The following is a 72,089-nucleotide window of genomic DNA, read 5'->3' as shown; positions in this document are numbered from 1 at the left end:
GGGACTTACATTTCATACACTAGCATTATCCGGTGGTGGAGTATAGTAGGACAGGGTGAATTATTTTTAGTTTGATTAGGAATCACTGGGTATGTTTTAAGGCCCCCTGTTATTAAAGTGGGCATGGAGGTGTTCTCTGTGCCTGAGGGAATAGGATGGATGAATTTATGGAATTAGAGGTGTACAGGTGGGCACTGTAGATTTAAGAAAACTTAATGGGGAACAAATCAGGAAAATAACAGAACAAGACCAGGTCTGGATTAGACATTGGTCTCAAGGTTGAACACTTCCTGTATTGGATTATCCAATTCTGGATGCCTGCTTTTTGCAGGCCCAGAACTCATTGATTTCCTATCTCTCGGTATGGTAACCTCATAAGAGGTTATCTCGAGGAGAATATCAGTGAAATGAGGATCTGGGCCAGAAAGCAATGCACAAGTGAAAGGAAGGAAGGCACGCTGGTCCAACAGACAGTGCTAGAGAAGGAAACTGGCCTACTGGGGAAGGACAGTAAAGGGTTAGAAACCCAGGTGAGTCCTCCTAAAGGAATATCAGAACAGAAAAGGGAAACTGAGCAAATAGAGATGTTATTTTAAGCACAGAACATTTAAAAGCCAGGGAAAGACTGTTTCTTGAGGAACACAGGGCAGGAGTATTGGAGCTCTTGGGGCCCTAGGAGCACATGTTTGGAAAGATCAATAGCTTCAGTTCTGGAATCTGCTGAGGGTGTTGAGTCCCAGCTGAAACAGATGTAGGTCTAAGCAAGCACCTTTCCCAGGAAGCAGATCTCACAGACCTCAGAGAAAATATGGACAGAGTCATAGCAACAAACTTACTGTCAGGATCAGGAAGGCCTGCTTAGGAGAGAAATGCAACCATGTCACTTGAGAAGCTCAAACTCAGCACAGCTCTGGGGTGCAGAAACAAGATGCTCAGAGGGAAAATGGAAAATAAGAATCTTTGAATAAGTCACAAGGAAATGAAAGACATTTCAGTCAAACCTGGTGATAGGGGTTGACAGCAAGTAAATTTCTAAACTTTGAAGAATAATTGCCAACATTTATGGAGTGCTTGCTGTGGGCTGGGCACTGTTCTGTGTAAAATACACAGATTAGCTCATTTATTTCTCACAACACTCTGATAAGTTGAGAACCACTTTTAATCCATTCTTTACAGATGAAGAAATTCAGACACTGAGAGCAAGTAACTTGCCCAAAGTTACACAGCTAATAAGAGGAGGAGCTGGGATTCAAGCCCACGAGTCTGGCTCCAGAGAAAGCACTCTTAATTACCGTACCATAAATCAAAGAAAGAATGAGTCTACAAGAGAGGAGGTAGTTTCCCTGCCCTGCTGTGGGATATGCATGCTGCCAAATTAAACTCTATCAAGAGAAAACTTCCCCTGAGATGAGTTACATGTTCCAGAAAAGGTAGAGGCTGACACCTTGGAAGACTGAAACTAAGATGGTCTCTTCTTGGTGTGGCAGACACTGTGGCTGACCAACCCTACATCCAATTCCATCACCTCCCTAGCCTCTCTTCAGCCTGAGGTGGTCATGTAGCATCATTTCAGTCAGTGAGATTCAAGCAGAAAAATCCTAGTTGCAACTTCCAGGAAAGCTTTCACTTGCCTGGCAGAAAGGGAAACTCAGCTGGTGTGCCCTCCCATGCATTGCCCTGTTTTCTTCTTCCTTCCTAGAATACAAGTGTAATGTCCAAAGAGGAAGCAGCTATCCAGGGACCATGAGGAGAGCCACTAGCTGAGGATGGCACCATAAGAGTAGAGGATCCTGAGCCCTTGACAGCATCATCCAACATCTTCCCCAGCTCTGGACTGGCTGCCTCTGGACCTCTTGTTTGGGAGACAAATAAACCACAATCGTTTAAGAAAAACACAAAGAAAATATTCAGATAATTCTATTGAGCACTTGATGCTGATCTTCTTTATCTCTCAAATCTATCCACATTTTTAATAACCACACTCTCCAAGGGGGTGAGTCCTCAATTCAGAGTTGCTTCTCGATGGTCTTAAATCCTAGCTCCCTCCACCTGACTCTGGGCAAGTCATTCCATGAAGCTCATTGGGACTCTGGCCTCTCCTTCCCGATGGATAATGTTGCCTCCAAACACCCCGTCCAATCTAGTAAATATTAAAGCATCTTCCCATCTTCTAATGCCCAGTTTAGACATGAATATGTCACCTTTCCCCTTTCATATCTCTCTAGCTTTAATTGTTTCAAGAAAACATGAGATCTTGAAAAAAAGTTATATGAAGAGTTAGAAAACATATTTTAAACTTTATATATGAACAAGTTGTTTAATTTTTTTCTTTGTGTGTCTTTGTTTACATTTTTAAACATGGAAAAATTTATCTGAGGATAGAAAAATCATTAAAGTTAACAAAGATATTTGAGATCGTAAAAATATTATAAATCAGTGATTCTCAAAGTAGTTTCCTCTGGATCAGCAGCATCGGTGTCACTTGGGAATAGTAAGAAATGCAAATTCCCAGGCCCCACCCCAGATCTACTAAATCAGAAACTCTGGGAGTAGGACCAGGAAGCTGTGTTTTGCCAAGCCCTCCAGGAGATTCTGCTGTATGTTCAAGTTTGAGACCATGGCTCTAGGCTCTAAGATGCTCAGCTAGCCCCTTTAATCATGGGAAGCACATTCATACACTGAAATGCAAGCTCCTGGAGAGCAAAGCCTTAGCCTTATTTATCTTTGTGTCCTGGATCCTTCGGAACGTGCCTGCTACAAAGAGAACAGTCAATAACATTTGCAGGCCAATAAATGAATCAGAGAACAATGGTAGCGGTACTTTAATTTTAAAGCAAGTCCAAATAAGGGCAGCTAATTCATAAATTTAAATTAGAAATACTATATTTGAAATACTAGGCATTATTCTTCTCAAGATTTGTCTTTATAGCTACATCTTTATTGACATTTTTTGTTTCTACTATGAGCTATGGTTTATATGCAGAAAAGTATATAAAATATATGTATATACACACACAATATAAAATTTAAAAATGAAGTAAGTACATATGTAACTAGCACCTAGGTTAAGAAATAGAATTTTTTAAGTTATTTAGAAGCCACTATGCCTCATCCCCTCTGCCAACTCCTTTGAGACCATCACTACACAAAATATTGTGATAATCATTCCCTCCTTAACGTTTTCCCGTCCATGTATGGATCCCTCCACACATGTCATCTAGTTGTGCCTGTTTTTGAATTACAGTCAATAGATTCTTAGGATTTGGTTCTTCTTCTCTAGACAAGAACAATCCATAGAGATGCATGTACCTGTAGTTCATTTTCACTGCTGTATAGTTATAATATGTAAACGTGCCGTGGTTTTGCGTTTTTTGTTCATTCCACTATTCATGGGCGTCTGAGTTGTTTCCAGTTTTGCTATCATGAACATTGCCCAGCTACAACAATCACTGTCTCATGGCTGCATTTGAGTCAAATGTACCCCCTTCCCCTTCCTCTGGCCTCACATGACTTTTTGGAAGCAATTCAAGGGCTCATCTAATTTCATCTGTAACCCGTAAAAATTCTTTTGAGGAATAGATATTCTTCATTTTAACGTGGTCCCACTGACCAATCTTAGTTGGGGGATGGGGGCATTCTTTTAGACTAGTTTTAAAGAAAAAAAAAAAAACCTTTCCTACTCCAAATTTATGAGGAAATTTTTCTCTTGTTTCTAAAATCTTTTATTTTTTACCTCTCACATATAGGTCTTAATCCACCTGGAATTGGTTTCTGTGTAGGGGAATTTAATTGCATTTTTTTGTTCAATATGGTTACTAAGTTGTCTCTAGGACATTCAGTGAAAAATCCATCAGTTCACCACTGGTCTACGCTACCATGTCTGCCATATTTAGAGTTTCTGTATCTATGTAGGTTTGGCATCTAAGCTTTCTGTTGCTTTCTATTTGCTCATAATTCAGTCCTCGTACCAATAACCCAGTGCCAGTAGTCCTTCAGCTTTATAATCTGGTAAAGCAAGTACTCACTTTATTCTCTTTCGGGGGGTGGGGTGGGGTGGGGCATGACTATTCTTAGCCTTTGCAGTACCCATACAATTTTCTAGAATCAGCTCATTACATTACAAAGTAATTGTGATTTTGGTTGACATGGCATAGAATACACAGTATCAACTCTATGAATCCATATGCATAAGACACATCTCCATTGTTTTAGAGCTTCTTTAGCATATTTTGAAAAGTGTTCTTTAACTGTCTCTTATGCTATTGTAAATTTTTGAATATGACTTCTGTTTGTTGTTAATATATAGAAATATAATTGATTTTTATATTGATTTTGTATCCAGCAGCTGTGCTAAATTCTTCTTAATTGTAATATTTTTCAATAGTTTAATATTTGTAGTAGTCTATTAGTGCATAATAAGTTACCCCCAAATCTAGCAGCTTACAGCAATAATAATCATTTATTATTGCTCATGCTCTCTGTGGGTCAGGAATTCAGATGGGGTACAGTGGAGATGGATGCCAGTGCTCTATAATGTCCTCAGCTGGGCAGCTGGGGACTGGAATCATCTGAATTCTTTCCAGCAATTGATGCTTTCCAGCACTTTCCAGCAACTGATGCTAACTATTACCTGAGACCTTTGCTGAGGCTCTCGGCTGGAACACCCACATGTGGCCTCTCCATGTGTCCTGGGCTTCCTCCCAACATGGTGGCTGGGTTCCAAAAGCAAGTGTCTTGAGAGAGAGCAAGCCATAGCATTACTCCTGCTGGATTCCATTGGTCTGGGCAGTCACAGACTCCCTCCCAGATTCAAGGAGAGGGAACCCAGACACCATCTCTCCATGGGAGGAGTGTCAATCACACTCGAAGCAGCATATGAGATGGCATTGGTGGGGTTGTGTTGGAAGATACAACTTGACACAATATTGTATACACAGAGAAATTATCTGCAAATAATGACAGCTTCATTTCTTCTTTTACAACCTTGTTTATTTTCTTTCTTTTTTTCTAACCACACTACACTAGCAGGTAACTTTAATACCATGCGAAATAGAGCAGGTAAAAGGAAGATCCTTGTATTTCTTTTTCCTCATTTCAAAGGGGATGCTTTTAACATCCCAGCACAAAAAGAATGACTTTTAATGCAGGTTTTTGTTTGGGTGCACATGACAATGTGACACTGGTGTCCCCCAGCAAGGAAGGATTTGCTGCAGCTATAGGGATGCAGTCAGCAGACAGCTTCTAGCTGTCAGCTCTTCAAGGTCTCCCTCAGTTGCAGAGAGCTGTCCCAGCTAAGGTCACACCCTGCCCAGAGCAGCCTGCTTAGAGAGACTGAGCGAGATGGGCGTATGAAGACCTGGCCATTTTGGCCCAACATGGGATCTTCTGATGGACAGTACTAGGTCTAGATCCCACCACCTCCCCGCCATGTTTTCTGAGACTTCATCAGGCCTGCATCACAGTTCACTTCTTCTTCCAACTGATCCTGCTTCTAGCCACTTCCCTTCACAGATGTTGATCCCTAAAACGTATCTTGCAGCCCAATCTCTACCTAAGCACATACTTCCAGAAAACCTATCTTGCAATCATTGGCACAGGGAGTGGTAGAATAAAGTGAGCAATGAGAGGAGATTTGGAGATGGATGGCCCAACGCCTGGCTGGAGGTGGACCCCATCCCTGGTAGTAGGTGGAACACAGAGAGCTTTACTAGAAGATGGTGGTCCAATTGTTACAACATTTACTGGAGGTGAACTAGGAGAATATTTCAACAACAGACAATGCATTACAGGGAGAGATGTACCAGGCATTTGAGATGTCTGGAGAAAATAGTAGCTAAAAGGATAAGGGGATTAGGTAGTATATTAGGGCCGCCATAACAGAATACCACAGACTGGGTGGTTTAAAAAACAGAAATTTATATTGTCATAGTTCTGGAGGCTGGAAGCCCAGATGAAGGTGCCAGCAGGATTTATGTCTGATGAGACTTCTTTCCTTGGCTTGTAGATAGCCGCCTTCTCACTGGGCCTTCACATGGCCTTTCCTCTATGTGTGAGCTCTTCTGGCATCTTTCCCTCTTCTCATAAGGACACCAGTACTATTGGATTAGGACCCCACCCTTACGATCTCTTTTAACCTTAATTATGTCCTTCAAGGTCCTTTCTCCAAATACAGTCACACTGAGAGTAAAGGCTACAAATATGACTTTGGGGGAAAGACAATTCAGTCCACATAAGATGGCTGTTGCTAAGCACCGTTGATGCCCTACAAAATGATAGTGAAAGGCTGAGTGAGTAACAGGCAATTAATTGGAAGCCAGGTGTGAAAACCAAGGGACCTCTTTGCTTATGTACAAAGAAGTAGAAGGGGGCCAGCCCCATGGCATAGTGGTTAAGTTTGGTGTGTTCCACCTTGGCGGCTGGGTTCATGGGTTTGGATCCCAGGTGTGGACCTACTCCACTCATCAGCCATGCTGTGGTGGCAACTCACATACAAAATAGAGGAAGATTGACACAGATGATAGCTCAGGGTGAATCTTCCTCAGCAAATAAATAAATAAATAAATAAGTAGAAGGACAGAAGAAGCCAGGCAGAGTTGAATGCTGCACTCCCAGGCTACTGCAATCCCCACTGTTCTCTGTGCAGATACACTACACCACGCACACTCCAGCAACAGTTCCTCCGGAGTCCCGCTGGCCTCTCTTTCAGAGATGAACCTTAGAAAATGGACCTTAGCAGGACTAACTAAAGACCCATCACTGCAGTTCAACTTAGGGCTGCAGCTGGTGCTCGTTGTCTCTCTCCTGGATATCCATTCAGCAGGCCATGGTGGCTTCCCTGGAGACGTGACCCAACCCTCATTCCTGGGGTCAGAGCTGCACTTGTCCATTCATGAACGCAAGTCAATCAGCCAATTTCCTCAAGATTCTTCCAGCCCCTGTTACATAACTGCACCTCTGACCCCTTCTGCCAACCAGGGTCAATTACTCTGCCAGGGTGGGGACTCCTCTCCTGAGCTATTTCAAGTTGTGCTGTCGTGTACAACTGTGCACATACTTCTTTTAGACTTTGTCAAGTCGTCTTGGGAGATTTACCTAGAAGTGTGAATTCCAGTCAGAGAGTAAATATGCATGTACTTGTAACAAATATTGCCAAATCCCCCTCTATAGGTTTTCCCATTTTGGATTTATACCAAAATGTTCCCCACAACCTCGCCGACAGAGAATGTTGTCAAGTTAAACAAGTTTTGTGGTTTGTTGTCTATATTATTTTTCAAATTTCAGGCTGATGTGGTTTGAGGAAACCTGAGCTACCTCCTAGGACCTTGGAGAAACTGTGGCAGTGCAAGAACTTCATTCAACAAGGTTATGGTGAAGGACAAAGTTGGGGTTTTACTGATCGGGATAGGGAGGATTCATAAGGCAAACTCTCTTTGATAAGGGAGTAGGGGAAACATCAGAGAACAGGAGAAAGGTGCCAAATTCCACACAGAGTTGACCATTATTTTCCTCAGAGAACCCTGGAAATTAATATATTGAATCAGGAAATACCAGAGCTGATGAGGACTTTGGTTATTATCCACCTCTTCCCTTATAAGAAAATTGTGGTCTCTGACAAAGATAAACAAAGCCGGACACTAGTTAAAGTGGCGAGGACAGATTTTAATTAGTAACATACTATTGCAATAGGAAAAAGAGTCCAGTGTGAACTGAACTCAACTTGGATTTGCACAGAGGTGACCAGGTGCTTTAAAGGAAGAATGAGGACATAGGGAGGTGGGTGAGCAGGGCCTCAGTAGAGGCAGGGAAGTGAAAAATTATAAAAATCAGGAAGGGGGTACCCATCTGGGTCTGGTTCCTCCTTCCCACAGAGGCTGGGAGACAGGGGCCCTGTCTTCATGCGTTAGGTGGAACACACAGTCAATTCTTTTGGTAGCTTTGTGTTTGTTCAGGCAGCTACTTTAGGGGGTGCTGGGATCATCCTAGGGATGCGGTTAGAGCTGTTAGTATGTTAGTGTTTGTGCAAGGCTTTACAGCCCAAGGTTGAGGCCTAGTCAAGAAGAGGGCTCAGAGATGTCTGGCTGGTGTTTGGTCAAGAGAGAAGCTTCGTCACCTGTAAGGATCAAACACCTGGGCCCAAGGTCACCCAATAAAATAAGGAAAGAGTCTGGAACAGGACCCTCATTTCCCTACTGCCACTGGCTGGTAACGTTTTATTGGCAGAAAGTGTCCGCTTACAAACATTTACCCACCCACACAAAGAGACCCCAAATCTAGAAAGCCAACTACTTAAGCCATTCAGGCTAAAATAAAATAATAATATGAATCTTCCTTTCACTCGCTCCAATGAAAGTGACATATGGAGAAGCCTCCTTCTCAGCACACGGTCCATAATTCAAACAGAAGTGCTGCCTACTTCCTCATTAGCTAAATTGTATTCATTGCAGAAAGCAGCTTTTGGTAGCAATATTGATCAGCAGGAAGTAAGATGGAAAAAATTAATACAACTTGAAAACTTCAGTCTCTAGGGTGTAACTCACCATCTGGGAATGACTTATTAGGAAAAGAACAAGGAAATACTGTCCATATATTACTTCCCCATTTTACATATGCAGTCAATCCTTGTTAATCTGAGCCCACCAATATGGAATTGTGATAATTTAGAAATGACATTTGTGATCTGAATGTTCCATGCAAGACATTTAACTGGGACGTTAAAGTTTCTAATGCAATTCAGGTACATTTCCCTCCAATTCTTTAATTGTTTTTTTATAAGGGATCATGTACATAAGACCCACAATGTACACAGCAGGCAAAATGAATGTATTTAATTTCTTTTTTTTAAATTCTCACATTTCAGTTGCTTTGATAATTTTATCCCTCTTTCCTCATTTTAAATTAATACCATTTTATATGAAAGGACAATTTCCTTTTTATTTTATGCTATTTTATCTCAAAAAGCTTCTTTCCACCTAAGTAACAGAGAGATATTTTTAAACAAATGGTGAAGGTAAAAATGCAATAAAATAAGGGTCTTAGTCACAGCATCCTTCCCTGAGAAATTCACAGAAAAATACTACATAAAACATTTGTTATTGAAGATCCACACTATCTTTCCTTTTGCATATTCAAATAATTGGACAATTAGCACTCTGCCAGTAAATTTTTAAATCTATTTTCCAAGTTATTTTTAATAATTTCCTGTTTACTTGTAGTTTCAAAATTGTTTTTATTTCACTCTGTTTTTTTAAATCAGTTCACTCCTTCAGATGAAGCTTAAATGGGTTGACTAAAGATGCAAACTGCTTCTAAAAAGTATGAATTGACCCAAATAATTGAGTGAGAATTTGAAGTTAACGAGAGACGGGATCTATCATGAGGCAGAAACAATAGTAGGAGGTAAACAGCATATAATGATTCATTTCTTCCATTCACACTTCTTCTGTTATAAATTTCCAATTTGTTGTGAAGTGATTTCAAATTAAAGCTAATTATCAACTATATATCAATGCTTTTATTGCAGCAAATATATAATAAATGTCTCCATTTCAAAGGACTATGTTGAGGGAAATCCAAAAAGAAATAAGAACCAGACTCTTGCCATCCGAAGGACTTGAGTTCTGGTGGGTGGGGGAAATGGAACACGGAGACAGAATAATAGATGGTGGTGTATTAGTTTCCTGTGGCTGCTATAACAAATTAGCACAAACTGGGTGGCTTAAAACAACAGAAACTTATGCTCTCATGGTTCTGGAGGTCAAAAGTCCAAACCAAGCTGTCAGCAGGGCTCTAGTCCCTCCAGATGCTCTAGGAGAGGATCCTTCCTCACCTCTTCCCACTTCTGTTGGCTCCTGACCACCCTTGGTGATTGTTGGCTTATAGTTGCATTACTCCAATCTCTGCCTCCATCTTCACATGGTGTTTTTCTCTGTGTCTCAGTATCTCCTACCATCTTCTTACAAGGTTGTCAGTCATTGGATTGAGGGCCCACACTAGTCTAGTTTAGCCTCATTTTACTTTAATTATATTTGCAAAGACTTAATTGCCAAATAAGTTTTTATGCTGAGGTTCCGAGTAGACATGAATTTTAGGCGACACTATTCAAGCTATTAGAGATGGTGAAAAAAAATGGTGCTGGGGAGAAAGGGATAGAATCTGAGTTGGACTGAGAATCCTCATAAGTTCAGAGCAAGAAGGAATAGAAGGCATGATACTAGCATCATGGAAGACAAGACCATGAGGGCTTTTATCACCTGGGCCCAGCCTGCCTGCCCATCCCCACACCCTATCTCTTCTCTAGCCACAAAACATTTACTCTGGTCACATCAAACTTTTCACGTCTCCTGGGACGTATGGCAATCTTTTAAACCTCAGCAAAATGGTAGATGAATGTGTTTGATTGTCTCTGTAATTTCTATTAAGAGCCCAAAGCTGGGGCAATAGAGGTTAGTTGCCCCTATGTTCTTTAGAGGTGAGCTAGGCCCATCTCTGCTAAGAGATGGACAAAACAAGTCCTGAGACCCTTAGGCAAAAACTCACTACAAACCTAACTGTCTACTAGAAAAGCCCATTAAGCAGATTGATTGGAGAGGGTTTTTTTAAGCAAGTTGTCAGTCTAGAAGGATGGGTAGAGGCCTTTGTCCTCTCCTCCCTGGGGAGGCAAGAACAGGTGCCTGAGGGAGCCCTGAATTCCAATTCTGACATGGAGCTCCACGGAGTGCACTGAGAGAGCATTCTGATAAATTGATTTGTGCTCTAAAGAGTTGAAGGGCATAGAGATGGTGTTGGACACTTGCCTACAGGGGAAAGGCTGTCTGGAGCTTCCCCAGGAGCAGACAGAGGAAAGAAAGCTGGAGTGGGAACAGCACTTCTCCAGCAATACAACAAGGGCATGCTTCCTATATGTCTAGGGGACATCGTAGGGGGCAACTGGATTAGGGTTGCCTCAAAAGGACCCTCTCCAAGGGGTCTGCCTTCAGGGGAAAGCAGATACCAGCAGAAAACCACTGGAGGAATCCCACCAGAAGTAGGAGTTTAGGTGGAGTCAAAAGCCATCAGTAGGATCAAGCATGGTGCTTCTCAGGAAATACTGCAGAATGAGGAATTCCAGCCATTGTACTATAAGGAATTCCTAAAATACCCCATAAGGGAAGAGTCAGCATTTAGACATTTGCCATGTCAAAGAGCATTTAGCAGTTAAGGGAGAAGTACAACTGCACCAGCTACATAAAACTGCACCATTTTTTCCTTTTGTTGATAGTCCTTTGCCATGCAGAAGAAGATATTTGCAAATCATATATCCAATAAGGGGTCAATATCCTAAATATATAAAGAACTCATACAACTCAACAAAAAAAAAAACAACCTGATTAAAAAATGTGCAGAAGATCTGAACAGACATTTTTCCAAAAAAGATATACAGACAGCCAATCACACATGAAAAGATATCCAACATCACTAATTATTAGGGACATGCAAATCAAAACCACAATGAGATACCACCTCATGCCTGTCGGAGTGGCTGCTACTGAAAAAATGAGAAATGACAAGAGTTGGAGAGGATGTGGAAAAAAGGGAACCCTCCTACATGGCTGGTGGGAATGTAAACTGGTGCAGCCACTATGGCAAACAGTATGGAGATTCCTCAAAAAATTAAAAATAGAAATACCAATTGGAAAGGAAGAAGTGAAACTCTCACTATTTGCAGATGACATGATTTTATATATAGAAAACCCTAAAGAATCCACCAAAAAACTTTTAGAAGTAATAAATGAATACAATAAAGTTGCAGGATACTAGGCCAACATACAAAAATCAGTTGCATTTCTATACACTAACAACGAAGTAGCAGAAAGAGAAATTAAGAATACAATCCCATTTACAACTGCAACAAAAAGAATAAAACACCTAGGAAGAAACTTAACCAAAGAGGTAAAAGATCTATACATCGAAAACTATAAAACATTGCTGAAAGAAATTGAAGAAAACACAAAGAAATGGAAAGATATTCCGTGCTCTTGGATTGGAAGAATTAACATAGTTAAGATGTCCATACTTCCTAAAGCAATCTATAGATTCAGTGCAATCCCTATCGAAGTTCCAATAACATTTTTCACAGAAATAGAACAAAGAATCCTAAAATTTATATGGAACAAAAAAAGACCCCGAATAGCTAAAGGAATCCTGAGAAAAAAGAATGAAGCTGGAGGTATCACACTTCCTGATCTCAAAATATGCTACAAAGCTATAGTAACCAAAACAGCATGGTACTGGCACAAAAACAGACACACAGATCAATGGAATAGAATCGAAAGCCCAGAAATAAACCCACACATCTGTGGACAGCTAATCTTTGACAAAGGAGCCAAGAACATACAGTGGAGAAAAGAAAGTATCTTCAACAAATGGTGTTGGGAAAACTGGATAGCCACATGCAAAAAAATGAAAGTAGACCCTTACCTTACACCATACACAAAAATTAACTCAAAATGTATTAAAGACTTGAATGTAAGACCTGAAACTGTGAAACTTCTAGAAGAAAACGTAGGCAGTACGCTCTTCGACATCGGTCTTAGCAACATCTTTTCAAACACCACGTCTGACCTGGCAAGAGAACCAATAGAAAAAATAAACATATGGGACTACATCAAACTAAAAAGCTTCTGCACAGCAAAGGAAACCATCAACAAAATGAAAAAATAACCTAACAATTGGGAGAATATACTTGCAAACCATACATCTGATAAAGGCTTAATATCCAAAATATATAAAGAACTCATGCATCTCAACAACAAAAAAACTACCAACCCAATTAAAAAATGGGCAAAAGACCTGAATAGACATTTCTCGAAAGAAGATATACAGATGGCCAACAGACACATGAAAAGATGTTCATCATTAACTATCAGGGAAATGCAAATCAAAACTACAGTGAGATATCACCTCACGCCCATCAGAATGGCTATAATTAACAAGACAGGAAACAATATGTGTTGGAGAGGATGTGGAGAAAAGGGAACTCTCATACACTGCTGGTGGGAGTGCAAACTGGTGCAGCCACTATGGAAAACAGTATGGAGATTCCCCAAAAAATCAAGGATAGAACTGCCATATGATCCAGCTATTCCACTGTTGGGTATTTATCCAAAGAACTTGAAAACACCAATTTGCAAAGGTACATGCACCCCTGTGTTCATTGCAGCGTTATTCACAGTAGCCAAGACTTGGAAGCAACCTAAGTGCCCATCAAGCGACGAAAGGATAAAGAAGATGTGGTATATATACACAATGGAATATTACTCAGCCATAAGAAATGATGAAATCCAGCCATTTGTGACAACATGGATGGACATTGAGGGTATAATGCAAAGTGAAATAAGTCAGAGGGAGAAGGTCAAATACCTTATGATATCCTTCATTAAGTAGTAGATAATAACAAAAATAAACAAACACATAGAGACAGAGATTGGATTGGTGGTTCCCAGAGGGGAATGGGGGAGGGAGGAGGGCAAAAGGGATAATTTGGCACATGTGTGTGGTGTTGGGTTGTAATTAGTATTTGGGTGGCGAACATGATGTAATCTATGCAGAAATAGAATTATAATGATGTACACCTGAAATTTGTACAATGTTATAAACCAATGTTAATGCAATAAACAAAAAATAAATAAATAAATAGAATAGAATAGAATAACTTGGGAAATAAAAAAAAAAGTCAGAGGGAGAAGGTCAAATGCCATATGATCTCACTCATTAAGTAGTAGTTAATAACAACAACAAACAAACACATAGAGACAGAGATTGGATTGGTGGTTACCAGAGGGGAAGGGGGAAGGGAGGAGGGCGAAAGGGGTAATTCAGCACATGTGTGTGGTGATGGATTCTAATTAGTATTTGGGTGGTGAACATAATGTAATCTATGCAGAAATAGAAGTATAATGATGTACACCTGAAATTTATACAATGTTATAAACAAATGTTACTGCAATAAACAAAAAAATAAAAAATAAAATAAAATAAAATAAAATGGAGATAGAATTTATCACCCCCCCCCCCCAAAGAATAAAAAAAGAAATACCATATGTTCCAGCTATTCCACTTCTGGATATTCATCCAAAGAACACAGAAACACTAATTCAAAAAGGTATATGTACCCCTATGTTCATTACTGCATAATTCACAATAGCCAAGACTTGGAAACAACCTAAGTGCCCATCAAGGGACGAATGGATAAAGAAGATGTGGTATATATATACATTGAAATACTACTCACCCATAAAAAAGATGAAATCTTGCCATTTGTGACAACACAGATGGAATTTGAGGGTATTACACTAAGCAAAAAAAGACAGAGACCATAGGATTTCACTCATATGTGGAAGATAAACAAAAAAACACATAGATACAGAGAATAGATTGGTGGTTATCAGAGGGGGAGGGGCGTAGGGGGAGGGTGAAAGGGGTAAAGGGGTGTGCGTGTATGGTGACAGATGGTAATTAGACTTTTGGTGGTGAACACAATGTAGTCTATACAGAAGTCAAAATATAATGATATACATCTGAAATGTATATAATGTTATAAATCAATGTTACCTCAATTGAAAAAAAAAAAACCGCACCATTTTCTTCCTCACCCACCCTCATGTACAGTGGAAGAGTCGGAATCAGCAGACCCAACAGGGATAGGGAGAATGGAAGAATTATCAGTAAGGATAAGCCAGGTTATGCTGTGGTAACACACACACATGCACACACACACACCTCTTTAACTTAAAACAAATCAAGACTTCTTTCTCACTCATGCTACATGTCCATTCCAGGAGCTCTGCTAATTGCATCACCCACAGACCCAGACTGAATACTGCTGGTCTCCAGGAACGGAAAATGAGAATATGGCTAAGCATGAACTGATTCTTACAGCCCCCACCCAGAAGTTACACAGTTTATTGGCTAAAGCAAGTCACATGGCCACAGCTAACTTTAAGTAGGTGTCCAAGTGTGATCTTACTTGTTCAGAGAAGGAGAGAGAACTGGAATATTTGTGAGCAGCTCCAAGGACCACCAAAATGAGCAAGGATAACAGAATAGACTGCATCCTCCCTTTCTCACTGCTGATTTCAGAGCCTATTCAGAGCCTTTCCACCTGGGCCAGAACAAGGCAGTGGAGCAGACCAAGACCCCACAGTCAAATCCATCTGATGTATGGTCAGAGAACTGCCCAGCCATGCCTAATTTAGGCCAGCTGAACCATTGTTGCTCAGCAGACAGGGAAAGTGAGAACAATTGCTCACTGCTGTAAGCCACTGAGTTTGGAAACGGTTTGTTACAAAGCATCGTTATGAGAATAGCTGACTAACGCATACATGACAGTGATTTAAAATCTCTTTCCAGGGGCCGGCCCCGTGGCTTAGCGGTTAAGTGCGCGCGCTCTGATGCTGGCGGCGCGGGTTCGGATCCCGGGAGCGCCCCGAGGCACCGCTTCTCCGTCCAACGCGAGGCCGAGTCCCACGTACGGCAGCTGGAGGGATGTGAACCTATGACGTACAACTATCTACTGGGGCTTTGGGGGGAAAAAACTGAATAAATAAAAATCTTTAAAATCTCTTTCCAACATCACCTCAATTTTGGAAAGAGATGGCAGAATAGACTTGACGGCAGAGGAGAGAAACATTTTTTTAAGTGTGTTAGGTTACACTCCAGTAAATTCAGGTCACTCAACAAATCAGTTATGGCTCTTCTCCTTTACCCATTCTGTTTTCCTTTTTTCCTGAAAGTTTTCTCCATGTGAAAAATCTCTACTATTCCTTGAAGACCCAAATAACACGTTACCTCCTCAGTAAAGGAATTCCTGACTTGGCCAGGCCTTGTGTTAATGCCTTCCCACAGCGCTTTTCAAACCTCCACTGTAGGAGTTAAGACTTTACCTACTAAGCTGGATTGGGTGACTTCCTATGTTCTGGAAGAGCTGTAGAAGATTTTTTTCCCACATCTATCTTCCCTTCTAGACTGTGTGCTCCTTATTCATTCATTCATTCCATCATTTACTTAACATATATTATTGACTGTCTGCTGATAGTACAAGCACAAGCAAGACAAGATAGTGTCAAGCATCATTCTCAGTGCTTTTATATGTATTACTACACATTTGTTAGGCTATGTGGTTAAGCAACCCTAGGGAAGAAAGTCATTGGTGGGGGTTGATTATGAATATTGGGTTTTACGTGATTTAGGGGACAACCAAATGGAAAGGGCCAACGGAGACTGAATTTAGGGGTTATGCAGAGAGATCTTAGCTACCAATTACATCAGGGATTCATCTATATGTGGTAGCTATGGATTTGGGTGACATAATACTCTGGGTATACCTGAGTGAAAAGATTTCTCGGACATTACAGAAAAATGCATAAACACCAAAATTTGAATGTAAGCCCCTTGAGACCAGAAACAGTTGTGTCCACTCTTCCATCCTCATCACCTAGAACAGTGCTCAGTACATCATAAAAAGGTGCTCATAAGTGTTTGTGAAAGTTCAAATAAAGGAATAAATTTAAGGACCAGACAGAGAACAAGAAACATAAAATCAGACCACAAAGAAGTGCCTCAGCAGCATTTGAACTAGGGTATCTGAGTCCAAAGCCTGTACTCTCTCTACTGTATCCCACTGCCTTGTTAAAGGTGAAATGATGACTTAAGGAAAGAACAAAGGCAAAAATGAAGTGTAGATGCATATAGCTGATCTAGTCAATGCCAAGTCCAGTCCAGTCTGTTTTTCTTTTGCCAATTTCATGTGATTGCTTTAAGGACAATGGGGAGTCTGCTTATCATGAATAAGACCCTGAAAGAGAAAAGCATAGTATTATCACTTAACTAAGAATTAGACCTATAGGGGCCGGCCCGGTGGCGCAAGCAGTTAAGTGTGCGTGCTCTGCTGCGGCGGCCCGGGGTTCGCTGGTTTGGATCCAGGGCATGCACCCACACACTGCTTGGTAAGCCATGCTGTGGTGGCGTCCCATATAAAGTGGAGGAAGATGGTAATGGATGTTAGCCCATGGCCAGTCTTCCTCAGCAAAAAAAAGAGGAGGATTGGCAGAGGTTAGCATAGGGCTGATCTCCTCACAAAAAAAAAAAAAAAAAAAAGAATTAGACCTATAGTGAAAAGGCTGAGTGCCTCCTTGTATTTCTGTAATTTTCTCAAACACACATACACAATTCACATACACAGGAGATGGAAATAAAGAGGGAATGAGAAAGGGAGGAAGGAAGGAAAGAAAGGAAAGAGAGAGAAAGGAAGGAGGGAAGGAAGAAAGAAGAAAAGAGAGAGAGATGACAGAAAAGTGGAAAATAGCAGACCCAGTTTCCCTAAACTCTGTCATTTAAACCTAATTACACCAATAATGATGCACACTTATTTTAATGAAAATTTTGATTGTATAATTTTTAACAATTAGAATGTGGCAGAAAGCGGTATTAGTCAAAGATAATTACAAACGATGCTAGTTAAAAAGTCAGAGGAGAAATCCCAGATCATTGCCCTGTTCTCCTGAAGACCCCCCTCTGAGATCCCTCTGGAGGCAGCAGTGATCGCCCTGAGAACTCTCTTTGCAGGAGGTGTCCTGAGTGCACAGAAGAGTAAGGCAGGAGTTCACCTTCCCAGGATTCAGAGAGGTAAAAATAAAAGAGCCAAGGCTCAGGAATGAAACAAAATAAAACATAAGCACAAATGCCAATCTATGACTTCCCAGTTGTGCAGAATGGAAAACTAATTTACCTTCCCCCAATTTTCATGCCCCCATCTGCCACATAAGGATGGGGACACCTTCCTTAGCGGACTGTTGGGTGCATTGCCCATAAATCATTAACACTCCAAGCACATAAATGGCACTCAGTGTGTGGGATAAATTGCTAGAGACAGTGGAGGAAAGCCACCAGCAGAGAGGTGTTTGTCAAGGGGACGTTGTTGTGGGGCCTGAGAAGAATAACGTCCATGTTATAGGTTGAATTGTGTCTGCAAAAAGACATGTTGAAGTCTTAATCCCAGGCACCTCTGCAAGTGACCTTATTTGCAAGTAGGGTCTTTGCAGATGTAATAAAGTTAAGATGAGGTCATTAGGATGCAACCTAATTCAATATGACTAGTGTCCTTATAAGAAGATGACCATATAAGGCACAGAGAGACACAGAGAAAAGGCTATGTGAAGACAGAGGCAGAGATTGGAGTGATGTGTCTACAAACCAAGGAACATCAAGGCTTGCTGGCAACACCAGAAGCTAAGAAAAATGTATGTAGCAGATTCTCCCCTACAGCCTTGAGGGAGAGCATGGCCCTGTGGACATCTTGATTTTGGACTTCTAGCTTCCAGACTATGAAAGAATAAATTTCTGTTGAAAAATATCCAGTTTATGGAACTTTGTTATGGCAGCCATAGGAAATTAAGACAGTCCATAAAAGAGTTAAGATGGTTGGTGCTCAATTAGAGTGGGTCTCCTCTCCTTCCCCACCATCCACCTATAGAATTTCCTGTTGTCAGGGGCTGATTCTGCTTGCAGGCCTCAAGTCCCAGTCCCAGGGCAGAACTGACTAACTGCACGACAGTGGGCACGATGGCAGTGAATACACCGTGGCTCACCAACTTTGTCCCCATGACTCCTCAACTTTACCCAGTGTCTTTGAAGTCTGACAACAGTTTCAAAATGTAAACAGATTATCAATTCACCCTCCACCAAACCCTTCCCGGGCTTCCCAGTCTTCTCAGCACAACAATAAAACTCTTCTCATGGCATGTGGGGCTGGCCCTGCCCACCTGCCCTATCTCACTTCCTACCACTCGGCTGCTAGGTCTAGGTCCTACAGGCACACAGAGGGAGCACAGTGCTATTGAGGAATTGAAAGGCCAGATGATACAAATCTTTTGCACGTGATGTCCTACTGTCAGAAATGGTCTTCATGTCTCCCTTCTCCCAGTTAGTGACCACTCCCATTCAGATCAAACATCCCTTCTTTGGGGGACACTAGATCAGATCCTCATTTACAGGTTATTTCCTGCCACGGGTACCTTTTCTTCATAGCATTTATCTCAATTCATATTTATATATTTATGTGATTATTATATTAATGATTCTCAAGATCCCACGAGATTATAAACTCCAAAAAGACAGGAACTGAGTCACTTTGTCCAGAATTGCATTCTCAGTACTTAGCATAGTACCTACCATGTAAAAAGAGCTCAATATACATTGGATGGGTGGGAGGACAGATGGATGGGTGGATGAATGCCTTAACCAAAAGCATAGAATAAGTCCCTTGGCTCAGGCAGTTCGACATCTCCATTACCGAGGACTGGCACGCACAGAGTGTCCTGAATCTAGGTCTGACACTGGCTTTGCCTTGCCCTCTCAAGTTCCGTGGTCATGCTGGCCTGGGACTCTACATCACCTACTGGCATTTCTCTCCCGGTTTCTATCTGTTTGCCTGGCTTAAGGCCTACTGACCATCTTAACCTTGAAGCCCTCTACTTTCTAGTTATCTTCCCAACCATCGTTCTGTGGAATGAATATAGTTCTGATGCTGGATATATAAGGATCCAAAGCTCAGCTTTCCCAAATATGTGCCATGTGGTTTTGGTTGAGTTAGTTTGCACCTCTTCAATCCTCATAATAACTATGAAATTATATATTATTAACCTCTTTTGGTAGATTATGAGAGATTATCTATGTAAAAAATATAGGGAAACTCTGTTTCAGAGAACTTAAATGACTTTCCCAAAGTTAAAAAGAAATGAAGTTTAAAAAATTGAGATTTCTAAGTCCAGTATTTTTCCCCCTTCTTGATCACAGTTTACATATATTTTTAAATCCAGGATACTTTCCATTGTTCTCCAAGGATATGGCACACTCAGGCACATACACATCTGTTCCCAGTCTGAATTTAAGCTTTTCTTCATTGCCGATGTTCAATTTAAATCGCCTACTCCCACCTAATAAAAGAAAAAGAGGGTGAAATAATGAAGAGACAAAAAACAAATGAAAAGAGATGTCATATCACAGGAAATCTTCATCACTCCACTTGAAATGGTGTGTTATTGCAGCATGTGTGCAGGGAGCTTTGGAGTGAAGTAGTCAAAAAATTAGCCAAGTTTAAATAATTAGTATGAATGTACCCGAGCTGAACAGATTATAACATTCGAAGGGAAATTTTACACAGGATGGAGAAAAATTTTATAAAATTAAAATTAATGAGAATAAGCTTGACATTCACGTGTTAGCTCAGATGAACATGGATACGAAGAAAAGGGCACATCCTGCGGGGGAAACAGAGGTGGAAGGGAGAGTGTGATAGTGGCTGAAGCCTTCCACTCGCCTGCAGCCAATCTCAACACTGATCTGGATGCTCTTCACCTGGAAACTCACATCTCTTAGGTCAGGTCCAAGTTTCTCACACCTTCTCTGTATCGCATCCTCCCAGAGCTAGGTCCATTTCTATTTTCTCTTTGCAATCTTTTTGTTCTGTACTCAGAACCAGTCCTAAATTAAGACAGAAGACATGCAACCAGGATGGCGCATTTGAAAAGACATAGATTGAGAGCCAAGTGGATTTGCATTCATATTATGGCTTGGTCTGGCTGTGGGATGCCGTATTTTTCAGTCTTATTTTCCTTGTCTCTACCATGATGATAAGAAGCCTCTGTCACAGACTTGTGTGGAGGATTTATTGCAATTAAATGCATTGAAACGATATTTAACACACAGTTTGCTCCTCAATTGGGGGCTTTCAGTTGTAAGCAATGGAAGATGACTCTGGATGCTTGCACAGAGAAAAGATTTTTTTTAAAGGATATGGGGCAGCTCAATGTGGGGGAAGCCTGGAAATTAAACTCAGTATAGATTTCCAGCAATGTCCTAAACAATCCTGATGAGAAAATTGCTGCTGCACACGAAGAACTAGAGGAAACTGTCCCTGCTAACTCCAAAATTGTCACTTCCGTCCCAGAAATCCCACCTGGCCACCAGTAGCTTTTCAAGAAACTCAGGAAATGTCCTCATTAGAGAGGAAGCTCAAAAAACTTACATCCCACTGTGGGCAGGTGCCACCCACATGCCCCTTCTTCTGCTCATCTGGTCCTCACAGCAAAATACACTCAGGGCCCAGTCACTTAATTTCTGCCACGACTGAGAATAAAACATCAGACAAAAGCAGAGTTGAGTGCACTCTCCTGTGATGTTTGTTTACTGTCTGTCTCCCCCATCCGCTAGACTGGAAGCTTAGGAGAGTAGGACGATTTGTTTATTTCCGTATTATCCACGCCTAGAATTGCGACTAGCAAGGGTATTCGATGAGTATTTAGTGAATGAATAAAAGTGGGAAATGGCGTCAATATCCCTCCTAGGAGCCCTTCCCAGTCAGAGAGATGAGTAGAGCAGAGCTTCAGAAAGTCTTAACCTCCGTAAGGGAACAAGTACGTGGCGGGGATGGTGGGATGGGGGAGCAGGGAATAAAAGCAGCTCTGCCCAAGAATTAAAGGCACGGAGGACCTGGCTCACAGTGTAGTACCCCCCTCACCTGGTGGGTTAAAGCAGTGCCAGTGTGGCTGCCAAGGCTGCTGTCCCAGGAAACTGCCTGTCTGCATTTCCCGCTCACTGACCTGCGTGTCCCACGCTCTCCCTCTCCTGGAGGAGAGCCCTGTGCAGAGAAAAGAAATGAGTGCTGAGGAAACCCGCATCACCCGCCTACCATGATTCCTCTAGTTCTCCCCTCATCAAGTTCAGTCTAAGTCCAGGGATCTCCGAAAGTTTGAGGAAAACCAACAGACACCATCAAATAACCCCATGAGGGCCAACTTGGAGTACTTACTATAAATATGGTAGTACTTAAGCTCATCAAGCCTATCACCTCACTTAACTCTCACGAAACCATAAGGAAGGTACAACTGCTATCCCATTTTACAGATAAGAAAACTGAAACACAGGCAGGTTAAAACTCCCCAAGGTCACACAGCCAACAGGAGGCAGAGCCAAGATCCAAACTCAAGCCATGTGAGTACAGAGCCTAAGAACGTGAGGAAAGAGAGATGGATAAAAAGCAGGACGATGCTTTGCTTTATTCCTCTTCTCCTCCTTCCGAATAATTCCAGCAGAGATTTTGAGGGTATCACATCACCCAGATAAGAACTGGCTGCTACAAAGAGAAAAAGAGGAGAGAGAAATCAGAGAAGAAGATGACTTCTTGGAGATTGAATTATTATTGCTAAAATTAAAAAAAAAAAAATCCTAGAATGGTTTAAGATTATAATTTAGCAATGTAAACTGGAAGTTATTGAATATAAATTATAAAATACAACTCGGAATTACTTATTTCAATCTTAGTATATCCCAACCCATTGATCTAGCCACTGTACTTCTTAGAGATGTGCGAAGTTACATGCACCGTGCAGGCCTCAGGGTGTCCTTCAGCATTGCTGGCAACACCTAAACCGTGGGAGCTTCCTAAATGCCCATTAATAAGCAAATGATGTGAAGTTTGTTAATCTTTATTATGAAATACTATTTAAACATTTTTTTAAAGAGGGCACAAATATATGTATTAATATGGAAACATAGAACATACTATTTTTTAAAAAAGCAAACTGCTATATTCCTATTTAATAAAGCATGGGAATGTATGTATATGTGTGAATGTATATGTGTTGAGTGGGTCTAGAAAGATGGTCACAAACTGAATAATAGAACTTCTTAAATGTGTCAGTGACAATGACAGAGAGGTCAGGTCAAGCCAGAGAAAGGGACTTTTCCCAGGCTGGAATTCCATGCTTAAATTTATCTTCAAAGAGCATGGGCAACTTTTGTAATAAAAAATAAATAAAGACTTTGCTAAAAGGCATGCAGAGTTCAGAGGGAAGAAACATGAGATCTGGTGAAGACTCTGCCACTAAATAGCTGTGGCTTTTCTCCTTGCAGATCAGAGCTTCAGTTTCCTCATCCATAAAATACACAGAGTGGCTGAGAGCCTGCTGGAGACGGGGGCTGAGGATCCAAATGAGTGAGCAGAGACTTTCATACACAAGGAGAGACCTCAAAACCCGTCCACTGTTTCCTTGTTTCTCGTGTAAATTACGTTTGGGAGGAATGCCACCTTCTCTCTGAAAATAACCTTGATGGGTCTTGCAAGATCTCTTTTCTCTGTCCATGAGCAATATATTAGATTCCTCTTTTTTGCTTGATTTCCCTTCAAATCATCTCTCTGTTTTATGCTGCTTCTGCCTATTTCTGAAGAGAGCTTCCAGCCTTCTCCATCTTGCACTGCGCTGTTCTGGGGATCCAGGGAAAACTGAACATTTAAACAGACTGGAGTTTTTTCGCACATTGGCACAGGGACAGGAAAAGCTCTGGAAGCCTAAGCAAGCGTGTTAACGGCGTAGGACTTCAGCCTTGCCCCACCTTCGATTTGCTTTTCTGCGAATTTCTGATTCTCTGTAATAATAAGCTTTCCTTGGAAACAAAGAAGAAAAATAGAACATCAAAAGAACCCACAGGCACATGCACACATGCTCACACTCCAACGGAAACATAGATCTTTTGCATTCCAACCCAGCTTCAGCCTATACTTGCAGAGTCTCCAGGATCTTCAGACTCTACTGAGAAAAGGTTAGGCCTGAGCAGCTCTTGGGAATGAATGACTTTCTTGTGAACGAGAGCACAGGGATTTATGAGAAGCCAACCCTGCGTGCTCCCAGGTTCTTGCAGCTTAACCATGCAGGGAACATTTACAAGGAGGATCTGGGCCAATGAAGAGGGACTAGGCTAGGAGTAAGGACCCATGTCTTTAAGACTAAGATTGGATTTAATCACTTTCGAAATCCTGGCCAGGCCCCTGACTTCACTGTGACCACAAGCAAATTCCTTAACCCTCTGAGCTTGTATTAGTTTCTGGGGCTGTAGTAACAAAGTAACTCAAACTGGGTGGTTTGAAACAAATTTATTTCCTCACAGTTCTGGAGGCTAGATGTCTGAAATCAAGGCCCTAACAACACTGTTTTCTTCTCTCCTCGCCTCTGGTGACTGCTGGTGTACCTTGGCTTGTAGACACATGTGTCCTTAATCTCTGTCTCTGCCTATATTTACACGGTGTTCTCCCTGTGTGTCTCTGTGTGTGCCCAAATTTCCCTCTTCTTATAAGGACACCAGTTACTGGATTAGGACTCACCCTATGCCAGTATAATCTCATTTTGATGTGATTACATCTGCAAATATCCCATTTTCAAATAAGCTCACATTCACAGGTATCCAGGGGTTAGGACTTGAACACATCTTTTTGGGGGACGCAACTCTGCCCACTACACAGCTCCAGTCCCCATTCCCTAGTTAACTTCACAGTATTTGTTGTGAGGGTAAATGAAATAAAACCTTCCCATATAGGCTGTGAAACATGGGCATTCACATATCTGAACAATAGTAGTGATCTTTGTAGCATTAAGGTCCACACGATGAAAACATAGGTGTTCTTTTATCACACAAGATGCTTGGATCTCCCACAACGTGAAAAGCACCATGCTTGGACAGGGACACACAGAGAACAGGAGGCTCTGCAGAGGGAGGGGAAAAAGCTGGACCCAGCCGTGGCTCTTGGCTGGCGGGGAGAAACCAGGGTCCTCCCAGTCCTGGCCCAGATGAGAGATTCTCTCAGAGGCAGAGGATTGGACCAACTCAGTCCTGACGTCCTGGCTGGAACCTAGGAGTCCTGATCTTGCCAACATTTGTGTTCTAAGAACGCAAACTCAGGCTGCCTCCTTCCCTTTTCAGTCACAAGACAGCTCTGGATGAGGTTCAGAAAAGAGCGCAGAAGGGTCTGGTTGTGAATTTGGAAGCATGACTCCAAGTGACTGGGTAATGGGTGCAGGGCTGCCTGCCTTAACTGAGCGCTGCCCACCTCATTACCCTCAGACTCACAGCCCCTTCCCGCCTCCTCCCTTCCGTTCTCCCCCTTGCTTCTCCTTCCCTCCGCTCTCCTCTCCCCAGAACTGGGCAGTGAAAGCTTCCCCTGCTGATGCTTTAGTTTTCATCTCCTTTCTACTGTGGCTGTGCTGTCACTGCTGCTCCTCTTCCTCTCTTCCTCAGGGGCCACCAGGGAACCAGGACCCCTCTCCCTACTCGCAGTCAGCCATCCTACCTGGGCTTGGCCCGGAACCATGGTTCTCTGATTGGAGGTGAGTAAGGACTCACTTCTCCTGCACTACCATTGTTACACTAGGCCTAAAACAAGTCCCACCAACACATTTGCTCAAAGCCACTTCTCTACCCTCAGCTCGATGACTTTTAAATTAATGTAAATAGATCACACTATCATTAGTGTTAATAAAGCAAAGCTCCAAGCCCCAGGGAGAGAGTGGTGAACATAAACACCTGGGAGCATTCTAGTTCTAGAGGATTTGGCCAAGCAGGGAGTGATCCCGAGCAAGTTCCTAGGCTTGCTGAGTTTCCGTAATCTCATCTGCAAAATGGGAGTCTGTAGATACCTCATGGGGCTGTTTCGAGGAGTAAATGAGAAGATGTAAGTAAAACACTGTGTATGGACCCTGTTCTGTAGTAAGAGCTCGTCAGATACGAGCTATGACAATATCACCACGCTGTTTAGCCCATCCCAGGCCAGCAGGATTTGACCTTGAGCTGTTGGACAATTGGTTCCCACATACATTGAACCCCATTATACTGAGTTCATAGAGGTTTCCACAACAGTGTCATCATAAACGAATTTGGTCCTGCTGATCGGGGAGCGACCTGCACATCCCCCCAATCAGCAGGACCAAGGGGACTGAGGATAGCACCAAGATTGGGCATCATCCTCCAGGCACAGCTTCCTTCTGCAAACCTTTAATTCGTGCTGCAAATGTACATCCAAATTGCAAAATCATGGGTAACTTTTTTCCCCAATGAAACTGTCATTGGAACGAGCTGCCTGATAAAGTGCTACCTGAAAGGCCTTCTCTGGTAGAGATTAACATCACATGGTCGATAATCATACCTCAATGCTCTGGAAAAACTGGCCAGCTGCTGACTTTATAAGGAGTAGAGACAGGAAGAGTGAAATTCCAGTTTCATAATCCAGCCTAAACAATCATTGTGAGCCATACAATCTTCCAGATAGTCCAGCCCAGGTCATCTGGATAAACAGACAGCTGTGTTTTTAAGAAATAACCTCTGGTCCCCAAATCAGGAGACTAGAGCTAAATAAAGCCCAAGATGAGTAGTTCAGTGACACAGAAATTCCCTTCATCTCTCTAACAAGGACCCTTAATGGCGTCTACGGGTCTGTCTCAGCATTCTACCTCCATGGGCCTCCTTCTCCATAAAAACATATTAAAAGTGACCATATATGACTGTGTTGGCATAAAGACAAATATGTTAATTTTGCATGCTAAACCATTTCTTTGACCTAAAGTTAATTTTTTTCTTTTGATTTTAAATGAAATTAGAACATTGTGGGCCCCTAAAAGTATTGCAGGCCCTAGGCCCTGTGCCCACTGTGATATTCAGCATTGCTCTCTAAATTAAAAGAAAGAAGTAGTAATTCCGGCTTCTGAGAACTTTGATGATAATTAAATGGGGTATTGTATGCGTGGGAACCCTAAATATTTGACTTGAGTCTCAGTGAATGAGAGATGAAGACATGGCTTTGATGTAGAGATTGTGTCTAGGAGCAAAGAGAGCCTTGGCCTGGGGCATCTCCCGGGCTGTGCGTGTTGGCAATCGGCATGGAGGACAGAAAGGCGAAGAGAGAGAAAGCACCACGCTTAGGACAGCCTCGCTGTTCCCCCGGGGCTCCAGACTCCCTAGGCTGGGAAACAGGACATGAAACCACAGAATGTCCACAGCCCCGGGTTTACCCTGTGAGCTGCGCCAAGGTTCCGGGAGGGCTTCCTGAGAACAAGGATGTCCTCCTCCAGCTTGAAGTAGTTCACATCTCTGCAGTGTAAATTCATTTCTTCAAAATACTCTTCCTCCAGTGACGTTTCTTCACTTCTGAATAATTTATTGTTGGTGTTGTTGTTGTGACTTTTTCTTTTTTGGAAGTTGAGGAAAAGGTTGAGTTTCACATTTGAAATTAACAAAAATGAGGAGCACAGATTGCCAGGGAGATGCAGCGTTTTGGAGCCTGAAGTGACCTCGAGATGCAAGCCCCCTGGGAATTTACAGAAACCTGGGGGAAGGCTTCAGAGTCTAGCCAGCCCCCCAGATGTCGAGGGTCAGAGGACTACAACTGATGGCCAGGTGACAGGGTGAAATGCCTGGTGCACAAGAGCAGGAGTGGCACAGTCAGGGGAACAGTCCTCTTTTGCCAACAGAGAAACTGCAGTCTCTCAAAAGATGCTCATTTGTGAGAAATGCACACCCACCTGCCAGGTGTCTCTAAACAAGGCCTTTTGGAATGCAGCAGCTCCCCTTTGATTTGTATAAGCAACTTCTTCCATGGGACACCGTGGAGTCACTGCCACCAGAGTCCCCTTCCAGGTGGGTCTCTGGTATACTTCAGTTCTCCTTTCCAGCCACCATGACCTTTGACACAAGGACAAGTTTACAGTACTTTTCAGGAGCTCTAAACACAGGCTCACAAACAAAAGACTGCGACTTTGAGAACAAAGCTGTCAGTGGGAGGATGAAAGGCAAACAAGGAGAAAACTCTCAAGTGCTCCGAGCAATAACAGAGATTATCCAAACAATGGCTGTGCACATCTGCACCTTCACGCCCGGGGGACCTCACTCCAGCTTACTCCCACTCTGACAGGCAGACACGGACATGCCAAGTTCAAAGGTAAGAGAGAGGGAGAGAAAGAATAAGAGGAATAGCACAGAATCGTGCTTTAACAGACCCCTAGCCCTAGAAGGGACTGGAGAGAGAAGCATGTACAGGATGCGGCTTTTTGAGAACAGAAGACCAAGCCAAGGGAGGGATGACCCAGTGCAAAGGACCCACTGTGGGTCACAGGGGCAGCCCAGTGTCTCTTAGCCCTGTCATCCCTGTTTTAGGATAGGCTATGAGTATGCAAAAAATTGTAAGTTAAATGTCAACATGTGTATATTTTGTGAAACAAAAACAAAAATACCCTCAGCTAGGGAGTCAGGAAAAAAACCCTTGATTTAAATCCAATCTTGGCCACTTACTGACTTGGAGACTTTGGGTGGGATCCTTAACCCCTGGCTGCCTGCATCTTCTCCCAGGTAAAACGGAATTAGCAAAGCCGTCTCCCAGAATCAGGTGGCCATTACTCGAGGTAGTTTAGATCAAGTCCCTGAAACATACGAGTTAATAATAAATATAACAACAGTAAAAGTAAACATAAAAGTAATAAAGTCCACTGTTTAGAGATATTTTGGTTTAACATTTTAAAAAGGAAGGTGGGCGAGGGATGCCAGGGCTGGATTTCAGGACTTGGGGTGAAAGTTAAAGAAGCCGAAAGGGCAGTGCTTCAGGATCGAGGTGGCTTGGGCTCCGACGCCCAGACCTGCCATTTCCTGTTGATACTAGGAAAGTTACCAAACCTCTCTGTGCCTCAGTTTCTCCATTTTTAAATGGTATAGACAGGGTTGTAGCGGAGCTGTATGTTAAACAAGTTAACGTGAAACACTTAGAACAGTGCCTGGAACATTGTAACCACTATGTGAGCATTAGTTACTCTTTTTATTACACTCTCTAAATGATTTATTCCTAACCCAGTTAGACTGCAGTGGGCTTTACAGAGATAAGCATGATGTTCAGATATTCTTCAGAGTCTGTCTATAAATGAGGTGGTTGAGTGTATTATGCACATTTTATTTCTCCAACGTAGGGATAATCATGTGCTAATTCAGAGGAATAACTGTTTTCCTTTACTTCATTGTAAAACTTTCTTTTTTTGGGTGAGGGAGATTATCCCTGAGCTAACATCTGTTGCCAATCCTCCATTTTTGCTGAGGAAGACTGGCCCTGGGCTAACATCCGTGCCCATCTTCCTCTACTTTATATGGGGGATGCCTGCCACAGCATGGCTTGATAAGCAGTGCATAGGTCTGCACCCAGGATCCGAACCTGCGAACCCCAGGCCTCCAAAGCAGAGTTCGTGAACTTAACTGCTATGCCACTAGGCCGGCCCCCATTATAAGACTTTCTGCCTTTGGAAATTGTAAGGTAAACGCATTGCTAGCGTCTGAATGTTTGTGTCCTCCCCGAGCTCACATGTGGAAATCCAATGTGATGATATTTGGAAGTGAGGATTTGGGGAGATGATTATGTCATGAGGGTTGAGCCTTCATGAATGGGATTAGTTCCCTTATGAAAGAGACCCCTACAGAGCTCCCTAGCCCCTTCCACCATGTGAGGAGGACCCAGTGAGAAGTCAGCAGTTCTTCAATTCAGAGAGAGTCCTCACCAGAACCCACCATGCTGGCACCTTGATCTTGGACTTCAGCCGCAGAACTATTAGTAATAAATGTCTGCTGTTTATAGCCCTCCAGTCTATGATATTTAGTTATGGCAGCTCAAATGGACTCAGACACTCATAAAGTGTTGAGGTATCCATCCAGTCACTTAAATATAACCTCATTTTTGTTGAATAAGTTTTATTAACTGCATTCTATATGCCAAGTACCAAGCTAGGTGCTGGGTGTTGGATGTTAGGGATACAGATCATTCTTAGCTATGTCATTCAGTCGGTCGTTCATATCTCAAAACCTACCCATTTAAAAAACAGTTCACTTAACCTCAAAGTATCAGATGGTCTTTGCCCAAACCTAGGTACGTTTCAGCTATTAAACAGCTCAGCCTGGGGGCCGGCCCCGTGGCGTAGCGGTTAAGTGCACGCGCTCCGCTGCTGGCGGCCCGGGCTCGGATCCCGGGGCACACCGACGCACCGCTTGTCAAGCCATGCTGTGGTGGCGTCCCATATAAAAAAGTGGAGGAAGATGGGCACAGATGTTAGCCCAGGGCCAGTCTTCCTCAGCAAAAAGAGGAGGATTGGCAGATATTAGCTCAGGGCCGAGCTTCCTCAGCAAAAAGAGGAGGATTGGCATGGATATTAGCTCAGGGCCGATCTTCCTCAGCAAAAAGAGGAGGATTGGCATGGATATTAGCTCAGGGCCCATCTTCCTCACAAAAAAAATAAATAAATAAAATAAAAGCTCCGCCTGGAGCTGAGCACAATTTTAATTTAAAAAAATACATATATATTTCAAAGTGAGTCCCATTTTATCCCATCTCTCCCTTTTTAAAAGATTTAATTAAGTTTGCCAAGTCTCAGTGGCCCTTTGCTGATCTTAAGCTAGAGGTGACTGATACCTCATCTATTCCCAGTTATGTTGCAACATCAGTGGACACTTTTTCCCAAGTCCCTAAACTATGTTTTGAACTTGGAGAGAAGAAACTGACTATTCACCAGCACATTTCTAGAACCACATCACACGTATAGTACCTGGTTTTATGATGAAATAACCCAGTTTTATAAATCTGTCAAGAGAATAAGTTGGATTTTTTTTAAGACTAGGTAATGCTCTGCTCAAATAAATTTGACTCATGGAAAGTTTTGATGTTCTTTTCGAGAATGTTTTTAGAGCAGTTTTTTTTTAGAGTTTTTTTTTGGTAAGTATCTCTCATTCATGAGAGGCTGGATGGCATATTTGGAACACAAGATGTAATCAAATAAGGGCACAGGAGTCATATAGAACTGAGTTTAAATCCCAGTCCTTTATTTGAACCAAATCACAAAAAGCAGGGAGGAAATTAAATTCTCCTAGTATTTCAAAGGTTAGCCAATGGTCTGAGCCAATGTGGCATTGCTGGGATGGGACAACCTGGGTGGGGACCCTGACTGTATCCCTTCTGTCTATAACCTGGGACAAGTCACTTGACTTCTCTGAGCTACTCATTCTTTGCATTTCTGAACCAAGAAAAATAATATCTGTGAGGACCATGGAGTGGGCTCTTCAAATGTCAACCACCATCCTCCCAAAACAGAACAAATCAAAACAAAAAAACTTTCCATTCTGCACCTGGCATTTAGGCTAAAAACAATTCTTTCCCTCAGCTCTGGCCCCCTTGTTGGTGAAGTTGAGTACACAAGCAAATGTGCTTTGGCAAGGCAGAGTGTTTCTTCAGCTGAAATGGTGGTGGTTCAATTAGCTTAGCAGTTTGCAGAGAAGATTCATTCAAAACACTGGAAAGCAAACATTGGCAAAATGGAAAGTTATTTCCTAGCTTGCTTTGGAGATATTTTAAACACTGAAGCTCAACAGAAAAAAAGGTGTAAGATGGCTTCTTGGTCCAATCAAGGTAGAAGTAGCCTCAGATAGAATGAATTCATGGAGAAAAGAGGGCATTTGCCACGTGGATTGCATGTTGTGTGTTCCTGTTTACCAGGGTGCAGGGTTGCAGGTCCAGGCATTCCCTCATTATTGCCTATTCTTCTATTTAATAGTTATCTTATTCTTCCTTTCTTTATATTAATGGTTTATTCTAGCCCTTCCTCCCTTTACTAGACCACGAGCCATCCGAAAGCAGAATATCTTACTCCAAACCTAAGATAGTGAAGGGTACTTAGCAGTGATCAGAAAGAAAGCAGGAATTCTAAGATTGTGGGTGAGTCAAGGGCTAACAAATTTAACCATGAGGTGTGGCTGAGCTGGGGTCACAGACGTCTGGGTTCTGGCTCTACTTTCAACACATAGAAAAGTCATTGATCACCTCTGGGCCTCAGTTTTTCATCTATAAAATGAGAATTATGTCTCCTAGCTTGGAAGCTCTGTTCAGAATTGAGTGAAAGTGGCATGTTAAGAGCTGGACACTTATTATTGCTGGTTTTCCTCCCTCTCCAGTGATCAGATGATAGACATGGACACCGAAGGGTATCAGTGATGAAGAGATAAAATCAAAGAGACATCTACTGAGCACCTACTGTGTGCAGGCCCTTTCGTGCACCGAGGCAAGCCAGGAGCCTGGGGCTCACTCTTGGCTTCCCACAATGGCTGACCTTGTGCTAGTATGAACCTGAGGGTAAGTGCCTCCTGAAATGTTGGGTGCTGCATGCCTGCTGTCTCACGTGGTGCCTATTCAGCCTGCATCTCTTGGCTCTTGTATTCCTTTCCTTGGCCTCCCGGAACAAATCACCACAAACTGGGTGGCTTACAACACAGATTTATTCTCTCACAGATTTGGAGGCTAGAAGTCCCAAATCAAGGTGTTGCTGGGTCTTGCTCCCTGGAAGCTCTAGGGGAGAATCTGTTCCTTGCTTATTCTAGCTTTCGGTGGCTCCAGGTGTTCATCGACTATGGCTGCCTTACTCCCATCTCTGACTCTATCTTCACACGACCCTCCCCTCTTTCTTTGTGCATCTCTCCTCTTCTGTCTCTTATAAGGACATTTGTCATTGGATTTAGGGATCACCTGGATAATCCAGGATGATCTTATCTTGAGACTCTTAATTACATCTGCAAAGATTGTTTTTCCAAATAAGGTCATATTAACAGTTTCTGGGGACTAGGACATGTTCATATATTTTTGGGGGGGCACCCTTTAACTCACTACAATTCTCTTCTTCCCCTCTAACTTCCTGCTCATATCCTTTTTCTGAATCCTTTTCTCTGCAACAAAGAAATGTTACCATCACCCACGTTTGTTAAGAGCAAGAACAGGGAGTCCTGTTGACATGCAGAACATTTATATTTTGACAGAAGAGAATATTTACAGCACCTTATGATTCTCATTTGTAACTACAGCACTCATCAAAAGCACAATTAATCCATTTTAAGCTGTAAACTCAAGGAGGACAGTAACTGGGGCCTTTTCAAAGCATTAGCTGTAGTCCTGTGGCTCATTGGTGCTCAGGAAATGCCCCTTAAATACATGGATGGGCTGGAAAGCTGATATACCCCGTTACACCGCTTCCAAGGGCATGGTCTAGGATTTATACTCACCTACCTAGTTTAAGCAGGGAAGAGCATCCTAGAATGAGAACTAGACTAGAAATCAGAAGAGACAGATTCTGATCCTGTTCCTAAGTCCTAGTTTTTGCATCTGTAAAATGGGGAACTAATTCCTGTCCTGTCATTCCCAAAGTTCATTATTATTATTGGTGAATGCATTCTAAGTCGTTGGTTCTTGCCAGAAATGCAGTGACAGCAAGGGGAGAAACTTCAGAAAGGTACAAATAAGCACATTCGATGGATCTGAGCCAAATTGTATCGCACGATATCCAGAGACTTGAATCCTCCCTCCCACTATCTTTCACAGGGAAGTCTCCCAGTAGGCACTGGATAAAGGGAGATGGGGACCCGGGGCCCCCATGTCTTGGAACCAGGCCAAGAGCCAAACCCATTTTTTTCTCTGCAGCCAGTTTCCTTCCTCCTGCCTTGTTTTCCAGTGGTGTGTGTGATATCAGCACACGGAGAGATGCAATTAAAATGTGTGTTGTGGAGCGTGAGTATCTTTACATTCTAATTACAGGTTAATAGAATGGACCCAGAGAGATCGCCTAATTAATCTTGGAAGGAGATGCATATGTTTAACGATCCTTCAATAAAGGATCTGCGCTCCTCCAAGAGGATTGTATTGAAAGCAGGTTAAATTCAGGTAGGAGATTCATTTCTGAATAAATACGTACCATCAACATCAAGCTCACCAAAAATTAGGGTCCACCAAATATATGTTCAACTCCAGTTCACGAGAGCTGTATTGTGAAAGTCTCTCTCTCTCCTACCCCAAACACACATTTTACATTTGGTTTATCATTCATTCCTTCCTTCCTTCCTTTCTTCCTTCCTTCCTTCCTTCCTTCGGCACATAATTACTAAGTACATTCAATTTAAAACTATGACCCGGAACCAGTTATTTAACGTGTCAGGGTCACCTGAATCCCTGGTTGTGACTCACCTGACAAACACCTCCTAAATAATGCCTCTTACTCAAATTTCTCCCAGTTCTAATCTGAACACCACAATGCAGGAGCAGTGCACATTTCAGTCTAATGACAAGATTGTCTTGATTTAACAACACGAGAAGTCCTCACTGCATAGAGAGTGAACTCAAAATGCCTCAATGCGGCTTTCAAGACCTGTTGAAAGGTCTTGACAAGGTCCTTTCAGATCTTTCTTAATCTGATCCCAGTTACTTGACCACATCACCTCCCATCTTCTCTCTTCTACTTTTACCTCACAGACAAGATATTTCTTAAACTATGGGTTTATGTGCCCCCTGCATCAGAATCACTGCGCTGTTTGAAAAAAAAAAAAAAAAAAACGGTAAATCCTGGCCTCTAGGCCAGACTGGCTGAATCTGAACCTTGGAATGTAGAACCCTGAAGATGCCTTTTTATGAAGTATTCCAGGTAATTCTGACGCCACTAAAGTTAGAGAACCTGTGCTCTAGGAACACGAAGTAGTCAGCTAAATTCTGAAAGCTCCACTCTGTTCCTCACCTCTATAGATCTGCTTGCACTGATTTCTCTCCAGGATTCCTCTTCCCCTCTTCTCTTCTCAGTGAACTCCTCTCATCTTCCAAGTCCACTCAAATGTCAACAATTTGGGGAAAACTTTGTACTCCTTCCATGTAGTGCTCACGTGAGTCTCTCTTTCCTTCGGGGCCCCTCACCTTTTGCTCTCCATCTCCATTTATAGCACCCGGTGTGTTTCATTGAAGAGATTCATTTTCTTCACCATATCTCCAATTTCTTGCAGAGAAAAACAATGATTTATTTCTCTCAACATTTTCACCTTGGACTACAGTGCTTGTGTTTTTATTCTATCAGAATATCAATGTTCCTTAAGATTAGGATGATGATAATATAAATGTGAGGGTGAACTAGAGAGAGATGGGTGTGAATCTCAACTCGACCACCATTTTGGGGGGGTAGGGGTGCTATGTAAGCCTCAATTTCCTCCTAAAAATTTGATAACTTAACCTACCTGTGATAGGTTTGTTTCATTAACAGCCATAATTCTTCAACCTCCAAGTATCCACACCCTTTGCCATGCAACTGTGAAATTCCTCGCTTCTTTAAGTAGACTCTGTTCCCCCACCCTGTGAATCTGGACCAGGCCAGTGAGATGTGAAAAAACGCAATGTAAACGGAGGCTTGTAAAAGCACTTGCACAATCTGCTTGTGCTCTGGCACTTCTGCTACCATCATGAGAACATGCTTGGGCTAGCCTGCTGGAAGGTGAGAGGCACATAGAGCAGACTCACTCCAGCCAAAGCCTGGCCAGATCAGCCAATAACCAGCCGAGGCCCAGACGTGAGTGAGCTGCCTAAACTCAGCAGAACTGCCTTGTCTCCTCTCATCTGACCCCAGATGTGTGAGCAATAACTAACTCTTATTGTGAGTTGTGTAGCTTTTGGTTTTGCATCATTATTGCAGTCATAGATAACTGAAACATAAAACCACTGGGTTGTTGTAAGGATTAAATGGACTGCATGTGGGCATGTTTAGCTTAGCAGTTGGTATCCTTAGAGCTCTCAAAAAATGGTAGTTATTATTGCAATTATTGACATAGCTCCAGGCTGTTTTTCATAATGGCATCTTTGGGAATTTGGGACTCATAGGACAAAGTCCCTTTCTCCTCAGTTCTGCTCTTTCCTCTTGGCCCATGGCTTAATATAGACCCTCAGTTTCTAGTAACTCATGGTCAAAGGAGCAGGAGGCTACATTTAGACTCCCCACTTGGAGCTCTACCAGAGCTTTCAAATCAACACATTCTGCAGATCATCTACTGTTCTTCACGAAAGGACTCATCATTAAGTCAGCAAAGGTTCATTGAGTTAATATTATGTTCTAACATATTGTGGGTACAGAGGCAAACAGGCCTGACAGAGTCTCTGCCCTCTTGGAGCAAACAGAATTTTCATGTACTGGTGACTCCACTCAGTCATTCATTTATTTCTTAATTTATTTATTAATTCATTATACATTATTGAGCACCAATTGGAACTGCAGTAGGTATGCTTACCAATTTTTCAAGAGAACGCTAAAGACATCCATATTTTTATGTAAAACTTCCCGATTTTGAAACGTTGACACCAAATTGAAAAAATATTAAAACTTTGTGTGGGTCAAACAAAAAAAATCAAAGGCCACTGTTTGAGATGCTGCATTGTAGCTCACGTAGCTTCATCAAAATTATCTGTGTACCTTTTTTTTTTTTTGTGAGGAGATCAGCCCTTTGCTAACATCCGCCAATCCTCCTCTTTTTTTTTTTGCTGAGGAAGACGGCCCTGGGCTAACATCCGTGCCCATCTTCCTCCACTTTATATGGGACGCCGCCACAGCATGGCTTGCCAAGCAGTGCGTCGGTGCGCACCTGGGATCCGGACCAGCGAACCCCGGGCCGCTGCAGCGGAGCGCGCGCACCCAACCGCTTGCGCCACCGGGCCGGCCCCTATCTGTGTACCTTTTATCTCTCCTTTTAGATTATGAGTTCATTTGAGACCAGATCAGTGGGTTCATCTTGGTGTCGCCCAGGTTTTCTGCACTGTGCTTTTGTAACAGCTAGAGCTTAAGTTAGCACGAGGGAAGCCATCTTAGGGAAAGGAAGCAATATTGTGACTACGACTCTGACTCACTAGTCTCTGTGAATACATTCTAGCCTGCACGTAGCCTAGATGATTAAGCACCTCTCACTTTTGCAAAATACATGATCTGCTGGTATTATGACTTGCTATGATAAGATGATAACTTTGTTTTCTGAGTTTCCCAGGAACATGACAACCTCCAGAAAGAAAAACTCTGCATTGGTACCCATCATGAATGACAGAAGAAAGAGATAAGGTGGTGCCTTGAAGTTCGGCACAAGGAATGGTTGACATCCTTAAACCCCCTCCTTCCCTGCGCATTTCCCCTATATAACTGCTTCAAGATTCTGTATGATTTTAAGACGGCTCTTTAGCACACTAGTCCACCACCCTCCCATTCTGCTGGCTAGTCATATAAACTTTCTTTTCTTAACCACCCACTCATTTGCAATTGATTGGCATGGGATTGCGGCGAGCAGAACAAGCCCCTTTCACTCAGTTACACTTTCAAGTAGGAAGTGTCTATGAATCTGTATGAAATGACTGGTGAGACAGTCTAGTATTCAAGGAATTACAAAGCCATCAAAGAAATAAGACAGTTATGACAAGTTCACAGATGACTATTACATGTTAATAACAATGTGAAGGCAATAACAGTAATTACTGCCATTTATTGAGCCACTACTACGTGCTAGGCATTGTACTAGGTCTAGAGATATGCTGCCTAATTTAATCACCTTAGCAATTCTGGAAAATGCTGTAACCCATATGTCACCTGTCTGAGTATCCTTAAATGTTCTTGTCTTCTGAGGTCACCTGTCCTGAAACTTTAAACTTAAAATAGCTTATACCTCATTCTCCATAAAATAGAGAACCCACCATCTACCACCAGAGATCATGATAACTCCACTTCTTATTAAATTCTTGCTCCTATTTCCTGCCTCTCTTGGATTCTGGCTCTCACTTGTGTCTCATTTCCCACAGTTGATTTATTCTCGTACAAGTCAAATACATATCAAGACAGCCTCTTCTCCTTTGGTTCTTCAGAGCAACCACAAAATCAATACTTTTCAGAGTTTACCAAAGAGTTGGGATTAACAAGTAAGGATCTCACTGAACACATCATAAAATGAGATTCCTAAAAGAATATTTGGACATACTTTTCTTAAAGTCTCTTTGCCTTGCACAATATTGGGGAATTCTCACCGGCTTCTTCTTTCTGATTACTTTCTACAAGTTGCACAGGGTCCCTCTCTCTCAAGACCACCTCAAAGGTCTTAAGCTCTGTCACCTCTACCACGTCTTTTCCACAACTACTTCCAGCTTCTCTAGCTGCCCCAAGGAACTCCTAATTCCTATCAAGTTCTTAGCAGAACAAATCACTTCTTGTGATGGCTAACTTTATGAGTCAACTTGTCAGAGCTATAGTGCCTAATTCTTTGGTCAAGCGTCAGTCTAAATGTTGCTATGAAGGTATATTTTTCAGATATGATTAACATTTAATTCAATAGACTTTGAGTAATGCAGACAACCCTCCATAGTGTAGGTGGGCCTCACCCAATCATTTGAAGATCTTAAGGGACTGAAAGGACTGAAGTCTCTTAATGAGGAAGAATTTCCACCTCCAGACTACCTTTGTCCTCAAGACTGCAACATTAACTCTTGCTAGAATTTCCAGCCTGCCTCCCTGAAGATTTTGGACTTGCCAACCCCTGCAATCATGAGTCAATTCTTTAAAAGAAATCTCTTTATATATATTTCTGTGTGTGCGGGTCCTATTATTTCTGTTTCTCTTGAGAACCTTGACTAATATACCTCTTTTGTCCTTGATCTCTGTTCTTGGCATTGCACTGAGGCAGAGGAGGTCATCACATTTCATACCCAACTGGGCCTATCCAGGCATATTGGCAAACATAGCCAACTAACCCTGAAGATATTTTTCTAATCTCTAAGAAAGCAGAACACACTGTAAGTAGACGTTGAAGAGCATTTTCCCTCTTGAGTAGAGTTCAGTTTTGGTTTTGTTTGTTGATTTGTGAAGCAGAGAAAATGAAAATCAGAGGGATTGGATTATTTCCCTTGAGATATTAAATGGCCAGCCTGGACTCATGAACTTCAAAGTTCATGCCCCTCCACCACACAGTGCTGTCCCAATAATGTCAAAAGAACTAATAGAGAAACATATCATGTACCTTGAATCAGTCAGGGAAAACTGCACTGAGAGATGCAGACACTGGAACCCTGAAGGATGGGTTGTCCAATCCAGGGATGGTGGGTGGATGATGTCAGGAGAAAAGTCAGGGAGATAAGGAAGTAGAAGGTTTACTTGGGGAACTGGAGAATAAAGAAATCTGGCTGGAATTCAGAGTTCATTCTGAGAATACCATTAGAATATTCTGAAAGAATATTCTAGAATTGTCTGGAAAGCTATAATGGGCATGGAAGAACATGAATGCCAGCACAATACCTGCAGTGGAAAACTAACACAGGTAGCAACACTATCAAATCTTAAGTGCCCTGTATGTAGTGTGACAGGCCCCCTAATTTGGCACTACCCAGAAGAAATGAAATGATGAGCCTTAATTGCACAGGAATCAAGATGATGACAAAGACATAATTCATAATTTGCAGCCCCTCTTGCATATTAAGTAACTTGCAAAGCATATCATCTTGAAGGTCGTTTTTAGAAGATGAAAGACACTTGGCAAAATTAAACTGTTTTTCTCTCAAGCTTCCAAAAAAACTGTGCAGAAGTGTTACTGTCTATCGTCATGAAGACGCTACTGATGAGGAACTGCCTAGAAACAGGTGAGATTTCATCAGGCTCTGTTGACCTGAAATTGCTCCCTCCTGCAAGATGCTACCTGAAACCCCACAGCTGCAGTTACTTTCCTAAGCTTGAGGCTTTGGGAGATGTCCTCCTCTGCTTAGGGTCCCTTGGGGCTTCCCATTTCTCTTAGAAGGTGAGACAAATGGAGCAGAAGGGAACCAAAAGGTGCAGGGTCTTCCAGGCTTTGGAAAAGGCATTGGTCTTCATCCTGACATTTCTCTCTAACTCTCTTCCTTGAGCCAGGCCATCATGGTGCCCATCAGCTTCTCATACGAACTGTGCTCCCTTTCTCCTCTTCTCCCACTGGTTTGTGCACAGGCTGATCCCTCTGCCTGAAATGCTCTTCCTACACTCTTCTTTCCCATTCACTTCCTACTCATCATTCAGATTTGGTTAGAAGACTGCTTCCCCAGGAAAACTCCTCACGGGGTTGGACCTGGGCAAGCCTGCTGGACAACACTCTCACCACAGCCTGTATGTGTAATTTCCATCTCTGCATCCTCGGGGCCCTCATGCACACCCGTCTCCACCTGAATTCTTACCCTTCCTTCAGGTCCCCTGAAGTGTTACCTGCTACTTGCTACCTCCCATCCCCACCCATGCCCCATGCTGACTACTCTGGCTGCTTACCCCTCAAATTCCCTTTACTTTGAGCCACTTATGTCATACACTGTGTTTGGCAGCTATCTTAGTCTGTTCAGTCTACTGGAACATAGTACCACAGACTGGGTGGCTAATAAACAACAGAAATTTATTTCTTACAGCTCTGGAGGCTGGAAAGTCCGAGACCAAGCAGATTCAGTGACTGGTGAGAGCCCCCTTCCCAGATCAGAGATGCCATCTTTTCACTGCATCCTCATATGGCAGAAGGGGCAAGGAGCTCTCTGGGGTCTCTTTTATAAGGACACTAATCCCATTCGTGAGGGTTCCACCCTTCTGACCTAATCACCTCCCAAAGCCCCACCTCCTAATACCCTCACATTGGGGAAATAGGTTTTAACATATGCCTTTGGGGGAGACAAACATTCAATCTCTACCAACAAAATAAAGACACACCAAAGACATCTTCATCCTAATACCCAGAACATTTGAATTTGTTACCTTACATGGCAAAAGGGACTGTACAAATGTGATTAAGTCAAAGATCTTGAGATGGAGAGATAATCCTGGATTTTCCTGGAAGGTCCAATGCAATCACCCACTGCGTGAAAGAAGGAAAAGTGGAAAGCAGATGACACAGCCAGTAAAACGGGATGTGAGAATAGAAGCCAAGGTTGGAGTGATGTGCTTTGAAGATGGAATGCAGGCAGCCTCTGGTTGCTGGAAAAGGCAAGGAAGCAGATTTTCCCCTAGAGCTTCCAAAAGGAACACATTTTGATTTTAGCCCAATGAGACCGTGCTGCACTTCTAACCTCCAAAATAGTAAGATAATTATTTTGTGTTGTTTTAAGCCACAAAGTGTGTGGGGAATTAGTAGGAAACTGATACAGCGCTGCTTCAATTTAATAGAACTTTCTTTCCATCACAAGGCTAGATATTCTCAAGCAGAGGGAGCTTGCCTTAGTCACTTTTGTATTCTCAGTTCGTGTCACAAAGCAAACACAAGAAATAAATCTTGGGTTTTCTTTTAGCTAAATAAATGCATAAATGAATGAATCACTCAGTTTACCAAATTTACTCTTGTAGACTTTTTTTTTTGCTTGTTTAACTTTTCAAATATATTGAATGCTTTATTAAAATATAACATGCTTAGAAACGCACATCAGTGGACAGCTTGATGAATTTTCACAAAATGAACACATTTGGCTAACCAACACCCAACTAAAGAAACAGAACGTTAACAGTGCCTCCAAAAGACCCTCTCATGCCCCCTTCTGCTCACGAACCACACCCCACGGGGTACCACTCTAACAAGTTGTACCACAGTGTGCTTCTTTTTCAAATAATGTATTCATGTGGTGAAGAATTCAAATGTTCAAAAAATATATAAAGTGAAAAGTTGAGTTGTGTTGACCTTGTTCTGTGCTGATTCTCTCCAGACGCAACCACTGTTAACAATGTATTGTGCACCCTTTCTGAGACAACTTTTGCATATGTCAGTATATACCTTTTGGTTTTTGAGTCACTTTCTGCAGAAGAGTTGTATTTGGGTTAGCAGTTACCTTTAATTTTTGCTCTAAGCAGGCCTGCTAAAGTTAAGCATTTTGAGAGCTAACACATGCAGCGTAATTCTCAAGAAAAATGACCTCACCCTAGCAGCTAGGATGCCCACATTGCTCTGCTCACTGGCCTAATGTCCATCTTGGTCCATCCTTCCTGCCTGATTCACCTGCTCTAAGATGTGAGGAAAGGGATTTTAACATGGCTGAAAAGAATGCTGCTCCTGCAGAGAGCACGTGAGTAATCGCTCCTTGGAAGTGGAGTCGGCATCCAGCTGCCAAAATCCACCTTCTGTTTAAAGGAGAGAAAACACAGGCGCCGGATCTACCGGTGGTGTGTGTGCATGGGGTGTCAGATTCCAGCTGCATGTCACAGTTGTCTGCTTACTGGAAAAGGCCTGATGCAAGTGAGAACCTCTTTGGGTCTGCAGTCATGCAAATGTCATGGCACCATTTTGTCTGACTGTAGACAGATCCAAGGCAATGTAATTCTATTGCCCTCACTGTCCGGGAAAAGTGAGCCTCTCTCATCCTATATGCTGATTTGGTACCTTCCAAATCAACTTCCCCCAGAACTCACTTCTGTACCCCAAGAAGGCAGTGGAGGGCAACAGACAAAGCCTGGATTTTTAAGTCAGGACATGTGGGTTCAAATCATATTCTACCACTCAAAAGCCCTGTGACCTTGAGAAGATCACGTTAAGTCTCAGAATCTCATAATGTGTACAGAGAAAGGAAAAGAATAACTTACTTTGCCAAGTAGTTAAGGATATTAAATGAGATAATGTATGCAGAACTACCTGGCACAAAAATAAATAGTAGTTATTAGTCCCCAAGGATTTGGGACTGGAAAATAAAAAAACCGAAGCTCACCTACTTCTTCTGTGAACCAGGTTTCCTCTCCATGTACATTATCAACGTTACTCCAAGTATTCTGAGAACAAACACAAAATTTGGGATCATCTTCAATTCCTTTTTTCTTTGACTTCTTTAAATTAATCAACCACCAATTTCTCCCATCCATCCTTACAATATCTTTCATCACCAGTTCCTCTGTTCCTGCCTCAACTCAAATGTATCCTTCCTTCCATCCTGCCTCAACTCAAGCATATCCTTCCTTCCATCTAGTCCAGGGGTTCTCAGCAGTGGGCAACTTTACCCCCCAGGGCACATGTGGCAATGTCTGGAGATATTTTTAGTTGTAAAAACTGGAGAGCCGCTACTAGGGAGAGTAGATGCTACTAAATACCCTACGATGAAAACAGCAGTGCCCTACAACAAAGCATTATCTCGCCCAAATATCAGTTGAGAAATACTGATCTAGTCTAAGTCTTTTGTCATCTAATCCCCTTCCCGTGCTCTCTGATAGGCGAATTTTCCCAAAATTTTCTTTTATGATCTGTAACTCTTTTATGATCTGTAACTTTTTGAGAAACATATATGTGCTAGAAATTGTTCTAGCATGTATTTAGTATACATTAACTCATTTTATCTTCAAAACAGTGCCATTAGAATTAAATTCAGGTGTTTGTTAGGCTCTGGTATTATAAGATGGCTTTCTTTAATTGAGCTTGGGACTTAGTGGGGTTTGTTGAGTATGGGTTTGTTGAGCAACAATAGCTAACATCAAATGGATCTGCTAACGTTTGCTGAATTTGCTAAATAACAGGTACTACTAAGTGTCTCACATGTATTACTTCACTTCATCATCAAAATTAGACACTTGTCCCGGTAACAGGAAGAAAACACAAGTGTCCCACTCAGTCATAGTCGGTCAGGTTCTCATGTGGTTTAAGGGTCATGAGAAGACAGAATAAAATAAAGTCATTTTGTTCGTTCTATAACGGGAGAATTTTTGTAGGGCTAAGAACTCTAGATATAAATGTATGTTCCAGCTTTTTCTCCCCCATGACTTCACTGAAAAGGAATATCTGAGGAGTGGTAGGCTTGGATCTTGCCCACTCGAGTGCATGGATCTTATCGAGGTTTCCAATGCGCTAACCACATCTTGCTCATTTGGTCTGATTAGGATGAGGTCATCAACATTGTAGATTAGAGTGATGTTTTGCAGAATGTCTGTCTCTGGACATTCATAACTAAGGTCCTGGACTATTCTTACTAAGACCACATATTATAACAGAGGGTAGGAGAGTTGGAATAGCTCTGGGACAGAACAGTAAATAGACATTGTTGTCTAGTCCAGGTGAATGAAACTCTTTCTGATTGGAATAAGAATGGATTTCCCAAATTGATGGTCACATGCCACATATCTAGAGACACGCTAACCTGCTCTAGTAAAGATTCCACATGTGGCCCAGCAGCTGTAACTGGGGCTACTACTTGGATGAGTTAGCAGTAGGCTACTGTCACCCTCCAGGATCTGTCTGGGTTTTGTTGGAACCAGTCTGGGAAGTTAAATTGTAAAATAGAAAGGATCACCATCCCTGCATCTTTTGAGTATTTAAGGCTGATGCTAATTTCTGCCATTCCCCTAGGTATGCAATATTATTTTATATGTACTGTTTCAGCTGAGGAGCAGGCAGTTTCAGAGACTTCCACTTGGCATTCTCCATTACAGAAGTTCTTAACCCCAGAAGCCAAGGGATCAATGTGGAAGTTGGGACAACTACCAAGAATGTTGTATTAGTCAGCTCAGGCTGCCATAACAAAGCGCCACAGACTGGGTAGCTTAAACAATAGAAATTTATTTTCTCACAGTTCTGAAGGCTAGAAGTCTGAGATCAAGGTGTTGACAGGATTGTTTCTACTGAAGTCTCTCTCACCTTGGCTTGCAGATAGCTACCTCCTCCTTGTGTCTTCGTATGGTCTTCCCTCTGTGTGTATCTATGTCTTAATCTTCTCTTCTTATAAGGACACAGTCATATTGGATTAGGACCCACCCTAACGATCTCATTTTAACTTAATTACCTCTTTAAAAGCCCTATCTCCAAATATGGTCACACATGAAGTGCTGGAGTTTAGGACTTCAATACATGAATTTGGAGAGGACACATTTCGGCCCATAACAGAAGTTTATTCCCATGACATAATTGGAGACCAGAAAAAAATGATCATCTGGTGTGTCCATGGATCAGTCATTGGATGCAGAGCTCCCCGGGAAAAGCCATGACCCTGGGGCTCTCTTGACCTGAAGCTATTTTTACAGGGGACTAGAAACTGAGGGCTCTGTTGGCAGTTCTCCGGTAACTGGAGGATTTCATTCTTTCTTCCTGAATGTGGGTCTTCTGTGTGACACATCATAGCATCTACCACACAATGCTTGGGCACTTCAATGACATTCAAATTGACTAATCAATCTGTTTTTTGACAATTTACTTGAACATTTGCAAGTTCAGACTCCAGTTAATTAAAAAGTACACCACTCCTCCCCAAGTGACTAATGACTGTCATCTCTCTGAGCCTTTGTGGATTCAGCAACAAGGGATAATCCAGGTGGTAAAATAAAACAATATATTGGGTATCAAAAAATCCTGACTTCTTAGTCCCCTCATGGAATACTCTTACTACTCAGAGTGGTCCAAGGACCAGCAGCAGCTGCATCCCCAGGAAGCAGAATCTCAGGTCCTACCTCAGACCTACTGAATCAGAATGCGCATTATAACAAGATCCCCTCAGGTGATTCTTATTCTCATTAAAGTTTGAAAAGCACTGCTATATATGACCTTGGGCAATTAATTAACCTCTCTGAGCTTGATGTTCTTTATCTGTAAGAGAAGGTGATTATAACTAGAAGACCCCTTGGATCCCTTCAAGTTCTAAAATGCCGTGACAAATCTGAGCAGAGTTTGATCTTTAAAAGTAACACCGTGTCTCTCATAGAAAATGCATTGAACTTTTAGCCTCCTTATGCATGAAGGTTCTGCTTCCTGAAAACTTGACTTCCATCTGTAATTGACAATTAAAGTCATGGTTGAAAGGAGACTTTTGATAGCCTAGATGTAAAAGGCATCCTTGTTAATATGTCAGCTCTACACCTTAAGGCTAAAGTAACTCGGAGGTGTCTCAGGGTAATGTGTAAATGTGCTAGCCCAACACTTATTGGAGTTGAGAAGTGATTTGGGTGAAGCCAGCAAGGACTATTATCAATTTTACCATTTAGTGAATTGACCCTCAACAGAGGACTGATGACTCCTGGTTAGCAGGTATAATTTATGGCAATATTTCATTTAGATCCAGCCATCAGCAAGATAGTGATGGGGGGAGGGAGATCTGGGGTGAATGAAAGATAGAAGCTTTAAGATTGAACACCAAATTATCACCCATTCTTTCTGTATGGATCATTTGATGCCCAGGTCCCCTTCTAAATTAAAACTTACCAAATGACTAAAAACCCCAAAGTACTTGAATGATGATCTGCAAATAGAATTTGGTATAAAAAATTCAAATCACAGGTGACTTTCAAAAGATGTCTTCATTTTTTGTGAAGATCGCAAGAATGAAGTTGCACACCTGGTGAAAACTATATGGAAATTATTGTTTGAAAAATAGTAATAACAGTAATACTAATAAAAATAATTTCAACTAACTTTTATTGAGTATTTTTTCAATGCCAGGAATTTTTTTTAATGTACTTCATTTATCTTTAAAACAAGCAATACTATAATTATGCCCATTAAACAGATGTGGAGTATGAAGCTTAGATTTGGAGATATTCTGAATGTGCTGTAGCTGGAATACGAATCCAGATAATCTAACCCCAAACCTCTATTTCTATACTCTCATACATTTGTTAGTCATCTAATCTTTGCTACTTGCCACATAAATTTTCTTAACAAATAGGCATGATAGGAATTATCACCTTTATTTTATAAATGAGGAGAGGTCAATTACCTGCCCAGATTTCCCCAAGTTTATAGTGGTGCAGAATAGACATTTTATCTACCTAACTAGAAGCCCTGTCTCTGTCCATGGTGCCCACCACCCTCTCCACACCAGGCCTAGGCTAGACATTTTCCCATTTGCTACAACTAAAAACTAGTAAACAAAGTGACGCCTATCTAATAAACCCCATCAGGTCTTCTCTCCAGGTGTTTGTCAGGGCTCTACTTGGTTCATGACTAAAATGTTGTTCAATTTTAACCTAAGAAAAAATGGATGCTCCAACTTCAAGGGAAATAAAACTATGTGGAACAATATTATTTGATTAAAGATTTACCAAAAGATTAGTGTTCCAAATAGAGTCAATAAGTCATTCAATATGCAGAAATATCCCAGGTGGTTGTCATGTCCATTCTATAGATGAGAAGCCTTGGTTGAGAGAGGTGATGTGGCAGACACCAGGGGTGCCCACTCTTACCCTCTCAGCACTTTGTGCACTGTCTCTTCTCACTTCGAGTTGCCAGCATCCAGGATCTCTCCCTAAAGGCTTGAGTTTTTTGGCCAATAAGTTCTCTCTGCCTGCATGCTGGGCAGACCTGCAGTGCTGGGGAGTTATTGCCACCTCTACCTTCCTTCAGCAGCCCTCAACCAATGTCTGGTGGGAGCTGATGGCTTGCCCTCACCCCTCGGGCGAGGTAACTCTGAGATGTGTCTCTTAGAATTCCTCAGTAGAATAAGCTATTGTCCACTTTGCCACAAAGCCCATAATCCAAAACTGCTTGATAACACCTTCCTTATTAGCTTCTTTCCTTGTCTTTCTCAGTTCCCCCACCTCCCCAGTTTTTCCTGGGATCACCTTCCAAATAAACTATTGCACTTGAAATCTTAATTTGGGTTTCTCCCAGAAGCAAACGCTGAGACAAAACAGATGGTTTGCTCAAGTTTACACTCATGAACTGAATGCTTGCTTTATGCCAAGCACTAAACTGACTAAGTGTTGGGGGTATGATGATAAACAAGACAGATGGGGGCCCTTACTATCATTGAGTCTATAGTCTAGTGGGCAAGACATTGAGATAGTAATTGCAAGTTATCGAAGGGGATAGTCACAGTGACATGAAAGGAACCAGTCTAGAAGAGATCTGAAAGTAGTGCTCCATTTATTGTGATATTTAAAGAGGGGATCCTGGTGGGGAGAATGCTGTAAACAGAAGGACAGCATATCAGATCATGTGGTTCATTGGAGCAGTGAGAAGATCGGTGTGGCTGCAGGAGAGAGAGGCAAGGAGATGAGTGATGAGGATGGAGAGGTGGGCAGGGACCAGGTCCAGGAGGAACTCCTAATTACAACAAAGGTTTGGGATTTAATCCTCAGGGCAAAGAAAGTCTGTTGAAGGATTTTAAACAAGGCAATGGAAAGACCACTCTGACTAAAATATGGAGACTTGATAGGGAAGAATTGTGACCAGAAGACCAACTAAAAGGTCTCAGACCTCTAGTCCAGGACTTTTACAATATGCTTTGCTTCCTTTTGATGGCTGTGTCACTTAGAAGTTGAGTTTAGCAGCACATAACAGAAAATCCTTATAATGGTGGCTTAAACAAGTTAGGGGTTTATTTTGTTCTCACATAACAAGAAGTTCAAGAGTAGGTGTTTTTGGCCTTGGTTTATTGGCTCAAGGACGTTGGGGATGAAGTCTTTGTGGGTACCTTACTATTGTCCTTGTGGTGACAAGGTGCTCCAATCTCAACATGATGTCTGCATTTCAGACAAGCACATATGTAAAGGAAAGTGAGAAGAAAAGGTACTGGCCAGCCAAGTCCACTTGTCAAGGATCATTCATAAGAGTTTGTCTAAAGATTTCTGCTTACATGAAGTTGTCCCAAATTGTGTCATGTGGTCACCTTCAGTCACTTGGGAAAATGAGATATAGTTTTTAGCTGGGAACACCGCCACAGAACAAACACCCAACATTCCATTAACAAGGAAGAAAGAGAAAATGGATATTGGGGAAGCAATTAGCAGGCTCCACCAAATCTATGTCTACAATAAAACAGTCAGATTAGATGAAGCAACAAACCCACAAACCATAGCAAGAGAAAAACTCATAACAAAGGTAATAATTCTAATATTGCCTGTGTTTGCAGAGCATTTGTACTTTTCAAAGTACATTTTGTGAATTCAATTCCCCTGTTTAATATACTTAATAAAATAGTGGAGCATAAAGATATTGATGTTTCACTAAGCAGAAATAACCCCCCAAAAGCTGAAAGCATGATAAATAGAAATGGCAGAGGAAACAACTTGTCACTGAGACTTCGCTTCTTTACCTCTGATTCTTTTTTCTGGGCTTTGACTTACATTTGTAATTGGTTATATCTTCCTGAAGTAGGTACATTTCAGGGTTATTTAAAGAAAGGACCGGGGGCGGAGTCAAGATGGCGAAGTAAGCAGACTTGGAACTCACCTCCTCCCGTGGACACAGCCAATTTACAACTACTCATGGAAAAATTGCCCCTGAGACAGAGCTGAAAACTGCATAGGAGGATCTCCTGCAATGGCGGACAATCCTAACTGAGGTAGAAGAGGCAGAGACTCCCTTCTGGAGAGAAAAAACGCCGCCTTCACAAGCCGCCAGCTTCACGGCCGCCGGGAGCAGCTCACAGGTACTCAGCCTCCCTGGAGGCGCGGGGCCCTGAGCCGGGGAGCGCCCCCGCTGTGGGCATTTTGTGGACCCAGCACAATCGAGACCAGCAGCATAATATCTGACTGTGCCTGCTGCTGGGACACTGCGGAGTACCCCCAGAAAACCCGGTTCACAAAGAAACTAAAACTGGCTCTTAAAGGGCCCGCGCGCAAACTCACCCATTTCAGAAAGCATCCAAAAATCACCAGAAAGAAAGGTGCACAGTGCTGTGGTGAAAAGAGACTCACCTAATAGGCCCTGAGTGCATCTCGGTGAGGAGTGAGACCTCTCCAGGGACTGGGACATTGGTGGCGGCCATTGTTGTGGCCCAGTGTGGGCGTGCTGACACAGACGCCATTGGAGTTCTCCCTGAGGCCTGCTAGCCCAGGGTCTGCCCCACCCGCTAGAGCACCAATTTAATCCAGCTCAGCCAGGGCAGGCAGCCCACCCTAGAGACTAGCCCCACCCAACAACAAGCCCTCAGGCAACTTGTGGGCCTGCATAGATTTGTGACTGGATTCTCTGCAGCCTGGCAACTGAGCCGACTTGAGAGGGGCAGGGTGTGCACAAGGAGCGGGTGGAGAGTGTGGGGCAGTGGCGGAGTGTGTGGGGCTCCCACTGTGGAGAGACTGGGTCCCCTTGGGGAGGTCGGGGCACTCACACGGGGCAGAACTGTGTTGACTGTGTGTGTGGACCTGTGGGTGGCAGGGTTTGTCAGCTGCAGAAGACTTGTGCTTCTCAAAGACCCACATAGGAGGTTTGCCCCACCTTCCAAAGCATGAAACGATTGGGTGCTCCTGTGCCTGAGGCCAGCCCCACCCAGCTGCAATCCTCAGAGAGCTGACAAGAGACCTAATAGGCTAGAGGCTTACAGCAATTGTAAGGCCCTGAGCCTAACAGCCTGCTACGCTGGGGACCTACTCACTTAAAAGAAATACTGCAACACAAATGTGGTATTAGAACTTGCAGCCAACTGTGCTGGGGCTCCCCACACCTGATAAAGAGACTGAAGGGCCCACAACAACTACAAGCAGCTGAGTATTACAACAGCTGGCCAGGAGTATAACTCAGCCTCCCTGGGAACCTACAGGGAGAGCAAACAGGCCACAACAGAAGGACACACATAGCCCACATAGGGGTCACCCCTGGAACATTGAGAACTGAGGAAAGCACACTGGAAGCCTCCTAAGGCATCACTTACATAAGGTCACCTATCCAAGAGCAGGAGACGTAGCTGACCTACCTAATGCATAGACACAAGCACAGGGAAAGAGGCAAAATGAGGAGGCAAAGGAATACATTCCAAGTAAAGGAACAGGACAAAACCCCACAAAAGGAACTAAGTGAAACAGAAATGAACAACCTACACGACAGAGAGTTCAAACTAAGAGTGTTAAGGATGCTCACTGATCTGGGGAGAAGAATAGATGAACTCAGTGAGAATGTCAACAAAGAAATGGAAGATATAAAAAAAAACCAATCAGAAATGAAGAATACAATACTGGAAATGAAAAATTCATTAGAGGGACTCAAAAGCAGAGTAGAGGATACAGAAGAACGGATCTGTGAGCTGGACGAAAGACTAGAAGAAATTACCCAAGCAGAACAGGTAAAAGAGAAAAGAATTAAAAAGAGTGAGGACAGTCTAAGGGACCTCTGGGACAACATCAAGCGCACTAACATCCGTGTTATAGGTGTCCCGGAAGGAGAAGAGCGAGACAAGGGGGCAGAGAATCTATTTCAAGAAATAATAAATGAAAACTTCCCTAACCTAAGGAAGGAAACAGACATCCAGGTACAGGAATCACAGAGAGCCCCAAACAAGATAAACCCAAGGGGCCCACACCAAGACACATCATAATCAAAATGTCCAGAATTAAAGATAAAGAGAGAATCCTAAAAGCCGCAAGAGAATGTCAAGTTACATACAAAGGAAACCCCATAAGGCTATCAGCTGACTTCTCAGCAGAAACCTTATGGGCTAGAAGAGAATGGCATGATATATTTAAAGTGCTAAAAAGAAAAAACTTACAGCCAAGAATACTCTACCCAGCAAGGTTATCATTCAAAATGGAAGGAGAGATCAAAATTTTCCCAGATAAGCAAAAATTAAAGGAGTTTGTCACCAAGAAACCAGTGCTACAAGAAATGTTAAAGGGACTGATTTAAGGGGAAAAGAGAAGACCACAAATAGGAAAATTACCTATTTCCACGATTAGAACGTAATGGATACAAATACACAAAAAAGAGGTTACATATGATATCAGAAACATAAAAGGAGGGAGGAGGGGAGTTAAGAGTACAGCTTTCAGACAGAGGTCAAACTAAAGTGACCATCAATTCTGTATAGAAAAAGAAAGGAACAGAGAAGGACTACTAAAACACTGAGAAAAAAAAAAGTTAAAAAATGGAAGTAAGTACATACTTATCAATAGCTACTTTAAACGTCAATGGACTAAATGCTCCAATTAAAAGGCATAGGGTGGCTGACTGGATAAAAAAAAACAAGACCCATATATATGCTGCATACAAGAGACACACTTCAGACCTAAAGACACTCACAAACTGAAAGTGAAGGGATGGAAAAAAATACTCCACGCAAATGGCAATGAAAAGAAAGCTGGGGTAGCAGTACTCATATCAGACAAAATAGACTTTCAAACAAAAACGGTAAAAAGAGACAAAGAAGGGCATTACATAATGATCAAGGGAACAATCCAACAAGAGGATATAACACTGGTAAATATCTACGCACCCAATGTAGGTGCACCTAAATATATAAAGCAATTATTAACAGACATAAAAACAGAAATAGACAGTAACACAATAATAGTAGGGGACTTTAACACTCCACTTACACCAACGGATAGATCATCCAAACAGAAGATCAATAAGGAAACATTGGCCTTAAATGACACACTAGAAGAGATGGACCTAGTAGATATATACAGAGCATTCCATCCAAAAACCGAAGAATACACATTCTTTTCAAATGCACATGGAACATTCTCCAGGATTGATCACATATTAGGCCACAAAACAAGTCTCCATAAATGTAAGAAGATTGAAATAATACTAAGCATCTTTTCTGACCACAACGGTATGAAACTAGAAATCAACTATAGGAAGAAAATCAGAAAAGCCACAAATACGTGGAGATTAAACAAAATGCTACTGAACAACGACTGGGTTAATGAAGAAATCAAATAAGAAATCAAAAAATACCTGGAGACAAATGAAAATGAAAATATGACATGCCAGAATTTACGGGATACAGCAAAAGCAGTTCTAAGAGGGAAGTTTATAGCGATACAGGCCTATCTCAACAAACAAGAAAAATCTCAAATAAACAATCTAACAATGCACCTAAAGGAAGTGGAAAAAGAAGAACAAACCCAGCCCAAAATCAGTAGAAGAAGGGAAATAATAAAAATCAGAGCAGAAATAAATGAAATAGAGACCAAAAAAACAATAGAAAAAATTAATAAAACCAAGAGCTGGTTCTTTGAAAAGATCAAAAAAATTGACAAATCTTTAGCTAGACTCACCAAGAAAAAAAGAGAGAAGGCACAAATAAGTAAAATCAGAAATGAAAGAGGAGAGGTTACAACAGACACCTCGGAAATACAAAAAATTATAAGAGAATACTATGAAAAGCTATATGCCAACCAATTCGACAATCTGGAAGAAATGGATAAATTCTTAGAATCATACAACCTTCCAAAACTGGATCAATAAGAAGTAGAGAATTTGAATAGACCAATCACCAGTAAGGAGATCAAAACAGTAGTCACAAACCTCCCCAAAAATAAAAGTCCAGGACCAGACGGCTTCCCTGGGGAATTCTACCAAACATTCAAAGAAGACTTAATACCTATCCTTCTCAAACTCTTCCAAAAAATTGAGGAGGGGGGGAAGCTCCCTAACTCATTCTACGAAGCTGACATTACCCTGATACCAAAACCAGACAAGGACAACACAAAAAAAGAAAATTACAGGCCAATATCACTGATGAACATCGATGCAAAAATCCTCAATAAAATACTAGCAAATCGCATAAAACAATACGTTAAAAAGATTATACACCATGATCAAGTGGGATTTATTCCAGGGATGCAGGGATGGTTTAACATTCGCAAATCAATCAACATAGTACACCACATTAATAAAATGAAGAACAAAAATCACATGATCATCTCAATAGATGCAGACAAGATACAGCATCCATTTATGATAAAAACTCTGAATAAAATGGGTATAGAAGGAAAGTATCTCAACATAATAAAGACCATATATGAGAAACCCACAGCTAATATCATCCTCAATGGTGAAAAACTGAAAGCCATCCCTCTAAGAACAGGAACCAGACAAGGATGCCCACTGTCACCACTCTTATTTAACATAGTACTGGAAGTCCTAGCCAGAGCAATCAGGCAAGAGAAAGAAATAAAAGGGATCCAAATTGGAAAGGAAGAAGTGAAACTGTCACTATTTGCAGATGACATGATTTTATATATAGAAAACCCTAAAGAATCCACCAGAAAACTTTTAGAGGTAATAAACGAATATGGTAAAGTTGCAGGATACAAAATCAACATACAAAAACCAGTTGCATTTCTGTACACTAACAACGAAGTAGCAGAAAGAGAAATTAAGAATACCATCCCATTTACAATTGCAACAAAAAGAATAAAATACCTAGGAATAAACTTAACCAAAGAGGTGAAAGATCTGTACATCGAAAACTATAAAACATTGCTGAAAGAAATTGAAGACGACACAAAGAAATGGAAAGATATTCTGTGCTCTTGGATTGGAAGAATTAACATAGTTAAGATGTCCATACATCCTAAAGCCATCTATAGATTCAATGACAAAGAATCCTAAAATTTATATGGAACAACAAAAGACCCCAAATAGCTAAAGGAATTCTGAGAAAAAAGAACAAAGCTGGAGGTATCACACTCCCTGATTTCAAAATATACTACAAAGCTATAGTAACCAAAACAGCATGGTACTGGCACAAAAACAGACACACAGATCAATGGAATAGAATTGAAAGCCCAGAAATAAACCCACACATCTATGGACAGCTAATCTTTGACAAAGAGCCAAGAACATACAATGGGGAAAAGAAAGTCTCTTCAACAAATGGTGTTGGGAAAACTGGATAGCCATATTCAAAAAAATGAAAGTAGACCCTTACCTTACACCATACACTAAAATTAACTCAAAATGGATTAAAGACTTGAATGTAAGACCTGAAACTGTGAAACTTCTAGAAGAAAACGTAGGCAGTACGCTCTTCGACATCGGTCTTAGCAACATCTTTTCAAACACCATGTCTGACCGGGCAAGAGAAACAATAGAAAAAATAAACAAATGGGACTACATCAAACTAAAAAGCTTCTGCACAGCAAAGGAAACCATCAACAAAACGAAAAGACAACCTAACAACTGGGAGAAGATATTTGCAAACCATACATCTGATAAGGGCTTAATCTCCAAAATATATAAAGAACTCATGCATCTCACCAACAAAAAAACTACCAACTCAATTAAAAAATGGGCAAAAACCTGAGCAGACATTTCTCCAAAGAAGATATACAGATGGCCAACAGACACATGAAAAGATGTTCAAAATCACTAACTAGCAGGGAAATGCAAATCAAAACTACAATGAGATATCACCTCACGCCCGTCAGAATGGCTATAATTAACAAGACAGGAAACAACGTGTTTTGGAGAGGATGTGGAGAGAACGGAACTCTCATACACTGCTGGTGGGAGTGCAAACTGGTGCAGCCACTATGGAAAACAGTATGGAGATTCCTCAAAAAATCAACGATAGAACTACCATATGATCCAGCTATTCCACTGTTGGGTATTTATCCAAAGAACTTGAAAACACCAATTTGTAAAGGTACATGCACCCTTGTGTTCATTGCAGCATTATTCACAATAGCCAAGACTTGGAAGCAACCTAAGTGCCCATCAAGGGACGAATGGATAAAGAAGCTGTGGTATATATACACAATGGAATACTACTCAGCCGTAAGAAATGATGAAATCCAGCCATTTGTGACAACATGGATGGACATTGAGGGTATAATGCAAAGTGAAATAAGTCAGAGGGAGAAGGTCAAATACCGTATGATTTCCTTCATTGAGTAGTAGATAATAACAACAATAAACAAACACATAGAGACAGAGATTGGATTGGTGGTTACCAGAGGGGAAGGGGGGAGGGAGGAGGGTGAAAGGAATAATTCGGTACATGTGTGTGGTGATGGGTTGTAATTAGTATTTTGGTGGTGAACATGATGTAATCTATGCAGAAATGGAAGTACAATGATGTACACCTGAAATTTTTACAATGTCATAAACCAATGTTACTGCAATAAACACAAAATTAAAAAAAAAAAAAAAGAAAAAGAAAGGACCAAAGGTATTTTGGTATGGTGGAAAAAGAGAGATTTGGGTTCAAACCTGGCCTGTGCACTCACTACTCATGAGAAAGGAGCAAGCTATTTATCCTTTGAGCCTCAGTTTCCTCTTTCGTAAAATCTGGTAAAGTTACCTGGCTTACAGGTTTCAAATGGTTTCAAGGGGCTGGCCCCATGGCGTAGCAGTTGAGTGCTCGCACTCCACTGCTGGCGGCCCGGGTTCAGATCCCGGGCACACACTGATGCACCACTTGTCAGACCACGCTGTGCCGGCGTCCCATATAAAGTGGAGGAAGATAGGCATGGATGTTAGCCCAGGGCCAGTCTTCCTCAGCAAAAAAAGAGGAGGATTGTCATGGATGTTAGCTCAGGGATGATCTTCCTCACAAAAAAAAAAAAAAAAAAAAAAAAAAGGTTTCAGGTCAATTCCTGGCTCAATATATATTAATTTTAATTTTAGTGCTCCTGTATTCTTCCCTTTGTATGCTACTGCTATTAATTAGACCCTAACCAATAGGAAGAATATTAGGGTAACAAATTTGCAGAGCCAGAGTGGTGAGGGGTAAATTTCGACTTGGCATGGAAGGAAAGGATGGTTCTGTAACCTGAAGCCAAAATGTGACCAGGTTGGGGTGTGAGGTGAGGAGGTTTACACTGTACTCCATACACCACAGGCAATTGGGAGCGCAGCAGGGTGTTAGAAAGAGAGCTATTCTGATCCCAGCAGACTCCTTAGGCATAGAAGCACTGAATTGAATGCAGGGAGGGACAGGAGAATGGTAAAGCCTTTAAGGAGGAGGCCTCTGATTTTTATTTTCCCTTAGAATGATATGTTTGAAGCGTGACCAAAGTCTATGTTACTGAAAATAGTCTCTTTCCTCTGAAAGGAGCTTTGGGAAAGGGGGTTGCCACAGCGACTCACAGCTCCTGAGGAGAAACTCCTGAGTGCCTGCGGGATCGGCCTGTGGGGCAGCCCCTATGTATGCCTTTGCTTCACGCTGTGAGTCACAGGCACTTTCTCTCAACGACTGTGGTCTTCTCATCCCCTATCACATGCCTGCAGATCCTGAAAGGAAATTAACTGGACCCGCCCCCTGCTGAGCTCAGTTAAGCTGCTCAGAGTTGCCAGGAGAGAACAGGAGAGGCCACTCACATATATCTCAGGATGGTTGATGTCCAGCCTGGGCAGGCAATCGAATCCAACAATCATTTACCAAACACAGACTTCATGCCAGGCTCTAAGCTTGGCTCTGAAGGCGAAGAATGGGAGATCCTGATCCTTTCTCAAGGAGTCCACAGTCAAATTGGGGCGAGTCTCTTAGAAGGAAAGGGAGGGGGCGTCCAACTGCCTGAGAATCTTGGGGAGCTCTCTGCGGAGGTGTTTGTTTGTTTGTTTGTTTGTTGAATAAGAAATAGCCAAATTTAAATACCAGGCCAGGAAGTGAGAATGCCCAAAGGCACAGAGGAGGGACAGAGCTTGGCATGGTCTGGCAGCTGGAAGCAGCATGACTAGAAGCCCATTTTTGGAAAGACATGTGGGGTTCCATTATGAAAATAGAGCTAAAGGACATGATAGTTTGCTCTGCAGTCAATAGGGAGTCAGCGAAGGATTCTGACTAAGGGTAGGGAGCATTAAGATATTTATTTATGTTAACAGTTCAGCAGGATGGAGAAGACCCAGAGTGGAGCTGCACGGGAGTGAGGAAGATGAGCTAAGGAAGTGTCATGAGAGTCCAAGGGAACGGGGAGGGACCAGTGAAGGTCCTCTCTTGGGCGGCAGTGATAGGCGTCAAGTGAGAGATGGGTCCCCTTTTACAACGTGCACATACAAATGCCACATCAAGTAGTGTTCATGACAATTCTGTTTCCATCCTGCAAATAGGAGGACGGAGGCCCTGGCTTACCCTAGGGGCAGACTCAGGACTCCCTGGACACAATTCCAATTTGCCAACCCAGGGCAGTGTGTGGACTCAGAGTTTACAAATGAGACAGGCCTGAATGGTAGAAATAAGTTGTCCCTGAAATTCCCGCCAGGTTGATAAATATCTTGAAGAATTTGTGAAAGAGATCTTTTGGACACATGGAGAAAAATTTCAGGGATACTGCTGAGCCCTTGCATTTCATCTAGCTTTGTTCTTGGGGGCCTCAAAGACAGATTTTGAAATAAGGTCCCCAGAATTTAAGTATCTTTACTCAGTCCCCTTCCCAACGAGGGGGACTTTATTACAGGAGTCACTTCTTGCTTCATCAACTCTAGGCTGAAGCAGATGTGTTTAGAAAGCGTTAGTGATATTTGCTGGAAAATATAATCATTTCCTAACATTTGTATTCATTTCTTTGAGCTGTTGGCTTATTTCTGGATATTAATTTAAATCCGCTCCTAATTTTAATTAGAGGTAGGATTTTATAGCGTTGAGTCATTTTTACTTTTTTTTTTCTTCTTCTTCTAGGAAAGAATGCTAAATTCGGCAATCCAAGATTTAAAGTATCTATATTTATTCTGGGACTTAAACAACAATGAGTGGGGATTAATATTTGGATAGGGAATATGGGAATGCATTCACTGTGCCTTTTGAAATTAATTAAAAATGTTTTAAGATTTTTAATGGGTTATTTAGTTAAATCACTCTGAAGTAATGAACTAGTGTAAGCCAAGATTTAATGTAAGTCTTAGGCATTTGAGTGTTTCATAGTGTCTGGTTCTGTCCTATCTCCCTATTCATTAACTCATTTCTCCCCATCTCATCGCTTGTTTGGCCATCATCCTATCTTTCCTCCTATTGCACTTTAAACTGCAGCATTGCTCAATTCCTTCCACATTTCCTCACGTGTCACCTGATTCATGTCCATCTACTTTTACACCTCTTGTTCCCTCTGCTTCAACTCCCTCTCCACGTCCTTACTCCACTGGAAAATTCCTATACATTATTCAAAACCTTGCTAAGGCATCCTTTTCTTAGCAAAACCTTCAATGAATCTTCTAGACAGAATTTATACATCCCTCCTTTTATCATTTCTATCCCTCAGCTAACTACATTTGTATTTATAAGGTATTGCATTTGAGTATAAATGCCTATCTACCTTCCTAGAGTAGAAGCCCTTCCAGATATTATTTGCTTCTGTATCTGCCCCACGGGCTTAGCATAGTGTTCAAAATTAGTGCTGACTCGAAAACCTGAACTCAACTCCCTATCCTACCCCTGTCTGGGGGAAGTAATGTAACTACACGAAGAAAGTTGACTTTTTTTAACCTGCCAAGTAGATTATACTTTCAATTTGTCAACAGTGTGGGTTGAATTCAATCATATGTTGGAGATTTGCTTCGTGCAGTTATTAAATGCCAACTGAAAGAAACAGCAGAAAACTCGATCGATTTTATAGCTTGGAATTACAATTTTCTATTTTAAGGAACACCAATGATATCAAGAATTAAAATGAAATAACAATAATATGGTCTGATTAAATGGTGTGAGCAATAAAGCAAAATTTTTTCTGCACTAGGAGTTTTTCTACTTTTCGCTGTGAAGCAATCAAAAGTGAGGACTTGGACAGGGATAAAGCCCCACTGTTTGCATTTCTCCTTGGTTTCTGATTGTACCAGGGGACCAACCTGTGATACACAGAAAGGATGAAGTATATTTTAGTGACATGTAATGAGAACTAGATTCAGAAATCATAGTCTAAATGGACTTTTTTTTATAAGCTCAGGAATTTAACAAATGAACCTAAAGCTTACTCTGACAGCAAAATTCCCCAGAGAACTCTCATAATCATTTTTTTGAGACCTAGGATTTTATAAAACCCAGTGTCAAAAATGATGTTCTAGACTCAGAAACATCTGTCTTACTTTCCCTATTCTCCATGTTATTTTCTTTTATAGCATCATGGGTGACACACATACGTACAACACACACAGACTTTGGAACCCCATGCAGGGTTCAAACCCCAGCTCTGTCACATGTGAGCTGGGGCATCTTTGGCCAGTAGCTCCCCTCTCCCAGCTTTAGTGTCTTCACATAAGGGTAATCCCATCATGCAGTAGCCTGCATCAATCAAAGTTACTACAGTCCAGAGTCAATGAGTAAGAGTGGTTATGGTTGAAGACCTTTTCTGGAAAGGAGGACAGAAAGTCTCAGGTGGTAGAAAACAAAAATCTGTGGGTAACCGAAATAAATAAGAAAACCCTATTGAATCTAGCTTTGTAGTGCAAAAGATTTCAGTCCTATTTCCCCCAATTTTCTGTGATTTAAATAAAATTTTCTGAAAATAATTTCTTTTTTATGATGTATTGCTTTGCATGCTCTCATTTGTCTGTTGATTCATTCAATGGAAGGAAAATGTCATTTATTGAGCACTTGCTAAGTACCAGGCATTTTCACATACTTTATTTTATTTAATTTTCTCCAAGTCCCTGAGGTAGATGTCGCCTTCTTCATGTTATGGATAACGAGACTGTGCCTCAGAGTTGGCGTTCTTTGCCAAAGGTTACAGGACTGGTCAGTTGGGGTTTTTAATCACCATTCCTTCCAGGGCTACCATGTTTGTTCAAATGGGTCGTGAATGGTACCCTTCAAGGTTGTCCAGTGTAACAGTTCAGTTACACTCCTATGTGACACCAAAGGCCAGTGTGAAGTGCCATCTAGGATCTTGGTATCCCAAAGGTCACTATCACACAAATTCTCAATTGTATTAAATTATAGCACTAAAATATTGAAGAAAAGACTCCATGTACTTGAAAGTCAATAAATTCACAGTAGTAATTCATTTGTTGTGGATATTTGTTTTGTTCTCATAAAAGGTAATCTGTGTAGAAAAACAAAGCGTAATAGTAATTTCCAGGCTTTGTTAATAAGATGCAATTATTTGTGTTTTCATTCTATAGTTCCATCTCATCGACCTTACCCAGAATCCTGAGCTCCCCAGAAGAGCTGAGAACACAGGAAAAGGCAAAATAACACCCCAGAGACTCCAGAATACCCTTCAGAAAGTTCATGCTCTGAAGCATAGGCAAATTATCTGTAGGACTGACTTACATCTTCCCTTTGCCCTTTTATTCACTTTCTCCTAACTTGGAACCTATCTACTCTTCTTTAAGAAAGGATTCCAAATGCTTGATTACAGATTGAGCAGCCCACAGCATAGATGAAGTTAGGAGGTCTCAGAGATGCCAATGCGGGAAGCAGGACGTGATGATGGAGACGGACGAGCAAAGAGGAGACAGAAAGAAACAAAAACCCTAACAGTTGGCTACCTCTCACGAGAAGGCAGATATCCACCCAGACTTCAAATGGCCCCTGAAGGATTCACTCTTGAGGCGGAGTCACCAAAGCAGCCCACAGGCCAAATCCAGCCTGCAGCCTGTTTTTGGAAGCAAGGTGATATTGGATCACAAACAAACTCGTTTATCATGGCTGCTTTCATGCTGCAATGGCAAAGGTGAGTGGTCGTGAAAGAGACTGTCTGGACTATAATGCCTAAACTATTTATTTTACGGTTCTTTACAGAAAAGTCAGGCCGGCTCTAGAATAATCAGTGTCACAAGGCTTTCCCCCAGTCATCAGGTTAAGCTCGGATCTGTGGGTCACCACTAGGCTGTAACCCTCTGGAGCAGTTGTAGAATTGTCTTGTAACCATGGTACTCGCATGGTACTCAGAGCATCATCCACTGAACAAGGATTCCAAAAGACCTTAAAAACATATTGATGCTTAAAATAGTAATCTTCCCTTACAGGAAAATTCACTTACTCGATATTAATAGGTCTTTCTGCCTGGAATATTCTCTCAGATAACTGTAGGACACGCACTTTCATTTCATTCAGGGCTTTGCTCAAATGCCACTGCCTCAAGGAACCCTCCCCTGACCCCTGACCCCTGACCTAAGTAGCCACCCTCTTGGTCTCCCCATGCCCCATCCTCTGATTTATTTTCCTTCACAGCACTTAGTGCTAGCTGCCATTGTATTGTAGAAACATTTGTGTATTATTGGTTCCATCTCACCAGAATCCAGGATCCATGGGGACAGGGGCCTTGTTCCCATGGTCACGACTATGGCCACAGCCCCTATGGAGTTACCTTGTTTGCTCAGTAAACACTTCTTGAATGAATAAACAAGTGGAGTCAAGTGATGGCACTAAGCAGATGAAATCTTCCCTTCCTCTTATTAGTGGTCAGGAGGCATAGCAAGAAAAAGAAAAAAATTCCCTCATTAAAACATGAACTATGGGGCCGGCCCCGTGGCTTGGCGGTTAAGTGCGTGCACTCTGCTGCTGGTGGCCCGGGTTCGGATCCCGGGTGCGCACCGAGGCACTGCTTCTCCGGCCATGCTGAGGCCGAGTCCCACATACAGCAACTAGAAGGATGTGCAGCCATGACATACAACTATCTACTGGGGCTTTGGGGGGAAAAAAATAAATAAATAAAATCTTTAAAAAAAAAAAAAAAACATGAACTATGTCTTTAAATGAATGCTATACCAGGAAGTCTAACGGAATCACAAATGAAAATATTTCTTCTAGTCTATGGTGAGACTATGAGACAGAGTGGCAAATGCATGGAGTGAGACAGGTCTGGGCTCAAATTCCAGGTCTCCTTCCTAATATTTGACCTTTTTATATATAAAACATTTGAATACATATATTACTTATATTTTTTTATTTATATATATATACGTATATGTATATATTCAAATATTTTACATATATGAAACTTTTATACATAAAATATATACATACATACATATATATATAAAAAATGTGGTTACAATTAGTTACCACAAAGGGTTATTACGAACGAAGAGGATTTGACCTTTTCGTATATAAAATATTTGAATATATACATATATGCATGTATATATGTGTGTATATATCCAATATTCATATTTTATATATAAAACATTCAAATATTGTATATGTGTGGTTATGATTAGTTACCACAGGGGGTATTATAAGTGAAGAGGATGCGTGCAAAGATGCTGTATGAGAGCCTGGCCCCCAAAGTGCTAAGTGAGTGAGTCCACTTCCACTTTCAGCAGGAGAAGTGAGATATTGCTGCTCAGACCTGCCTCCACGGTTCTTTACTAAGCCCTCAGTTCCTCACTTTTCATTTTGAAAGTAAAAATGAGAACCAAAATTCCTCTCCCAGGCGAACACTTCTTGGGTCACCGGCTCCTTTGTTAGGAGCGGGTGGCTGACTCACCTCCGAGGGAATTCCGGGAAGTCTCAGGGAGACGGCTGCGATTTGTTGACTGTTTTCCACAGTCTTGTTGGTTGTCATAGCCTGACTTGAGACAGCCCTGGGCCCAGCTGCCCCATTAAAATAAAGCCTGCTCTATGACTTTAATGGCCAGCAACCTGGCGTCTGCAAAGGGCTGCTGGTTCCTCCTGCGTGCCCCCAGTGCTACGGTCAGAGGGGACAGGCCTCCAAATCAAGGGTGGTACACGTTCCCATTCTCAACCCACAGCCAAACAGCGCAATCACTCTAGAAGTTTTTGGAAAAAATATCATTCAGCCTAAAAGGCAAATTTTATGCTCTAATCAAAATAACTGCCAAGTTTTTTAAAAATGCCACGATTAAAAGGCTTTTTGTGAAAAGGGTGCTCTGGGAGAAGGAAGGAGAAGTGAAGGAATGTTCTCACCCAGACACTACCTCACTGTGGTAAGAAAAACAGAATCAAATAAAATGAAATGAAAGATTTGCTTTTCACTTTTGAGAAAGAGCAGCCAGTTCAGCACACAAAGAGCCCTCCTGAAATTTGAAGGACTTCTAATGACGACAAATCAGCCCAGCCTCAGGCTAACGTCCATCCCTAAGATTTACAACCTCCAGCTGCTTGGAGCATTTTAGTTCTTCAGTAGAATCCTTCCGGCAAATGTAGTGAATTCTTGTTTGTCTACAATGTTGAGGAAGTGGGGGATTTCTAGTCTATTAATTAATTCAGGTCAGGAGTGACAAATAAAACCAGACGTGGTTTCAAATCCTGGGTCTGTTACTTCACAGCTGTGTGAACTTGGACAAGATCTTAGCCTCTCTGAGTTCAATTTTGTCATTTGTAAAATGTGCAAAATGTTGCCTAACTTTAAAGGCTGGTTGGGAAAAGTAAGTAAAAACCTATTTAGAAGGTGCCTAGAAGAGCATGGCTTGGAATAATTCCATCTTATTCCTTGACCTCTGAACATGATATTTTATGATAGATGTAGGAAAGTGGCTTAGGATCATAACTGGAAAACCTAAGATAGAAGTGATGGAAATCGAGATGCTTAGTGTGGAGAGTACTTAAGGGGACATGAAAACCATCCTCAAATAAGTGAAGGGCTGTAAGCTAGGAGAGGGATTAGACTTGTATAGGTGACGTGAAGGAGGCAAGAAAAGGATTATCAAAGATAAGACACATACTTCAGTTTAGAATTGGGCTAATACGGAATATTAATTAAAAGTGGGTTATGAAGTCAGACAGAGCTCAATTCTTTCATGAGCTATGTGACTTTGGGAAATTTTCTTCACTTAACGGGTCTCAGTTTTCTTCCTGAAAAATGGAGTCATTCATAACCCTCATGACCAATTTATGACATAGGTATTAAATGCTCAGTGATAGAAAGCACTCTGTGCCTGGATCATAACAAACATAAGAAAACAGAATGTCATGTAAAAAATATAGTGTATTCTGATTATGATTATAATCGTAATAGCAGTTATTATAGCTTCCTAACATGCAAAGAGAGTCAGCCAGAGAAAAAATAGTCATGATTCCTGATCATTGATGTAAGCCTGACACAGACGTAACCAATTCCAAGAGAGGATACAAGCAAACCAAGATCATTGTCCTAGAAGACTTTCAAGATTCATTCAGACCTCAGGAGTCTCTGATTCCAATGTTGCCATTATCCAAAACGTATTTGTTGTTGTTGTTTTCAACTTTGTTGTTGCAGTTTTTTAAATAACAGCTTTAATGAGATATAATTCACATATCATAAAATTCACCCTGTCAAAATGTACAGTTCAGTGGAGTTTAATATACCCTCAGAGTTGTGCAACCATCACCACTATCTCAGTTAAGAACATTTCCATCACCTCCTACAAACTCCCATACCGGTTAGCAGTCACTCTCCATTTCCCCCTACCCCTTCTCCCTGACAACCACCAAACTACTTTCTCTCTCTATGGATTTGCCTATTCTGGACATTTCATATAAATGGAATCATTGGTCTTTTGTGACTGGCTTCTTTCACTTAGTATAATGTTGTCCAGGTTCATCCATGTTGTAGCGTGTGTCAGTATGTTATTTCTTTTTATGACAGAATAATATCCCATTGTACGGATATATCACATTTTGATTATCCATTCATCAGTTGATGGGCTTTTGGGTTGTTTCCACTTTTTGGCTATAAAGAATAATGCTGTTATAAACATTTGTATACAAGTTTTTGTGGGGAAATATGTTTTCATTTTTCTTGGGTGTATATCTAGAAGTGGAATTTCTAGTCACGGGGTAACTCTGTTAAGCATTTCTCTCCATATACTTGACCACACTTGTCTTTTTGATTTCTGCCATCCAAGTGGGTGTGAAGTGGTAGCTCATGACTAATGATGTTGAGTATTATTTTCATGTCCTCATTGGCCATTTGCGTATCTTCTTTGGAGAAATGTCTATTCTGATACTTTGCCCGTTTTTAGTTGCGTTTTTTATCTTTTTATTGTTGAGTTATAGGAGTTTTTTAAATGTATTCTGGATACAAATTCCTTAACACATATATGATTTGCAAATATTTTCTCCCATTTTGTGGTTTGCCTACATCCTTACTGATGTCTTTTGAACAACAAACCTTTTTAATTTTGATGAAGTCTAATTTATTTTTTCATGGTGTGTGTATTTGATGTCATATCTAAGAAACAATTCTCTAACTCACGGTTACAGAAATTTACTCTTTTCTTCCCCAAGCGTTTTATAGTTTTAGCTGTTATATTTAGGTCTAATACATTTTGAGTTAATTTTTCATATATAGTATAAGAGAGAGAATCCAACTTCATTATTTTTCATGTGTTTATCCAGTTGTCCCAGAACATTTGTTGAAAAGATTATTCTTTCTTCATTGAATTGTCTTGTCAAAAATCAGTTCATGATAAACATGAACTGATTTTTGGTTTTTTGTTTATTTTTGTACTTCTGAGTCTATGCCATTGTTCTGTATGTCCATTCTTATGCCGGTACCCCGCTGTCTTCATCACTATAGGTTTTAGTGAGTTTTGAAATCAAAACATGTGAGTTCTTCAACTTTGTTGCTCTTTTCCAGGATTGTTTTGGCTACTTTGGGTCCTTTCCTCTTCCATATAGAGTTCATTATCAGCTTGTCAATTTCCTCAAAAGAAATCTGTGGGATTTTGATAGGAATTGTGTTGAATCTGTGGATCAATTTTGGGAGTATTGCCATCTTAACAATATTAAGTCTTCTGACACATGAACATAAAATATATTTCCATTTATTTAGATCTTTAATTTCTTTCAACAATGTTATGTAGTTTTACAAGTCTTTCAATTCTTTTGTTAAATTTATTCCTAAGTATTTCAAAATTTTTGATGCTACTGTGCATGGAATTGTTTTCTTAATTTCATTTTCAAATTTTTCATTGCTGCTATAGAGAAATGGAATTGATTTTTGTATATTGGTCTTGTATCAATTTAAGCTTACAGTAGGCACACCAGCCACACAGGGCCAATGGTAAACAGAAAACTGGAATTGCAATCCGGGAATTCACAAGTCAAAGATGCCAGCTTTCTCTTTTATATCCTAAAAGCATTGGTTAGAATTACATTTTAAGCCCATATTTATCAGAAAATCATTTTAATTTTGCTTTTCTCTTTGAAGGACATTGCCAGAAGAGATAGAAATCTGAATGCTGGGTAGGAGCAGACAGGTGAGAGCACCAGCATGACCAAGGACCTGGAGGCAAGAACAAGCTTTGCTCTGCATGGCCCTCCCAGCCGCCCTACAGTTTTATGCCATCTTTACATTCTTGCAATAAAAGAGCAGTGAACACAGAAGCTCTTTTCTTCATTAAAGCAACATGCTAGAACAATAAAGGGGAAAATCCCAAGTCTTATTCAATGTGTTGTCCTCTCAACAATGTTTTTAGATTACAGTGAAAACTAAAGAAATCAACCATTTTTGTTCAATCTGTGCTTCTTGTTTTACACAGTTTCAGTATATTCTCCCCAAACCACTTCTGCTCCTGTTCCCAGGGGACTTTATTCCATTTTCCATTTTAACACCATTCGCGTTTTCAAAATCACTCATGCAGCACACAGAAATAGAAAGGTAGGCTACCAGAGTCAACCTGAAAAAGTAACTATCCAGTACATCCCCATCTGTAAATGACCTCTGTGACACTCTAACACTTTGCACACACGTCATTTTCAGTCCTTTCACATATGTTATAGCTATCGGTTCACAGGTCTGTACCCACAAACTCCTTAAGAAAAAGCAGCATGTCTTTTTCATTGCCACATCCTTAGAGCATCGAGTACAATGTCTGGCCCGTAGTAAACACTTAGGAAATGTTTTCCGAATGAGCGTGCAAGGGAACTTTCTTCTGAGACTCTCGTTTGCCCTTTCTCAGTCCCCAAACAGCTTTACAAACATAACTGCTTTGGCATAATTTTTCTAAGCATATCTTCTGACATTTCTTTTGGGAAATAATTTTACCGAAAGTCAACAGAGTTATTGAGCACCTGCTGCATGGAAGCCTCTGCCATATGTTACAGGGAGTACGAAGAACGGAGCTTCTGATCTAACTGGGGGCACAGTTTATTTCGGTGATAAAAGTAAGTGCAGGGGCCAGCCCCATGGCTTAGGGGTTAAGTGCACACGCTCCACTACTGGCGGCCCGGGTTCGGATCCAGGGCGTGCACCAATGCACCACTTGTCTGGCCATGCTGAGGCAGCATCTCACATACAGCAACTAGAGGGATGTGCAACTATGACGTACAACTATCTACTGGGGCTTTGGGGAGAAAAAGGGAAAAAAAGGAGGAGGATTGGCAATAGATGTTAGCTCAGGGCTGGTCTTCCTCAGCAAAAAGAGGAGGATTGGCATGGATGTTAGCTCAGGGCTGATCTTCCTCCCCCCCCCCCCAAAAAAAAGTGCAAATGTTGACCAAGTGCTTACTATGTGCCAGGCATGGTGCTTTCATGAATGTAACTCATGTAATCCTTGAGGCAACCTCATGAGAAGGGCACTGGCATTGTCCTCTTCAACAGGTCAGGGGATGACACACAGGTGGGCTAAGTAGCTTGTACAAGATCACCCATCTCGTTGATGGCTGAGCCAGGATTTGTTCCCAGACAATGTGACTCCAAAACATAGTCACTTAACCCTATGCACTACTCCACACATACAAGACCACAGATGACCACTGATAGGTAAATTTTTTTCATTTCTCTGGAAATTTAGGGGAGCTGGCAACCACTGTAGGTTAGGATGTTCATTAAAGTACTCAAAGAAATGGTAGATTTGAGTTGGCTACAGAAAGCTGAGCCAAATGTAAAGACAAAGGCAGGGAACTCTAGGAAAGAGGGAAAAACGGGCAACACCATAGAGGCAGGTGGGGGCTCTAGCCCTTCTGTGGTAACAACGGTCAGTAGTGCCCAAGGCACTACTCTGGGCAATGAAGATTGAATAAGACAAACTCCACGCTCTCATGAACCTTATAGAATAAATAAATTCAAAAATAAAGGTAGACTTGTCCAGTGGTGATGTGTGCTATGAGAGAAAAATAATATAAGGGGATAGAAAGGGACAGACGAAGCGTTGTTATTTTATATAGTGTGTGAAGGAAACAGCCACTCTGAGAAGGTGATATTTCACCAGACACCCAAAGGAAGAAGAGGAGGGAGTATGTGGAAACCTGAGGATGAGGCATTTCCAGGAAGAAGGAACGGAAAATCTAAACGCCCTAAGGTAGAGTATTCTTATTGAGTTTGAGGATAGTGAGGAGGCCAGTATGGCTGCTGTGGAACAAGTGAAAAATAGAAAGGTGGAAGGTGAGACCCAACAGGTAGCTGGGCACGGGTTCTCTAGAGTATTGTAGACCATCGCAAAGGCTCTGGATTTTCTCTATTCTAGACTTTCCAACAGCTTCCCATCTGACTCACAGGGGCAACATACGGGTCTTCCACTCTATAAAGATCACTCTTACTGAAGGTGCCTTGGATCAAGGAGTAAATGAGCAGGTAACCAAGAATATTGGACGAGCAATCTTCTTAACATAAATGTTCATGTAGAGAAATAATGAGAATTGAAGCTGGAGAAAGTAGATTGGAGGTGGTCTTGGTTGCCACCCTGACAAATTTGGGCTTTGACCCTACACAATCAAAGGGTTGGAGGAGGACACTACCAAATGCGTGATACGAGGCTCATATTTCCTGTCTCAAATACCTTCCTGTTCTATGAATAACATAAGCACTGATGATTTTTCAGAATGTTTTTAAAGTATATTCGACTAGGTGAGACACAGGAAACCAAAGAAACTCCAAACTAAGCAAGGGCATCGCCGTCACCAATCCTGGGGTAGGTAAGATGCATTCCATAAAATTATATTTTAACAACAGCAGACATCTTCTGAGCATTTTCTGTATGTTAGGCACTCGTATGCATGCCTTCCTTGGAGTATCTCACCGAATCTTTACAAGAACTCCTGCAATCAGGTGCATCTTGATTTCTTTCACAGATGTGGAACCTGAGACCAGGAGAGTTGGGATTACTAAGCCATGGTTACTTAGTTAAGAAAGGTGACGCCTGAGACTGTTTTCATTACTATCTTACAGTCCTTTATTAATATTGCCATACACTAACGTAAATATTTCCGGCCAAGTTATTTAAGCAAGTGTTTATGAACAGTTCCTAGCAACTCCTAAGAAATTGTTTGAAATGGATGAACTAATAATTTCTCTGTAACACATCCTGAAAATCTTTGTTTAGGGGTTGGGACATAAAGTGGAGGAACCGTAGTCAATTGAGACACGGGAGGAAACCCAGAAGAATGTGGGTCCTGCATTTCTCAGTCCAGTCTTGGTGATATTGGACCAAAATAATAATAATAATAATAATAATAATTGGTCATAAAGTCAAACTCAGGGTTTTTAAGATAAGACCAAATATATAGTTTCTTTTACAAGATCCTTATAAACATTCAAATAATTACTCAGAAGGAAATTTAGTGAGGATTTAGTCCTCGTTTTTCACTTTCCATGGGCTAAGGATGACTTGCCCAAGGTCCCACACCTGGCGAGTCTTAAGCTGTGCTAACCTCGGGTACCACTCTCGCATCCTGGGATTTATTTCATTACTCCGCTCTCAATTTCATATCTGATTATCAGTGTAGCCACCGTGAGAGGAGGGCCAGATTTTCCATATTAGCCCTCCACCAAAACCCCACATTTCACTTCTAAAGAAAGCAGGACTTCCTCCTGGCTTAGGGCATTGTGTTCAACTTTGCGAGCTGGAGATTTTTGCTATCAAATGCGGCTACCCCACATTTCTCCATAGAAGTCAAACATAATGTTAATGAGTTCTTCACGTTAATCATACAATATGTAAGCCAGGAGCAGGGTGTCAGAGAAACTCTTCTTGACAACATCTTTTATCCATCAGTCTGATTTCATTTAGCAGAAAAGACATCAGAGCAGGGGGCAGCCACCTCTTCTAGCCCTTCTATGACTAAAGATGATTCCTGCTGATGCCGCTCATCTTAGTTTCCTTACTTGTAGAACTAATGGACTCCTAACAACTGAACACTTAATACATGTCTTATTGGATTTAATTGGCAAAAACATTTGATTTTCTTATACTAGTTCAAAAGGAAACTAAATCAGCTGTAGGTGACTTTGCAAAATTAAGTGCCAATTAAATTCAACTACAATAAAAAATTGGTTTACCTTCTACCCTTTCATGCAAGGAATAGAGAAGGAAACCACCTGATTCAATATAAATAAGATGAACGTCCCTTTAGAATTTTCCAAAGAATTGTATGGAAATGTCATGGAGAGTGAAAGAGCGATGAGGAAACAGAGCAACATCAGCCTTGCATCCTTGCTTCATTCCTCCTCTTAGCTCCACATCCATTATCCACCTATGTGTCCATCTGCCTGTCTATCCCTTTATCCATTGTCCTATCCATATCCATCCATCATCTATCACCCATATATATCTATATAAACTATATGTGTAGTTGTCTACCCATCTATCTCTCTAGCCTTATTTTTAAACTTTCTTCATTTGACAAGCATACACTGGGCACTGATGGCATCATTCAGTCCCTCTACTAGTAGGGATATCATAGTCAATAAAGTAAAGACCTCCCCTCAGTTAGCTTATAGTACACATGGAGAGATTGATGAGTGACTGTAAGTGACAATTCAGTCAGATAAATGCTATGAACGAGGTTCCATGGTGACTCAAAGGGGTGATGCCTGAAGGAGACTCAGTGGATGGATAGGAATTAAACAATCAAGGAACGTAGGAGGAGCAGGATGCAGAAAGAATAAAATGCACCAAGACGTGGAGATACAAAAGAGAAGTCAGAATCTGGCCAGTCTGGAAAGGTGCCTGTAGGACCAAGTTAAATCTTTGATTCCACTTTGAAGTTGTTTTTCAACAAGAGTCATGAACGTAACTGGAACTCTGCCTGGAACACCTGCAATCCAAATGTAAATACTGCAGTGTGGTTTAATTCATATTCCCAGAAACAGGTGAATGCTGATGTCATGTAAAACATTCAGACTGTCAACACAGACTTGAGCGTATTGTCAGTGTATGTTATAAACATGAAGGCCGGCGTGTCATCTGACACTATCTGGAAAACAAGTTACTGGTAAGAGAGGAATTGGTGGGAGAAAAAGAAGGAAAAACGAAAGGAAGCAAGTCTCCCACCACTAGATGTATGCATATTTTATCACCAGTTGGAAAGTTTGCTTTTCCATTTAATATGTTGCTATCCCAGGTGAAAACAATAGAGAAATTCAGTCATTATCCAAGTAGGATTAAGAATCTGCTTACCACACTGACGTGCCGATCTAACACACTTTCCTATTTGGATTTGGTCTTTTAAACACAGCCTATTAAAAGTTGCTTTAATTGGCGTTTTGTTAGAAAGTTAATGCAAACTTACCAAAAATAGCTTGGGAGAGAAGCAGATAAGAACACAAAAGAAAAATACATTCTAATTGCACAAATTCTTTTCTTTCATTCAAGCTTCTTTTCAAAGGCAGTTTTAAAAATAGTGGCTCAATAAGTTACCCTTCGCAGTCTTGTCTCTCTGGCAACCTCCATTAGTCCTTGAGGGAGCTCTGTCGCTCCTGCTTCTATTCCTCTGCTCATATACTGTTGGTTAGAAGGCTTTCTTATTCACCCAACTAATGCTCTGGATGATGTATTGCGTATTGCCCCTTGCTACACACAATCTCAGTTAGTTTGACTCTTTTCTGTTTACCCCTTTGCCAAGAAACTACATGTTCTTGTGTGTCCTTTGAGAACTGTTTATAAATCCTACGTCAGAGAGTTTTCACTACAGTTAACTTTGATTCTTTTCTCAAACACAAAGATCCACATTGCCCACCTTGTGC

The sequence above is a fragment of the Ceratotherium simum genome, chromosome 8 (genome assembly GCF_057802395.1).
Source record: "Ceratotherium simum simum isolate JZ-2026a chromosome 8, ASM5780239v1, whole genome shotgun sequence".
Lineage (NCBI taxonomy): Eukaryota > Metazoa > Chordata > Mammalia > Perissodactyla > Rhinocerotidae > Ceratotherium > Ceratotherium simum.
Note: the sequence above shows the minus strand (reverse complement) of the source record.